The 72,089-nt window shown below is 33.4% G+C and overlaps 5 protein-coding genes across 5 annotated transcripts in view; 4 read left to right on the forward strand and 1 right to left on the reverse strand.

Annotated features, from left to right (window-relative positions):
- Nucleotides 1-1,287, forward strand: part of LOC131859481 (G-type lectin S-receptor-like serine/threonine-protein kinase LECRK3) — a 2,584-nt gene extending 1,297 nt beyond the window's left edge. Inside the window, exon 1 of the mRNA XM_059213269.1 lies at nucleotides 1-1,287. This exon is cut by the window's left edge and continues 1,297 nt beyond it. Within this exon, the coding sequence (XP_059069252.1) occupies nucleotides 1-719 (719 nt within the window). The 3' untranslated portion in view covers nucleotides 720-1,287.
- A 3,032-nt stretch (nucleotides 1,288-4,319) lies between these two features.
- LOC131858836 (G-type lectin S-receptor-like serine/threonine-protein kinase RLK1) lies at nucleotides 4,320-4,849 on the forward strand. The gene is made up of 2 exons (XM_059212291.1): nucleotides 4,320-4,373; nucleotides 4,472-4,849. The coding sequence occupies exons 1-2, from the start codon at nucleotides 4,320-4,322 to the stop codon at nucleotides 4,847-4,849; spliced, it is 432 nt and encodes a 143-aa protein (XP_059068274.1).
- Nucleotides 4,850-27,709: 22,860 nt separating this feature from the next.
- LOC131047624 (G-type lectin S-receptor-like serine/threonine-protein kinase LECRK2) lies at nucleotides 27,710-30,761 on the reverse strand. Its single transcript, XM_057981403.2, has one exon. It carries the CDS (start codon nucleotides 30,441-30,443, stop codon nucleotides 28,041-28,043), a length of 2,403 nt encoding a protein of 800 aa, XP_057837386.2. The 5' UTR covers nucleotides 30,444-30,761; the 3' UTR covers nucleotides 27,710-28,040.
- Nucleotides 30,762-33,789: 3,028 nt separating this feature from the next.
- On the forward strand, nucleotides 33,790-36,738 carry LOC131047659 (G-type lectin S-receptor-like serine/threonine-protein kinase LECRK3). Its single transcript, XM_057981456.2, has one exon. The coding sequence runs from the start codon at nucleotides 34,512-34,514 to the stop codon at nucleotides 36,525-36,527; it is 2,016 nt and encodes a 671-aa protein (XP_057837439.2). The 5' UTR covers nucleotides 33,790-34,511; the 3' UTR covers nucleotides 36,528-36,738.
- A 32,469-nt stretch (nucleotides 36,739-69,207) lies between these two features.
- On the forward strand, nucleotides 69,208-70,942 carry LOC131047632 (uncharacterized). The gene is made up of 3 exons (XM_059212292.1): nucleotides 69,208-69,931; nucleotides 70,025-70,220; nucleotides 70,294-70,942. Exons 1-3 carry the CDS (start codon nucleotides 69,208-69,210, stop codon nucleotides 70,940-70,942), a joined length of 1,569 nt encoding a protein of 522 aa, XP_059068275.1.
- Nucleotides 70,943-72,089: the final 1,147 nt, after the last annotated feature.

Consider the following 72,089-nt stretch of genomic DNA (forward strand, 5'->3'; position numbering starts at 1 on the left):
GCCTGCCAAACGAGGGTACCAAGAAGGGCAAGGTGGAGCAGCGCCTGGTGATCGGGATAAGTCTCATGGGCAGCTCCTCAGCGCTTGTGGCAGCATCTATACTAATTATTTGGTTGTCTCGGTGTGGTCGTGGAAAGCATGAAGATGAGGATGAGCAGGGTTTGGCAGCGTTTGCTTATAAAGACAGAGAATTCGCTACAGGAGGATTCAAAGAAGAGTTGGGAAGAGGCGCCTTTGGACAAGTGTATAAAGGCACACTTCCTGACGGCAGTGCAATAGCCGTGAAGACCCTTGACAAACTGCTTTCCGAATGCCTGGCGGAGAAGCAGTTTAGGAGGGAGATGAGCGTAATAGGCATGAGCCATCACAAGAATCTTGTTCAGATTTATGGCTTTTGCGACCAAGACTCGCACAAGCTTCTGGTCTATGAATACGTCACAAATGGATCGCTCGATAGGACTTTATTTGTAGACAACGGCTTTCTCAGTTGGAGGACGCGTGTTCAAATCGCCACGGGAACAGCGCGGGGCATCCTCTATCTGCACGAAGAATGCGCAGCGCAGGTTGTACACTGCGATATAAGGCCTCAAAACATTTTGCTCGACGACAACTACAATCCGAAGATTTCAGATTTTGGCTTGGCAAAATTGATGAAGGCAGAGCAGACTCGAACATCTACAGGAGCTCAGGGCACAAAGGGCTACGTAGTGCCCGAATGATACAAAAACATGGCAATCACTGTCAAAGTGGATGTTTACAGCTTTGGGGTGATGTTATTGGAAATCATTTGTTGCAGGAAAACCATCAAGTTAGAAGCCCCAGAAAACGATATCTTTCTATCCCAGTGGGTCTACGAGTGCTTGAAACATAACTCACTTGACAAATTAGTGGAGAAGCAGCGATCAGAAGGCATCATAGTTGATTCCACTCAGCTGGAAAGAATGGTGTTGGTGGGTCTGTGGTGTATTCAAGAAAACCCAGCGTTAAGACCATCAATGAAGAAGGTTGTTCAGATGTTGGAAGGAACAGTGGAGATTGCGTTGCCCCCTTCTCCAGAATCTTTTATCAGTTTACTTTGATTACTAGTAACTATTTGCCCACAAATATAGCATCCCTTTCTCTTCCTTCACAAAATTATGATAAGTGCCTATCTACCGTGAACCTCTGATTTGTTAACTAGTATTTCTTTGTGAATCGCTGATTTGTTTACAGTATTTCTTTGTGATTTTGTTGTTCCTCCTTGTGTAGGAACATTGCGTTTGCTGTGTTATTTTTCTAGCTCTTCTAAACTGTTATAATTGAATATTAGTTTTGTTTGGCTCTTCAATATACTTATCATAGCCATAACTTCGATTCTACTCGCAGAATTTCTATGGTTTCTTTCTTCTTGATTTACATCATGAAATATAATTGCCCACATTATTTCTTATTCGTAGTTTTTCTTAAAAAATTGTTTAACAAATTAGATTATGGAATCACGTGTGAATTTCGTAATGTCATCCACATAACATAATAAATTAATCAATAATTTATTTCAAAGAGAAGAAAGCATGTTATTTTACATAACATTATGGATTATGAAAGTTCATCATTTAATTTTAGTCTAACTTCATAAGATGTAAGTGAGGTAATATATTAGGACATTCACACATGAAAAATAAATAAATAATCTAATAAAATAAACTAGTTATCTATACAATTTAAGTTAGAAAAACTCTTAAGGAACTTGAAGGATTTTACAAATTAAAAATTGAGAAAACACCTCATTTGTAAAACAACCAAAATCCAAATACCTCCAAGGCCAACCTAAGGAAATGTTACTCTACCACACAAATGGAACAAAAATAAACACACAAGAGATCAACCTTCTTCCTTTTTGATAACTATCTCCATAATATATTGACAACTTTTACCTACTAAACCTTAATCATCCAAACATAATATCTTTTCTTCAAATTTCCTTGCCATATGTTTTTAGCACGCCTATAGTTAGATTTTCTAATTTTACTTCCATTTATTAGATTGAACGAATATAAAATGGACATTTAATGATATTTCACTTTTTCCAATTTCTATAGGTGTTTGCAATCTTACAACTCTTCATCATTGGCTTCCTCATATTATATTTCCTAAAACTAGTATATCAAACTTCTCCACATGACCCAAACCTTCATATTGAAGGAAATTATATTAATTCAAGTACCGTCTTTCTCACTACATTTTAAAAAGGAAGAAATACAATCTTCAAAGAAATAAAAACATCAAGTAACACTAATATTAATTTTATGTGGAAACAACTTAAAGGAATACTCTACTCCTTGTATACCAATTTAATAAAACAAAAATATAAAATATAAATCATGTTAAAATTAATAAGTTTAGAACATGAACCTTGAGAAGACAAGTTTCTAATGGAATAGAACAAAAGCTTAATATTACTGACCCATTATATAAATCTATATGGATATTTTCTGAGAATCATTCATATCTTTGTTCATTCCAAACTACATTAAAATACTAGAATACAAAAATGATGAAAGTGTGGAGGTCTATAGATGTAATGGAAAATTCTTATTGATAGAAAAGCAAGTTGAGATAATCTCATAGTTTATGGTAAAGGATTCACGGTAACATCTAAAAATTTTAGAGGTTCTTTCACATATAGAAGGATAAGAATGTAGAAGAAAATATATTGTGTGAAAAGCCATTAAATGAAATAACATTATATATACTAAGACAATATTATTTTAAATCATAAAATGACAATAAATAATCCACCACCATACCAAAAAAACACATAAAACAAAATAATTCTATATAATCTATTTCATCATGTTTTAAAAATATATTTTTCTATTTACACTTTATTATCGCAAACCATAAATCCTAAAAATAAATCTCTATTTGCCCTAGCAATTGGCTCTTTATTTTCCTTTTTGCATAGCTAAAGACATTACTTTTTTTTTCTTGCTCAATAGCAAGCAATGAATGAATGATTTTGGCAATGAATTCAAGCCAATATACTTGCTCAAATGACGGTCTCAAATCATTCCCAATAGTTTGGATTGTTCGCACGGCTTTGGCAAATCAATTTTCACTCCCTTGGGTACTTAAAGAATTAGTTGCCCTAACAAAAGGAAAATGACTTGAAAATTGTTGCGTTCACGCTGTGGATGTTACGGTGTTAGCGTATAATTTGCAGAGAAGTTTCCTTTGTGTTAGACAGACTTGAAAAGTTTTTTAAATTCCAAAGTATGTTGAACGATTGATTCTAGAGTATACCAAGTCGGTGAGAATCATGACTCCAAGCACAAACACTGAAAAATCAGGGACCCACCTACTTTTTGCCATGTGGAGGAGGATGAGAGGACTTCCAGGAAGGTCACAGCTATTTTGGCTTCAAAACGGATCTTTTGTACAACGTGATTACGATGTGTTACGTGTCTATTTTGGCTACAAAATGATAGTACAGATTGACTAACACACATGTTAGTCGCATGTTTTACACCATCGATTTTGCAATAAACGGTTGCGATTGACTAACACGTCACTATCACGTTGTACGAAAGGTCCATTTTGGAGTTAGAATAGCTACGGCCTGTGTTAGTCAATCGTAGCTATTTATTGCAAAATCGATGGTGTAAAACGTGCGACTGAGTCAATCCGTACTGCCGTTTTGGAGCCAGAATAGACACGTCCTTCCAGGAATCTCTGTACAACACTCACATGGGATCCATGAATCTTTGCTATATTCCACAAATGCTTGTTAATGGACTTAGTGCATTTGTTGACTCATGACATGATGAATGACTTGACTTGATTTATTAAAGGTATCTTGGTAGGTTGTAGGTATTCTGGCTCAAAAACGACATGCCCTTACACGATGCAAAAGGCATACCATTCAAGTATGAAATGTCATGAGACCAACGTTCTTGGGACCCATAGATGACATGGAGGTATTTGCAGGCACGATGATGTGGATGATGTCGCCTTTTTGCGTTTGATGGAAAATCTTGCTCGCGGTTAAAATTTTGCTAGTCGATGTCAAGGAGATGGGATGGTTACATCGAGCGACGCGGCTAACATCAAAGCTTACACGTAGTTAACATTTTAGCATCCATGCAATTAATATTTTTGGTGTCCAGGAGGTGACTAACATCACTGGGTGCACATTTTTCAATTTTTTTTTTAATATAACCTTGAATGAAAACTCAATTTCAAAATTTTTGGATATATTTCATACAGAAGCTGCATGCCAAAGAGTTCTTACAAAGGAGGCGAAATAATTCAAAAAAATCCGTTGAGATCGTTGTGGTTGAATGCCCCTAGTTGAATCACTAAGCGAGGAAGTTGCGCTTCCATTAGAGTTACAGGTATGCATTGTCAAAATATATGTGACTCCGAAGGGGAGAACAAAGCCGACCACATGCATAACGCAAGTTGTATCACATACGGATTTTTTCATGTGCAGGGAAGAGGTGTCGTAGTGCACAGGTTACATGGCACCCGGCCGGGGAATGTCATCATTACCGTGAAGGTTGATGTTTACAATTTTGGAGTGATGCTCCTTGAGATTATCTGTTGCAAGAAAACCGTCCACTTAGATGACAAAGAAAATGAAATCCTTCTGTGCGACTGGGTTTATGAGTGCTTCAGACATGGCAGACTTGTACAATTGGTAGAGCAACAGCAGTTAGAGGGTGATACAATTGAGCCAAGGCAGCTGGAAAGATTGGTGTTGACTGCACTGTGGTGCATTCAAGACAATTCTGCTCTAAGACCGTCAATTGAAAAGGTTGTGCAGATGTTGGAAGGAGCAGTTGAGATCACAGTACCCCCAACTCCTTGATTTTTCCATTACTTTCCTCCCATACTAATAAATGAAACTGCTTTCACAATCATGTTGTAATACTCTCAAATCTAACTAGTGCAAACCTCTTCTCCTGCTTGTATTACTATATCATAGTTGTGTTTCGCAATATGCTTCTTCGCTTAAAGTAAATCCACAATTGCACTGCTGGTTCTACGCTTGAGCCTGTTGGCATGTTAATTTCCCCACAGCAAGATATCAATTCTTGTTTGAACTTCAGCTCTTTGTATGATTTCTAAAATTAGATTGAGGTGTTGAAGATATGTTTTTTTTAAATATAATTTGCATAAAAAAAAACTAATTTTATTTTTTCATGAATATTTATGTTTGTTTTTTAATTTTTAATTGGCATTCATGTACTGAAAATCTCTATATAAAGAAGTAGATTGTAATGAAATCTTCATCTCTAATCTCTATGATCAATTGATCCTTGATCTCATGATCAAGAAGATTTGTAATTCATTGAATGAATGAATATAAAGATTTATTAGTTGTTGAGCAGCAATTCTTGTATATTTATTGCTATGAAGCAATTTGTTTATGTGAATTTTTCTTCAATTGATATCAGAGCTATTTTATTTTCTTCATATCCATGTTAAAATGAAGATGCATATTAATTAAATATTAATTCAATGTTCTTTTAATAATATGTATTACCAATTACAAACATTATGTATATTAAAATGTTAGGAATTTTGATCTTTGTCTAAGTCATTTAGCGATTCCATATATAGGTTCTCATAATTGGCGAATTGGACAATTGATTTATGAAATAAAGCCAATTTTTTAGGTATTAAAGGTGTGTCCTCATCTTAAAAGTGGAGTACTTCTAACCACATTATATTTGACATGGATAAATTGGGAAAAGAAATCTATACTAGGTTTTTAATGAATACATGACATATGAGTCATGACAATGTCTAAGGCAACATAAACACTCTCTCCAATCCAATCACACAAGATGACTTGTCCATGTGATCTCATATTCAATATGTTTACAAGACATGTAATAATTAAATACATTTTCCTAATGTGCCTCTCACATTAAAAGTGTTTTTTAAATGTATCTTTCACATTAAAAAATAAGTCTAATATGCCATGTGGTGCTACACTACAACCTTGAATATTAAATGCATTTCAATGTTAACCACAACAACTACCTACCAAAAACATACTAGTCCCCAAAGTTTGGTCTCACATTTGTGAAATACAACTTTAAAACATACTCAATATTTTAATATACAAGGTGTACAATATCATTTCCACTAAATTTAGCCATTTTCTTACATAGATCAATTTTGTGATGGGAAACTAAAAAATATTCAATTCTACAATGCAAAATCAACTCTAGCCTTTTAAAAATTCAAAATTATAATTAGCCCCATGTCACCCCCATCTAATTAGTCATTGTGTGCCAACTTGAAGCACTAAATATTTCAAGTTGTATTCTAGGGCATTATATAGATAACAAACCCCAATTTAATTTTAACTCATTGAATAACTATCATTTACTACTTCCTTTTTGATTCAAGGATTACATTGGAGAATTCAATGTCACATCACCATCTACAAACTTAAGGACAAAAAGAAATATTGTTTGGCTACTTGATGTCTTCATTTTTTTGTTCACAAGTTGTTAAGTCAACTCACTTAGGGGTTTGACCATGAGAGAATATACCCTACCTAACAAGCTCCTCAAAGGTGTTTACAAACATTACCAACCTATTTTCAAATACCAAAAATCAATGTGAAATAATATTTAGATCAACCAGCCTACTAGATTGATTTATTCATAGAAGGTTGATTTTGTACCATACAGTTAATTCAAAGTGGCTTTGCACTGCAATTTCTACCTAGATTAAATAAAAAGATAATTTTATTTCTCTTATACAACTATATACTAAGATAACTTTAATTTAGATCATAGAACGATAATGTATAGTCCAATACCCTCAAAACATACATAAAATTAAGTAGCTCTAAATAATATATCTTTGTCATTTCATAATATATTTGTCTATACTTTATTATCTCAAACCACAAATCCTATAAATAAATTTGGTATTATTTATTTATTAGTTGCTGCCCGGAACTAGAGCATAGATGATACTCTTAAAGAATGATTAATCTTTGGTCAAACAACTAATTATAATATAGGTTTTTATTAGTTCTTTGATTAATACTAATGTTCAATCAAGAAAAGTGCATGTTTTTAGAGATTAAAATTTATGTAATATTTTTGGTGTCATGATTGGGTGGCTAAGAAATTGTCAAGGTACTATGTGAGTTATGAAGAAAGACAACACACAATATACTATGTCTCTTGGCAATGTATTGCAAAGGTTATTATTAATATGGCTTACAAGAATTGATCCATAAGGTGGTTTTTTGAGCTTAGGTTAATGTTCATGGATTACTATAAATTGAGGAGTAGATGGATTACAGGTGTCCTTGCATATAGAAATGGTGTTTGCATGTAAAGCATGATGCAGGGTGCTATCAACATGTGTTATGCATGCTACTTAGCTATGGAGTTGGTGGCATGCATTCAAAAAATTTCAAAGAATAGAGGCCTCATGATGGGTGCCTTACTTATGGCTTTTGTGGAAATTTAACATATCATCCAAAATTGGTGTGGTAGATGAATGCAAACATGCATTCTTGGATCTTAAGAGGAAGAAGGTGCACATATACATGGTCTTGAAGATTGATAAAAAAAATGAAGCAAGTGATGGCAGATAAGATTGACAACCTTTTAGACAGTGATGATTATTTCACTATTGCTCTTCCTAACAATGATTGCCCCTATGTTGTATATGAGTTTGACTTCTTCACCAATGAGAATTGATAGAAGAGAAAGATCTTCTTACATGGAAACTTGTCTTTTTTTCACCAGAATTTGATGTTTACCACTAGAAGTAGAATCCCATTCAAAGGATCGATATATGTCATATCCCAATTTTTTTGTATGGATAGTTCATGATCTTCATCCATAATTAACTTTAGTTTCATTGTTGAATTAGATGTATATTACTAAAATTCCATTTGAAGGTTTGTACTCATATATCATCTCCTGAGTTTTTTTAATGGATAGTTTATGATCTTAATTTGCATTAATAATTTCATTTTCATTATTGAATTTCACTTATATCACTAAAAACTCATTAGAAGGCTCTCTCTCACATTATGTTCTAAATTTTTTTTATGGATAGTTTATGATCTTCATACTTGTTAGCAGTTCAAGTTTCATTATTGTGGGTATGGGATGACAATCCCCTGTAATTATGGGATTGGGAAAAATAAGATAACCTATATTTTGTCTTTGTTGGATGCTTCATGACACACATACTGAAGCAACTATAGTGCATAGTATGGGCATCGTTTCATCCAGATTCTAGATTTAGACTACCATTTCATAATATATATTTATCTACACTTTATTATCTCAAACCATAAATATTACAGATAAATCTAATATTATTTATTTATTTACAATAGCAAAAGGATCTTTATTTTCATTTTGCATGGGTAAGGACATATTACTTTTTATTTCTTGTTCAATAGCAAACAACTAGAATACTTCATGATTTTCACAATTAATTCATGTTGATGTTTTATTTTATGCATTACGTAGCCTACGTTTTTATCTTCATAAGTTGGAAGTAATTAAGTTTCTAGCCAATATACCAACTCAAATGACAATTTCACTTCATCACAATGGCTTGAATCGTTCCCACAGCCTTGGAAAATCTATTATCACTCATTTTGGCACTTACAAAATTAGATGCCCTAATAAAGTGAAAATGACTTGAAAATTGTTGTGTTCAGGCTATGGAAGTTAAGATGTTTGGTGCATGATTTGGGAGGGAGCTATCTATGTAGGCATCAAAAAGGCCTTGACAAGATAGTTTGTTTGTTGGAACATTGTTTACTAATTCCCCCCACTTTGCATAGTTTATGTTTTCTATTTTTTAGCTTTATTTGTGATGACTACAGCAAAAATTGTTTTAGTTTTAGTTTTTTTCTTTATATCCACTAATACAAGTTTTCCAATATCTAGATGTATCTAATATCTCTATATAATGAGGCAGTTGTAATTCATTCTTTACAGTTAGTTTGATCCTTGATTAGTTGATCAAGAAGCTCTTGTAATCTCTTGAATCAATAGAATAGTTTTTTTGTGTTCCAATTTTATATAATTTCTTTCATTTGGTATTAGAGCGGGTTTGAGAAAGTTATTTGATTCAAGAAAGATTGTGGGAGGTTGAAGAGTTTGAAGAAATAGTTGAAGCATTGAAAAAATTACTAAATCCAATCATAGCCGAAGACAAAATAAGCAAGTTGTAGAAGTAAGAATCGCCTAAGATCGCCAAGTGAAATTGAATCTGCAAGTCATCACAAATCTTGCCAGTCATTGCATGTAGAAACTATTGGCAAAGTAGATAGCTAATGGAAGGGGCTAAAGAGGCCATGAAAAAAGATATCACTGCATCTTGGCATTTTTTATGGATTTGTCCAATTCACTTTTTTAGTAAAGACACCCCATTTGCTAAATGGAAGCCACCAGTATAGATCCGCAAAGATCACAAGCTTTTTGTGATACTTTTTTTTTCAGTCAAAGCAATCCACCTGTGTTCAAAGGGTGAAGTATTTTTTAAGCCAACAATATCAAGATTGCTTTTAATGCAGAAGACCCCTTCACAATGAGGTGAAGTCAACCCTTGAAAGAGGAGATTGCAATCTGGCATAAACTATAATTTTAAAACCACCTCGTAAAAGATGAAACCCTTCATTTATAAGACAGTTGAAGGAGAAAAAGACAACTATCACAAATCATTAAAAATATTGATTTGTATGAAAAAGTTCATGGATCTTGTAAATGCTGAAGAATTAATCAAAGCCACCGACATGAAGTTGTGTGAGGAAGCCTAATCATGGTCTTTGAAGAGGCCATAGTGTTTTTTGTAAGAAAAAGGTGAGAAGCCTTCTACGAGTGGAGAGAAGATCACAAGTTTTGTGAAAACTGGAGAAATTATTCTAGGCCACAGATATGCAATCATGTGAGAAAGTCAAATCCAAGTCTCAAAAAAGGCTTGAAGGAGATAGAAGTCAAGAATTTGTAGTCTAAATAGAGATCACCATATAATGGACTCTGGTAGGAGTTGAGCCCGTTGAAGGCGGATGAAAATACAATTGTTTTTTGTGTTAAATTGATTAGTGGTTGAAATTAAGGGGGAGATTGTTGGAATATTGTTTAGTAATTCGTCCCACTTTGCATAGTTTTTATGTTTTTTCATTTTTTAGCTTTATTTGGGATGACTACAATTGATAAAAACTCTTTTAGTATTTTAGTTTTATTTTTTTGTTTTATATCCAATAATACAAGTTTTCCAATATCTAGATGTATCTAAGACCTCTATATAATGAGGCAATTGTAATTCATTCTTTATAAGTTAGTCTGGTCCTTGATCAATTGATCAAGAAGCTCTTGTAATCTCTTGAATCAATAGAATAGTTTATTTGTGTTCTAATTTTATATTTCTTTCATTGTTGACATTTAATAATTAAATTTAAAAGCAAAATTAAATTATATCTTAATTTTTAATTTAATTATTAAACACAAATAAACTATCTTATCAAATGCCTTTCGATGCTACAATAGCAAATTCCATATGTGAAATGTGTCTTTTATGTTGGACGGTCTTGAAAAACTGTTTAAATACCAAAGTAAATTGAAAATTTTGATTGGAGAGTGTATACAAATTAGGTAACAATCATGACTGTAAACACACACACTGAAAAATCTTGGAACCACCTACTTTCGCCATGTGACGGACAGTGAGAGGACTGATGAGAGAAACTACCAGTAATCTCTGTACAACACTCACAAGGCATTTTCGAGTGTTTTTAATATTCAACGAATGCGTGTTAACGGACTCTATGCACTTAATGCATTTGTCGACCTGTGACACTGCGTGAGTTGATGACTGACTTGACTTATGAAAGGTCTGTAAGGTGTAGTGATCTTCTTTCCACGGCACCAGAGTTTTCAACGCTAATTAGACGGAACCCTAAAAGATCCATTGAATACCTATTCGATGACTTGGGCACTGTTAGTTTTTCTATAAATGTCAACACCGATTTATAAATATAGCCTCCACCATGGAAAAACTCCAATATTTCAATGTCGATTTTCCTTTCTCATTCTAGGTTACATGTTTGCTCGCCTAGCCTAGTAAATCCTAGATTCTGATGACTGTAAATCCATTGCTCCTCCTTATTTCCATTTCGAATGAATTGCTCCTATTTCCATGGTACCAGACTTTTAAACTCTAATTAAATAAAACCTCATTACATCCATTGACTACCTATTCGATGACTTTGACAGTTCGCCCGGAAATGTCTACCCCTCACCTACGACCCAGTTTATAAATCTTGCCCCAACCATGGATGAAGATATGATTGCTGAGCTGGAGATGAGAACGCAGTCAGCTTTAGATTTTTTGTTTTGTTTTAATTCATGCCTTAAAAATAGTCTTGTTACTAATTTTTGGGGTTTTTTAAGTTTTTGTTAATCAGTAATCATATATTGCTAAGATAGGATATAATAAGTTCTATAGTTTTAGTCATAAAGCAGATTTTTAGTTTTATTGTTTTAAGTTTTTGTTTTTCCTATTCTTAGGAAAATGATTGTCTATAAGGCAATTACTCTTATTGTAATTTTGTGTTAGAGATTTTCTATTATCAATATTATCAGTTCTGAAAATAATTGTGTTCTTTTCTTTTAGTTTTGTTTTTTCTGTGTGTTGTAATTTTTTATTCTTTCATTTGGTATCAAAGCAGGTTGCAAGAATTTTGATTGTGCAAATTCCAGGTTGGAAGAACAGTTATCTTCAGATGGCTAATGGAAAAGATTTAGCATTTCAGCTTCCATTGTTTACTGGAGAAAACTATGATTATTGGAGTATCAAGATGAAGACCCTACTTTTATCCCAAGATCTCTGAGAATTTGTGGAAGATGGATACACAGAACCTGTTGATCAGAATACATTCAATACATGGACACCACAACAGAAAAATCAGCTGAAAGAAGATAGAAAGAAGGATAACAAAGCTCTTTTCACCATTCAATCTGCCTTGGATGTCTCAATTTTTCCTCGAATTGCCAATTTGACAAAATCAAAGGATGCATGGGAGACTCTAAAAACTGCATACCAAGGTACAGATAAAATCAAATTGGTAAGACTTCAAACTTTTCGAAGAGAATTTGAAAATTTGAGGATGAAAGAATCTGAGTCTATTCATGAATTTATTACAAGGACTCAAGGTATTGTGAATCAGCTTAGGACTCAAGGTGAAATTATATCAGATCAGAAAATTGTAGAAATTTTTTTGAGGTCTCTTCCTCCTAAATTTGATCTAGTAGTAATTGCTATTGAAGAAAGTAAAGATATAACTACTTTCAAAGTTGCAGAATTAATTGGTTCTTTGCAGTCTAATGAAGAGCGCATGCAGCGTTCTATGGAAAGTTTTGTTCAAGCTTTTTAGTCTTCTGTTAATATTGAGAAAAAATACAAATCTCCTCCCTCTCATATTGCTAAATTTCAAGGTGAATCTTCTAGAAATAATAGAGGAAGAGGATGAAGTTCTGTTGATAGAAGGAGTATTCAGTGTAGATATTGTGAAAGATATGGACATAATGAATCTGAGTGCAGGAAGAAGAAATCTCACTTGAATAAGTCAAGAGCTAGTTATGCAGAAGAATCTTCAGATACAAAGAATTCTACATTCTTTGCATGCAATTTGGCAAAAGAACCCCAAGAGGATGTCTGGTTCTTGGATAGTGGTTGTTCAAATCACATGACAGGGAAATCTGATTTCTTTGTCAAATTAAATGATTCAATGAGGAGTAAAGTTAAATTTGGAGATGATAAGGAGGTTGATATAATGGGAAAAGGTACCCTTGCAGTCAAGACTAAACAAGGAGACACTACAAATATCCATAATACTTTCTTTGTGCCAGAATTACAACAGTCTTTTGAGTATAGGACAACTTCTAGAAAAGAACTATAAAGTTGTATTTGAAGATAGCTATTGCAAAATTTTTGATAAATCTAATAATCATCATCTTGTAGAAAAGACTTATATGACAGAGAATAGATTGTTTCCTCTCAAATTGGTTTCTAGTAAGTTGCATGCACTAAAATCAACCATAGATGATTCATGGTTATGGCATCAATGATATGGTCATCTAAATTTTCAAGGGCTAACTTTGTTGAATAAGAAGAATATGGTGTGAGGTCTTCCTTCAATCAAGGAAAAAGAAGAAGTTTGTTCAGGGTGTGCACTTGGCAAGCATCACCGAGACAGTTTTCCGATGGGAAAATCTAGGAGAGCCAAATCTCCTCTAGAGCTTGTGCATGCTAACATCTGTGGTGATATGCAATAGTCATCATTGGGTAAGAACCTTTATTTTTTGACATTTATTGATGATTACTCTCGGCACACTTGGATTTATTTTTTGAAGCAAAAATTTGAAGCCTTTGCATGCTTCAAGAATTTTAAAGCACTAGCTAAAAACAAAGCAGGTATCCTATCAAGATACTTAGAATAGATAGAGGGGGAGAGTTTACTTCTAATGAGTTTTCTGATTTTTGTGCTAAGAATGGCATTCAGAGACAACTTACTGCCACATATACACCTCAGCAAAATGGTATTGCTGAAAGAAAGAACCGTACCATTATGGAAATGGCACGAAGCATGTTGCAGACAAAAAATCTTCCAAATAGTTTTTGGGGAGAAGCAGTTGCCACTACAGTGTATATTCTCAACTGTAGTCCCACAAAAGCAATTCAAAATCTGACTCCAAAGGAAGCGTAGAGTGGTCACAAGCCTTTAGTGGCTCATCTTCGCATCTTTGGATGTTTGGCATATGTGCATATTTCAGTTCAAAAGCGGAAGAAGTTGGATGCCAAATCCCAACTTTGTATCATTGTTGGCTACTCTATTGCAACTAAAGGCTATAGATTCTATAATCCCGAGACAAAGGAATGGATAGTTAGCCGGGATGTGAATTTTTATGAAGGGGGAGTATGGCAGTGGAAAGATGATGTGCTCCTCCTCTCCCCACAAGCTCAAGTGGAAGTTCTAGCTCCAGTTCTAGTCCTCCAAGCTCACCTAGTTCTTCAAGTAGCACAAAATCAGGTGAAGATTCACCTCCACCATCACCTCCAGCATCCGTTCCATGAAAGGTACGAAGTTTAATTGATGTTTATCAGAGGAGTACCAATACAAATCCAGTTGCTAATTTTGCTTTGTTTAGTACAATTAAAGTTGAACCCTCTGTGTATGAAGAAGCAGTGAAAGAACCCATATGGGTTAATGCTATGAATGATGAAATGAATTCCATTCATAAGAATAATACTTGGGGATTAGTTCCACTTCCCAAAGGTAAGCAGGTGATTGGTGTGAAATGGATTTACAAAGTCAAATATCATGCAGATGGTTCAGTAGAATGCCATAAGGCAAGACTAGTTGCCAAGGGGTTTGGACAAACTCCTGGAGTGGATTATGACGAAGCTTTTTCTCCAGTGGCTCATCTTGACACAGTCAAGATTATATTGGCTATTGCAACACAATACAAGTGGCCACTATTTCAGATGGATTTGAAATCAGCATTGCTTAATGGTTACATAGATGAGGAAGTTTATGTAGAATGGGTTATGAAGTTCCAGAAAAAGAACACTTAGTCTACAAGTTGAAGAAAGCCCTTTATGGGTTGAAGCAAGCTCCTCATGCCTGGTATGCTAGAATTGATAGTTATTTTATGAAGAAAGGATTCAACAAAAGCCACTTAGAGCCTACCTTGTATGTCCAATGTATTGGTAATGATATTCTTATAGTTTGCCTCTATGTTGATGATTTGATTTATACAGGTAATAGCAAAACTCTCATAGAGAAGTTTCAAGCAGGAATGAAACAAGAGTTTTAAATGTTAGATCTGGGACTTATGCACTATTTTCTTGGTGTGGAAGTACAACAAACATGAACAGGCATATTTATTTCTCAATCCAAGTATATAGTTGATTTATTGAATAAGTTTAACATGGTGGCATGCAAAGCATTTGCAACCCCCATAGCCCTTGGTGAAAAACTAACCAAGGAAGATGCTAGTCCCAAGGTTGATGTAACTCGATATAGGAGTTTGGTTGGTAGCCTCATGTACCTCACAGCCAGTAGGCCTGATATTATGTATGTTGTGAGCCTCATCTCTCAGTTCATGCAGGATCCACATGAGTCACATTGGTGGGCTGCTAAAAGAATTTTGAGGTATGTGAGTGGTACACAGAATTTTGGCATTCAATATTCTCCCACTGACAAGTTTGAACTAGTTGGTTACACAGATTCAGATTGGGTCGGTTCAGTGGATGATAGGAAATCTACATCTGGTTATGTGTTTTCATTTGGCTCTAGAGTTGTATCCATCTATTGTGATAACAATAACACTATTGCCATGACAAAGAATCTTGTCTTTCATGCCAGAATGAAGCACATAGAGATCCGTCATCATTATATTTGTGACTTGGTTCAAGATGGCCAAGTGGAGTTGCAGTTTTGTCCTTCATGTGAACAAGTTGCCGATATCTTCACCAAAGCTCTTCCAGTATCGACTTTTGTTGCATTCAAAAATCACTTAGTTCTCACCTCCATTCATCATTTAGGGGGAGATTGAAGATATGATTGCTGAGCTGGAGATGAGAACGCAGTCAGCTTTAGATTTTTTGTTTTGTTTTAATTCATGCTTTATGTTTTAGTGTGAAACAACAGTTTATAAAACTGCTATAAAGACAAGTTTTTAATTTTAGTTTGTAAAATTAGTCTTGTTACTATTTTTTTAGGTTTTTTAAGTTTTTGTTAATCACCAATCATATATTGCTAAGATAGGATAGAATAAGTTCTATAGTTTTAGTTATAAAGCAGATTTTTAGTTTTATTGTTTTAAGTTTTTGTTTTTCCTATTCTTAGGAAAATGATTGTCTATAAGGCAATTACTCTTATTGTAATTTTGTGTTAGAGATTTTCTATTTTCAATATTATAAGTTCTGAAAATAATTGTGTTCTTTTCTTTTAGTTCTATTTTTTCTGTGTGTTGTAATTTTTTAATCTTTCAATGGAAATACTCCAACATATCAATTTGCATTTTGCTTTTTCATTCCAGGCTACACATTTTCTCTCCTGGCCTAGTGAATTCTAAATTCCAATGGCACTAAATCCATTGCTCCCCCTCATTTCCATTCGTCTGTTGATCTTCCTAGTGACATTGGCTCAGCCCATTTAGAAAAAATATATTCCTCTTGGCTCATCTCTTACTGCTAATTCCAAAAATTCTAAATGGATTTCATCTAATGGAGATTTTGCATTTGGATTTTATCCCATCACTCTCCCTGTCTACCTAGTAGACGTCTGGTTTGATAGTATATCTGATAAAACTCTGGCATGGACTATCAAAATAGGCAACAAAGGGCTTACAGTTGAAGAGGGATCTACTCTATAGCTCTCTATCGTGGGGCTTCACCTCTTAGAATGAAGAACTGGAACAAAGAATGAAGTTGGCTGATGATTTAGAAGTAAAAATGAAGAAACTAGAAGAAGAGAATTGTTTGTTGAAAGAAGAAAATAATTAGCTATATCAAGCAATGAATGTTTGAAGTAAAAATTAGTATGTGATGTTTCATGTGTTATGGAGGATTTGAATTCATCACATGGTAAGTGTGTTTTTGCTGAAGAAGAAGTGTGTGATAAAGATTGTCAAAAAGAAAATTATAATGGCAATGAAATGAATGTTGGTTTGAAAACTATGAAAAAAATGGGTTATAAAGGTAAAGGATTGGGTAAGAATGAACGAGGATTGAAGGATCCATTTGAGCCAATAATGAGGCCCAAATATGAAAGTCTCGGGTATGTTGTAGGTAAAGGCAAGAAAGATACCAATGTTTCAAGTATAGGCAAATTAGATCAAGGAAGGCAATGTATTCAGTGTTCACATTGTAATAGGAAAGGACATATAAAAGGAAAATATCAGGATTTACATCCTTGTACCCTATGTCGGTTAAGAAATCATTGTAAAAAGATGTGTTGGAATAGAGAATCAAATAATGAATATGTGTCAGGTTGTATGAAAATGGATTATGGATGGAGCTGTGGGACAAGTTGGCAAAAGCTTACAGGTATGATCAAGAATTTATTCAAGTTTAAATGTTCATATGTTGATAGCAATCAACCAAGATTTGAATATTCAAAAGGCATAACAAATACTTTGGATCAATGATCAAAAGCAAATTTGAAATATTGGAAAAAAAAAATTCATATTTTTTTCTAGTAATTGGCTTTTCTGAAGGCCTTCAGGGTATTTTCAGCCCTTGAAACTTTGGCCTATTCTTTAGAACATTGCCATAGGCAAGTTCTTTTAGGACTTTGCCTCCAACTCTTGGAGACCTTTCCAACAAGTTAAATGGCTCCCAATTTTTAAGACCTGAGTAGAAAGTTATGTCTAGTTAAAGTTAGGATAAAATTTCATATGGTTTTTTTGAAATTTTTGTAGTTTTGGATTTTATTATGTAAATAAACAAATATGACTGTTGGGTTTCGATTCTCAAGGGGTTTTGGTGACCCTTGGAATCTCATGAACTGTTATATGTTGGATTTTCGAATTGAATGGATTACTTTTTGGCTTGCTTCAATTCTGTGTTTAGCTTGTTCATGTGATCAAATCCACAATACCACAGGTTCTCACTCAGGTGTTGTCATCCAAATCCATAATTCGGATCAATCAAAGAAAAATAGTGTCTTATAAGACATCTATAGAAAGTGAATTAGCAAGAAGCTCAAGATGGGTATTTTGAAGATTTGAAAATCAGAATTTGAGAGATTGTCGCAGCAGTGGGAGAAACCAAATGAATGACACTATTATTAAGAATTGGTTATTAAGATCAACATATCTAGAGTTGGTTTGAAGCTACCAAGAAAGAGAAGGTTCGATAAAGTCTGAAGACAAAAAATGAGAGAGAATAAGACAATAGTCAAGGAACTATACATGGAGTAGCATTTACGGTCAAAATTAAGGGGGATCGTTGGAGCTATCGTAATTTCTCCTACATGCAAGAAAGATCATGCACCGACCATGTAGTATTGTATGCATGAAAAGACTTAATATGCAAAATTAGTCAGGTTCCAGCTCTAGTTCCTCCGCAAGCATGCATGCTGCAGTTAAATTGTCAACTTCCAAGTCCACCATGCAAGCACTATTAATAGCTCCAATCGTGAGCCTTTAATCCCACCGTTCAGCTAGTCTTGCAGACAATTTGTTATTTCCATTAGTCATGCAAATCTGACTATTATATACAATATTTTTCATTCTATAATTTTTTGAAGTCCTCTATAAAAGAGGCAGATGTAATATGATTTTTTCAAGCAATAAAAATATGTTTTGGGTGCTGCAACACAATATAACCTCTTTATGTAAATATTATTTTTTGTGTGATTCCAATTGTTAAATTTGGGAGTTTTTTTTTCCACCCACCTCCAACATAGCAACACCTATCAATATTTTGATAATCCCATCATATTATTTTACGTGTGATTTTATTTGTTAAATTTGTGAGTTTTTTTCTCCATCCACCTCCAACATAAAACCACCTATCAATATTTTGATAATCCCATCAACTTGATTTTTTATGAGAGTGGAGATTTCTATTTGAAAAATGACACCAGAATTAAAAACATCACTGATGGCAATATAGAAAGCAGGTGATATCTGTGCAAAGTAATGCTCGATAGTGACGGGATTCTAAGGATACATGTTTGGAATGCAAAGAAAAATACTCTTAGTCATCTGAATGGGCAGCTGTGAGAGATCCATGCTCCCAGGTGAAGGGTCAGTGTGGGTGCAATGGCATTTGTCAAGTAAGTAGCATGAACCAACCATTTTATGTTTGTCCTTCGGGGTTTCCATTTCACTAACAAAGATGACCACTTCAGAGAATGCACACCTAACTTGCCCGCAGGGCAGCGCTGTGATGTTAAAGATTGACAACAAGGATTGGATGACATACTTCAACTATTCAACAAACTTAAGCAACGACTACATGGTGTTGGATAATGTTACCGAGATCAAATGCAAGAAGGCTTGCGTAGATGACTGTCTGTGCACGGTAGTCACCTTTGAAGGTCTATTGTGTCACAAGAAACGTCTTCCTCTAATCGATGGCTATCAAGGTCGAGAAGTTAGAACTAAAAAAATTGTGAAAGTAAAGGGAGAGGCCCACTCTCCTGATCCCATTTTTAGTCAAGCTCCTGGTGAGCGGGATAAGTCTCATGGGCTACTCCTCAGCTCTTGTGGGAGCATCCATACTAATTATTTGGTTGTGTTGGTGTGGTCATGGAAAACTTGTAGATGAGGATGAGGAGGGTTTGGCAACTTTTTCTTATGAAGACAGAGAATTCGCTACAGGAATATTCAAAGAAGAGTTGGGAAAACGCGCCTTTGGACAAGTGTATAAAGACACACTTCCTGACGGTAGCGCAATAGCCGTGAAGACCCTTGACAAACTGCTTTCCGATTTCCTGGCAGAGAAGCAGTTTAGGATGGAGATGAGCGTGCTAGGAATGAGCCATCACAAGAATCTTGTTCAGATTTTTATGGCTTTTACGACCAGGACTCGTACAAGCTTCTGGTCTATGAATATGTCACAAATGGATCGCTCGATAGGACTTTATTTGTAGACATTGACTTTCTCAGTTGGAGGAGCATTCAAATCACCACGAGAACAGCAAGGGGTATCCTCTATCTACATGAAGAATGCACAGCATAGGTTGTCCACTGTGATATAAAGCCTCAAAACATTATGCTTGACGACAACTACAACTCCAAGATTTCAGATTTTGGCTTGGCAAAATTGATGAAGGCAAAGAAGACTCAAACATTTATAGGAGATCAGGGCACAAAAGGCTATGTAGCACTCAAGTTGTATAAAAACATGGCAATCACTGCCTTGGTCATGTTATTGGAAATCATTTGTTGCAGCTGGAAAACCATCAAGTTAGAAGCCACAGAAAATGAAATCTTTTTATCCCAGTGGGTCTACGAGTGCTTGAAACATAACTCACTTGACAAATTAATGGAGATGCAGTGATCGGAAGGCATCATAATTGATTCCACTCATCTAGAAAGAGTGGTGTTGGTGGGTCTATGGCATATTCCATAAAACTCATCATTAAGACCATCAATGAAGAACGTTGTTCAAATGTTGGAAGGAAAAATGGATATTGCATTGCCCTAGAATCTTTTATCAGTTTACTTTGATTACTAGTAACTATTTTCCCACAGATATAGAAGTCCTCTCTTTTCCTTCACAAAATTATGATAAGTGCCTATCTACCCTGAACCTCTGATTTGTTAACTAGTATTTCTTCGTGAACCTCTGATTTGTTTATAGTATTTCTTTGTGATTTTGTTGTCCCTCCTTGAGTAGGAACATTGTGTTTGCTATGTTATTTTCCTAGCTCTTCTAAAGTGTTATACATGAATATTAGTTTTGTTTGGCTCTTCAATATACTTATCGTAACCATAACTTGGATTCTACTGGCAAAATTTCTATATTTTCTCTCTTCTTGATTTACATCATGAAATATAATATAATTGTTCATATAATTTCTTATTCACATTTTTTCTTAAAAATTTGCCTAACAAATTAGATTACAGAATCACGTGTGGATTTGGTAATGTCATCCACATAACATAATAAATTAAATCAATAATTTATTTCAAAGAGAAAAGAACATGTTATTTTTTATAACATTATTAATTATGAAAGTTCACCATTTAATTTTAGTCTAGCTTCATAAGGTGTAGTAAGAAAATCTATTAGGAAGTTCACACATGAAAAATAAATAAACAATTTAATAAAATTTGTTAAGTTTGTATCAGATTTATAAAAGTTGGTAATTTTATTTTTTATATGTACCATAAAACTGTATATTTCAATTTGCAGAATGATTATTATAATATTGATTTCTGAATATTTTCTGACTACAAAAAATGGCAAATTATACACAGTTCAAAATTATCAGATTCTTTAATGCTGAGTACACATTATTCCTTTCAAAGTGTTATTGATCAGAATGTTCTCCACGATATTATCGATCCACCTTGGCAACATTCCAAATGGAACATATGCATATATGTGTGTGTGTGTGTGTGTGTGTGTGTGTGTGTGTGTGTGTGTGTGTGTGTGTGTGTGATATATATATATTATGCATATGAACCGATAGTTAATCAAGTGATCATAATGTAAATCAATAATAATCGATCATGATATTAGATTATGATTATAATGCAAATCAATAATAATCATAATGTAATATTATCATTGATAATCACAATACTGATTTGCAATTAAGTGAAGGATGGGGATAATAAATAATACAAATGTCCAAGGCCAATAGGCCACTTGGAAATTTGATTAGATCATTTAGAGGAATTCGACCATAGCTACATATCTTCAACACTCCCTCTTAGCTATGGAGGAATCCTTCTATCCTTTAGTAAGATGCATCACCTTAAGATGATGATATGAGTAGCTTCACTATATGTGTAATAGGAAGATATCACCTTACTATGATACCAAGTATTAATGGCATGTCCATGGATATCAAGTCTCATGATATCCACCATAAATGTCTCTTTATGTAATATCCACCATTATGGCTTGTCCACGAATATCACGTATCATGATATCCACCATCATGGTATATCTAAACATATTACTACATGGCATGTCCACAGATTTCATGTCACATGAAATCCACCATGAATACCTCTTTATGTAATATCCACCATTATGGCTTATCCATGGATATCATGTCTCATGATATCCACCATTATGGCATATCCGTAGATATTACTACTGGAGATATAAACCATTATGACATATCCATAGATATCGCATCCCATGATATCCATCATAATGGTATGATCAATCAATATCGTAAGATCGAAACCTTATGATAATGATCAGATGTAGAAGCTTTCACTATTGAGAGATTATCACCTCACAATAATTGTTAGAGTTATCATGTTGTGGCTAATAATTATTTATTCAATGATTAGTCTATTATACTCTACACTTAAGCTAAACTTAGGCATTTAATAATATTGTAGGTATTTAATAATTATTCTAAAATTATTAAATACACATTATCCCTTTAGGGTTTCTTTAGGGTTGCACACCTTAAGGGTTGCTAATCTCCTTTTATAAGGATTGTATTATACTTTTCTACTCATTCCCTCTCTAAATGATAATATTTTTCTTTAGAGCCATTATTGGTTTTTTGCCTCCATTCCTCTCTTTTGATAGGTATTTTGCTTGCAAGTGTTCTTGGGATCTTTGAAGTTGTACTTCTCAACTTCTTCATGGAATCAAAGCCTACATCTACTGCTACTTGTTCCTGATTTTTCAGAAGATTTTTTGGAGGTTAGGGTTTCAAGTTTTTTAGAGTTTTTTATTTGGATCTAGGGTACTTTTTTGTTTGTGAGCATTTTGGGCTCAAACGGACCTCACCATTGAGCTCAGAACACCCAAAAAACCTCATTTTTATGTAAAATTTGTCAAATTTGGACAACTTTGGCTCTAGATTTTTTTGGGGTTATTTTGCCCCTTTTTGGGCATGGATTTCAAGAAATAAATAAATAAATAAATAATTTTTTTGGTAGTTTAATGGCTTACCCAGGCCAAATGCAAAAAAAAATGTGAAAAAACTTCTTTTTTTAACAAAAAAGGGTTTTATTTTTTTTTTTGCTGCTAAAACTAGATCCAGTCAACTTTCCTAGTTGGCATTCTATACACATAGCATTTTCAGGTTTCATAATATCAAGCATACCTTTGATAGACTTCATTATACTAACTTTTTCTATGCTATCAAAATTAACATGACACAATCTTTTGTGCCACAACCAATTGTCTTCTACTTTTGCCATTAGACAACTACCTACAATGGTGTCTAGGTAGAAAAAAATACCTCTACTTTGTTTACCAGTAGCAATCAGACTTCTTGATTTATCATTTATTTTGCATATTCCTTCATTGAATTCTAACCACTAACCTTTATTGTTAAGTTGTGCAACACTTCATAGACTATACTTTAGCCCTTCTACCTAGTAAACATCACACAATTGGTTTTATCATTTAGGGCTATAGATCCCTTAACTTTTACTACATAAGGAGCATTGTTGCCAAATATTACCAATCCTCCATCACAGTCTTGCATGCCGAGGAATTTATTTTTGTCACCGGTCATGTGGTGAGTGCAACCACTGTTAACTACCCAGTCTCCACACCATTCTGAACTAGAGATTAGTGCCATATCACTTTCCTCGATGTTATCTTCCTTTAGCACTACAAATGCAATTCCATCTCCATCAGATCCTTATGATTCTTCATCGGTAACTTCTTCTTTTGCAAGATAGCACTCCTTTCTCTTGTCTTTGTAGCTTCTAAAGTTATCCTTCCTATCACTGTCAAGACATCTGGATGCAATATGACCTATTCTATTGCAAGAGAAACACTTCAAGGGGAGCTTACCTTTATGTTTTCCTTTTCCTCTTGGTAGCCTTCTTTCTAATAGAGCTTCTATCTCATCTTGTTCCTGTTCTTTAGATAACAGGTTGTCACGTTCATGAGAATGACCGGCTCTTGTAGTAGAACTATTTCCATTTTCTTTTCTTCTCCTTGTTGATGTAGACATCATGGAAGCTTTGAAGGCAACATCAATCTTTGGCATACTGTTATCATAGTTGCTTAGTTCAAAAGCAATTGACCTACCTATTAGTGAGTCAAGCGAAACACTCACTGTTCCCAAAGATCAGAGTTCCTGAATTGCATAAACCCTTATGGTTTATTGTGGTAGCAAGGTTCTCAAGATTTTGCTAACCACGTCATCTTCTTCAAGATTTCCTCTTGCACTTTTGATGGAATTTACCACATCCTTTATTCTTTTGTTGTACTATTCTATATTTTCTCCTTCTTGCATCTTCATCTCATCAAATTTGCCTCTAAAGTTGTCCACCTTAGCCTTTTGTACATGAGGATCTCCTCCATAAACAATCTTCAGCTTATTCCACATCTCATAGGCTATTTTCAAATCTTGAACCTTAGCATGCTCATTATTAGATAGAGTGCTAGCAATCGCATCCATAGTTGCAATGTTGTCTTTACCTTTCTTTGATTTGATCTGCGGTAAGAACCCCTGTAGGTTCATTATACTCTATGCTTACAAGATTCCAGTATTGATCTCCTAGGGTTTTTAGGTAGAGCTTCATTCTACCACACCATAAAGTGTAATTCTCTTTAGAGAACTTAGGGCCCTCCTTTCGCATCATCTTGGATCTTTCCTTAAGATTGCAAGCTCTTTTGAAATTGAGGACTAGAGCTCTGATACCAATTGTTGGTCCCTACCGGTGACAGAGGGGGGGATCAGTCAACTACCAGTTTTACAGAATTAAAACCCTTTTACTTAAGTCTGCACTAACTTAACATTTTATCAACACAATCAGTTATTGCAGGAGAACATGCATGCATGAAAAGATACACAGTAACACCTAGAATTATCTCGTGGAAACCAAAATGGGAGAAAACCACGGTGTGAGTTGATGCTCACAAAATTTGTACTCTTCTAGAGCATGCTTTGTAAGGAGCTATCCCTATTACGAGATTTACATAGACACTATTAAGTGCCACCCGGCTAAGGGATTTGAATCTAGGCCTTTTAAAGCCTTTACCCTGTTAAAGGTAGCCTGATTAAAGGACTTAAATCATCAATCAAGATGACACCCGATTAAGGGATTTTAACAACAAGACCTATTCGAGTGCACTCGGTTAAGGGATTTTTAGTTGAAATGGTTAGAAAGCAACAAGAAGTTGATCTGTTAGAATAGCTACTGATAGCTTGATCAGATCACAATAAATCTCATATTCTGTTTGTATTGGTTATGTCTCCTCTGCACTACACCGGTTCTCTGCTCATACCCTTGGCTCTACACTCTACTAGTCTACTTCACACACACTTTGCTATGCTAAATCACTTAGCATTCCCTCACTCTTCACTCTGCATGTTGGATCGCCTCTCACAGGATTTGTACTTTGCAAATTTTTTGATCAAAATGTTTTGCATGAACTCAAAACACTTTATACTCCCTCTGTCATCACCTTCAAGTCTTTCCTTAATTAATATAATCACAAATCTCGGTAGATTTCAAATTCAAATCTTCTCACTCTTTCTCTACACGTCCTGCAACAATTCCACCAACTGTTCATCCAAATTTGCTACCGTATCACCTAGAAATAGAAACTTTTGGGTCGAGTTCAGTCTTTGAAATGCAAACCAAAAAATCCGCAAGAACCATGGCTTAACTGCATGATGACTGAGGTTGACTTCACTAACCTTTAGTTTGGTGTTATCACAAACCAACCAACTCACCTTTTTCCATCACAACTTTGTAATCGATCACCACTCCTAGATTTATGGTGACCACATCTTCCTTCTGCTTCACCGACCTACCGATATACCACTGTCCTCTTCACTACCAATTCGTCCTTTGATACCAGTTTGCATTACTTCCATCAAGTTGGCTATAAAATCTCTTCGAAATCAAGAAAAGCATTATGAATTTTCAACTTAGGAGACTGATTAGAGATGGAAGAAACAGTCTGTCAGCCTTAGCAATTATTGAGGTATAATAAAGAAATTTTTAAGTCTCTTACAATGGTGCAAATTTAGAGTTATTATAGACTTTTTCATAGTGACCTGTTCAGAGTATCCATTAACTAATGGCATATCACCATATGTGCTTTGAAATGTTGATTGTGATGGGTTTCCCATTGTTTTAGGGCATAGTAGATATTATTGGAGGGAGACTCAAAAAAATCATGTTGCTTATGTCTTAAAATAGTCCTATTAAGACTTAAACTAGCTAACTCTAGGATCAAGATTAGTGGGTGCATGCAGCCATACACTTTTAATTTGATTTGGGCATTTCAAAATCAAGAAAAAATAATATACTATCTCCATTAGTTAAATATGAGTATCACATAGCAATACAAAAATGAAATGATCCAATCTATACTTTCAAAAGTTTATCCAAGTACTTTCTATTTTATTTGCATGTACTTGAAGTATTATCTAATGAAAATCAAAAAGATAAATTTGTAGTGATCAATTTGATGGTAGGGACAATATTAAAAATGTTTTGTTGACCCAATTAAGTTATCAATTATGAAAACCTCCTTATTTCATGTTTGTATGTGATGAGTTTTGTGAAGCTTTAAGCTATGGGTACTGTCATTGTCATGACTTTTGGACTACAAGTAGTAAGCTAATAAAGCTATGAATAAAATCATAAAATCTGATCTGAGTGTAGAATATAACATAAATGAAAATATGAAGTGGATTTTAAAAAAATAATTTTTAATCACCTCTATAATTTGATGGGAATTTATATTGTAGTCAATTGTATAAACATTAATTAATTAAAAAAATTAGACTTCAATTCGCCACCTCAATTTCAAATTTTGAAAAAGAAAATTCTTTTAAATATAAGGAATTAATTTAGAAATTTAGAGTTCAACTCACAACCTAAGTTTCAAATTTAGAGAAAATAAAAAATCTTTTAAACATAGGGAATGCACTTTTAAAAACATTAATACTCACAAAACATAAAATTCATGCTCAAAATTTATTTCCATAGATAAAAGAATGACAATTTGATTCAACAAAACAATTTAAACGTCACCTCCATCATATATTAGACCATGTCAGAACTATATTTTCTTTACATAATTCGTATTGAATATGTTCAATAATTTACATCTAATTATGTTTTCTTTACTTTTTTATTTTCCAGAAATCTACATCAATTACAGGAAGGAAATATCAATAGTCAATATGAAATGGGCACCTAATTATTTTATTGCTTATGTTCTATAGTTTTTGAGGAGGTATGACATTTATCATAGGATGCAAGTGTAGAAGGTAAAAAACAAATGTGTTTAAAATTAGCTATCTTTTGAATCATTATTTAAATTGTTTACTTAATTTATAATATCCTAATTCAACTACTGTTCAGTTCATAATGTTATTTAATGCAAGTGACCAAAATGAAGATTTATAGGGCTCTTAAAGTCTAATATATCATGTCTAGAGTTAATAGTTTTGGCTTTCACAAAGGACTCGTGTCATTATGTTTGACATATATAACTTATAGACATTGTACTTCAAATTCAAATTCAAGTGTGGACATATTGATGCAATACGAACATTAGTGACAATAGAAAAGAATTAATCAATTTAATCCCCCTTTTTCGGCTTCATTGCTACACAAAGATGGTGTTAGGTTGCATACATACTTCAAAGTTCACAAGGATACCAATTATCATCATAGTGGGTGATCATATTCTTGAATATTTCATAGCAAGGTTGCCCATCAATAGACTTATTTTGGATTACAATCAAGCATTTGTTCAACTCTTGAAATGAAAAACTCAAAACAATTTTGGGGGACAACAGAACAGATGATTGAGTCTACATATTATTCAGGTTATACTACAATCAACAACAAATGTATTTAATGTAATCAGTTTGATAATTTAATTATTTGCATAGATTTTAAATATATGGTATATTATTGAGAGATTGTGTAGAAAAGTAATTACTCACAGTAGATTACACCTTTCAATATATTATTCAAATTATATTTTTCTATAAGATAACCTTGAACCTCTTTTTGATGCAAGAGGTAGTTATATGAGAACGTATACTAAAATCAATAGTCACTACAAGCAAGCCAATAAGGTAAGCAGCTGCCTTGTGAAGAGAGAAATCAGTTACAAATAGAAAGGTTTTTTTTTGGGGGAATTGTGAATTTACTTTAAGCGAAGAAGCTTATTGCAAAGACAAAACTATGATATAGAAAACTATGATATAGTAATACAAGCAGGAGAACGGGTATGATGATATAGTAATACAAGCATGAGAAGGGGTTTGGACTCGTTAGATTTGAGAGTATTACAACATGATTGTGAAAGCAGTTTCATTTATTAGCAGGCTACTGATGGAAAAATTAAGGAGGTGGGGGTACTGCGATCTCAACTGTTCCTTCCAACATCTGCACAACCTTTTTAATTGACGGCCTCAGAGCAGGATTGTCTTGAATGCACCACAGCGCCGTCAACACCATTCTTTCCAGCTGCCTTGGCTCAATTGTATCACCCTCTAACTGCTGCTGCTCTACCAATTGTACAAGTCTGCCGTGTCTGAAGCACTCATAAACCCAGTCGCACAGAAGGCTTTCAGTTTCTTCATCTAAGTGGACGGTTTTCTTGCAACAGATAATCTCAAGGAGCATCACTCCAAAACTGTAAACATCAACCTTCACGGTAACGGCGACATTCCTGTGCCATTCGGGTGCCATGTAACCCTTTGTACCACGAGCCCCGGCCGTAAAAGTTCGAGTGTGCTCTGCCTTCATCAATTTGGCTAAGCCAAAGTCAGAAATCTTAGGATTGTATTTTTCGTCGAGCAGAATGTTCTGCGGCTTTATATCACAATGGATGATTTGCGTTGCGCATTCTTGATGAAGGTACAGGATGCCTCTGGCGGTCCCAATGGCAATTCCCACGCGCAACTCCCAGCTAAGAAACCCGCTATCAACAAACAAAACACCATCCAAAGATCCATTGCTCATGTATTCATACACCAGAAACTTGTGAGCGCCCTCGTCGCAGAAACCATACAATTGAACAAGATTTCTGTGATGGCTTGTACCGATAATACTCACCTCTGTTCTGAACTCCTTTTCTCCTTGCCCTTCGTGCACCAGCTTATCTAGTGTCTTCACAGCAATCGCCCTTCCGTTGAGTAATTCTCCTCTATAAACTTTACCAAAGGCACCCCTTCCTAATTCCTGTCTGAAACCTCCTGTAGCAGCCTGGATCTCTTTGTAACTAAAAGCTTTTAAGTTGCGGCTCTTCCCGGCTTTTTCCTGTACCGTATTTGTACCGGTATTATGAATAGAGCTACGGAAAAACCACGTTAGCAGGAACGTTGCTGTTGCAAGGATTGAAGAACAACCCACCAGGCTTATTCCAACCATTAGAACAACTTTCCCCTTCCCCTGCATCTCCTCTTTGGTTACGTTGACGGGCTGAGCGTGAGGCAAAAGAATGGAAGGGGGAGAGAAAGGCGCAATAGAAAGGTCGGTGACTTTGACAAAAGCTTTACTGGCAATGCCGTAGCCCTGCCGGCCGTCTATTAAAGGCATACGCTTCTTGTAACACATATTATTCTCGTAAGTAACTACGATACACATGCAATCGTCACTACATGCCTGCATGCAATCACTTTCAGAAACATCCTGCAAATTTGAATAATCATTATCCTTGGCCCAATTGGTTTTCGGAATCGGTACCATTTCTCTCCTTGCACTGCAGCTGTAGTCTTGTGAAGAATTCGACCTGCAACCCCTCGATGGATCCTCTGTATCCATGAAATCGAATCCCGGCAGGCATAAACAATTGGGCTTTTTCAACTCAATCAGTTGACAAACACTATTAAGCCCGCACAGACCCTTGACAGTACATGGATCGTCCAGAACTTGCCATACACTTGACCAAGAAGCGGCGCCACTGCCCATCTGATTCCACACATACTGCCTTAGAACTCCGTCGGTATCAAGGGTCACTCTGCGAAGAAACTGACCATCCCCCTCCCCACCCGTACTGAGCGTTGCCACTTCTATGTCGCTGCTATTTACCAAATACAAGCTTCCACTACGATTAAACTTCAACTCGACCTCACAATAAGAATCATAATCTTCTATCTTATCACTTGCCCTCCAGTAAACGCCTTTATCCTCCAGCCTCTCCACTAGATAGAACACCAGATCTCCGTCCACTTTCATTGCGAGCCCGAATCTGCCAGAGGAGAAGTTTGTGGATGAAGATTTGGAAAGCATGCCATATTTGGAGGTCAGCGACTGACCAGGCAGCAGGGTGTCCGTAGGCGCATCGAAGCTCTGCCAGATGGGCGCTGCCGACTGATTGAGCAACACAAAGTTGCCACTATTGAGGATTGCAGCTGCAGATACGCTTTCGTTTTCATTTTCAGCGGGGCCTGCAGCCCATTTTAGTCGTCTTTGAGAATCCAAGACCTGAAGCCCCGCATTCGAAAGCTGCAGGGTAGACCCCCTTTCGAGTCGAAGCTCTATGTTGTCCGTCTTGGCTGTCCACGCGAAAGTGAATTCGGATATGTTGTCAAACCAGACGCCCACCGAGTAGAGAGGGGGAGTGACAGAATGGAATCCAAAGGCAAATTCACCATTCGGTGAAACCCATTTGAAATTTTGGGAACCAGCTGTAAGCGTTGAACGGAGGCTGATGTAAGGCGTGAGACGGGAATGAGACAAAACGCACACGACCATGCTAATAATGAAAACTATGGAAAACGTTAGAGTTGCAGAGGCCATAGAATGAATGCGGTCAGTCAGGGCAAATGCAGGCCACAGGAGAATCAAAACAATAAATGTGGTTTGGGGAATCGTTCGGAATGTATGTGGGCTAGAGCTACGGTGCGACTTTATGATGAGTGCGCAACACCCAGCGTAGACAAAGACTCGAGACCCGATAAAACCGGGTCAACAAGTCTTCCATTTCTTCTCTAGACTTCGTAGATGGAGGGACCACCTAACTCAAAATGCGACCACCTACGCAACTTAAAGTTTGCGATAATCGTTGTTTGACTATGCCCAACCAGTTTTAAGTGTCGATTTTTTTCGAAGGTTCAGGTCATGAGTCCACCTTTGTTAGAAGCAAAATTTTGGTGACATTTATGAATTTAAAATTGTCTTATATACATATATAAGTATTATCTCCTCTCTATTTCATTTAAAAATTGTTTGATAAACAAAAATGAGGTTTCAATTTGAGATTGTTTGGGTAATAAGTATAGAAACAAAGATTTTAGTTCATGTTTAATAATCTTATTATCATAGAAGATATTATACTATTAAAATATAAGTGCATAAACTTAACAATTATATCAATAAATGAACAATAAAGTTATAATTGTGCATAAATAAATATCAAAAATTAATTGAAAGTTTCCTAAAATAAGAGAAGATTAGACTAATAAGAGTGTATAATTGAAAGTTTCATAAAGTAAGAGAAAATTAGACTAATGAGAGTGTATTAAAACAATGTAATGAAGTTGGTGAATATCACTAATGTATTGATAAATTCTAAACATAGCCCACAACATTTTTCTTTTATTTTGAATAGACTTTAAAAGTAAGTTGACCTATTGACTATTGACTCTAATCCTTGTATATGAGGACATTAGCTTTTCGAAAGAGTTTAACCCAACAAAGGATCATGGTGAGAAAACATATTTAGGGGTAGTTATTAAAGGGGAAGCAAGGATGCTAGTTGCACAATTGAAAACTGGTTTGCATCATCTTAGGTGTGAGATTGGTAGATGGAAGATACCCAAGGAAACATAGGAGGAAAGAGCTTGTATATTCTGCAATAAAGGGGGGGTCGAAATAGAATGACACTTCGTCATGGAGTGCACATCTTATGAGGATATCCTTTCTCATTACAAAAATGGCTTGTAGGTGGATAATATGCAGCATATTTGAAGAAGATAGGATTAACTAGACAACCAACCTCAGTCAAAATTAGCAGTAGGTGTGGTCCTACATCGAAAAGAATCTGAAGATAAACTAAAGTTGATCTGGGTCCCATAGACTATTTAGTCTCATGGACATCATTAAAATCTTTTATTCATTCATTTCAAATCAATATTGTGAACAAACAACTATGAAATTGGAAAAAAATTTGCCGACATCATTTTCAGAACAAAGATTAATAGAAAATAGTTGAGTGAAAACATTAATCTCCTTATAAAGACGAGAATTAATGAAAAACTTTTTCTTCACCTTAATAATAATAGTAGTACACTTCACCCTATCCACATAATCGTTATATCTCATAGGAGACAACCAAATTCCTTGAGCACTAAGTACGTAGCCCCTTCCACGAGACCACATCCAAGTCAATGTAGTAAGAAATTGGGCCCGAATGGCCATAATTTTCCACGTACTGATTGGGAGGGCAACGTGAAGAGAACGGAACACCGACATTTCAATTGACAATTTGGTGACTTCCGAATTGGGATGCTTCCCTTATGATGCTGCGACTTTACGACGCGAACGTGACACGGGGAATGAACAAGTCTGCAGACCCGACTAAATTGGGCCCACGGAAAATGAAATGCACTTTAAATCAAAGCATTTCCATTTCCTACTCAAACGGAGGCAACTTCAGAATTTAGAATAGTTTGAGGAAGTAATTTTTAAGACTTTTATAGGAGTTATATTTTGTAAAGCAAGGTGTTTTAAGAGAGTGATTTTTTGGTTACAAGATAGAGTATTTCCTAAAATTTTAATTTTTAGGATTTTTTTAGAGGTTTATTTTATTTATTTAGGAAATTTTATTTTGGTTAATTTGATGTTTCGATTAATAAAAAGGGGATAGATTTGTATAATTATGTAACCGCTTAAAAGTATTATCTAAGGTATATGAGAAGTGTACATCTAATTACAGATAAAACACAAAAAAAAAACAAGGAACCACCAAGCAACTAGACCAAGATCAACCAGCAAACAAAAACTAGAAATTACCCAGCCAACTGTAAAAAACACAAATAGATGGTCTATTAGACGAAGGCGTTACTCTCTCGCCAAACTTTACGTAGACCTAACACTTTATCAAAAAAAGAGATTTTTTTGTTAGAGTCCTTAGCAGAGGTTGAATTACCAAAATCCAGAGTATCTTTGATCATAGAGGTAGGGGATTCCATTGTAAAAAAGGGGGTTAGATTGATGTTTTTAATCAAATATTTAATAATTTGTTGGAATTGAGAGCATGAGTTTATGTTGATTGATTAAGAAATGTTTCAATCAATTTCTATTATTAAATTTTGAATATATAAAATACATAAATTTAACTTTCTTGAAATTTCATTTCTTAGAAATCAATTCTAATGGATGGCTAGGTCATCTTCAAAATATCAAGATTAACGACATTTAAAAAAACATCTTAATAATCAACAACAAATACATTCAATGTAATCATTTTCTTAAGTGAATCATTTTTTTATATATTATAAAAATATTTTATATAAATTACAAGCAACATAACCATAAAAATATTTTATATAAATTACAAGCAACATAACCATTGCATCACATTTGGAAACAAGTGCTAATTTTTATTTTATTTGATAGCAAGCAATTAAGAGACAATGATTTTTGCAATGAATTTAAGATAATGTTTTATTTCATGGAATTACCTATGTTTTTATTTTCAATACACTGAAAGTGATCTTATTTTTAGCTAATTTACTATAGTTCAAGTAATTCTAACATAATTAGATACCATAATAAAGTAAAAATTAGTTGAGAATGTCAATGGAACCATGATCTATTGGTGAACTTGAAAGGCTCTTAATGAACCCATCGATGATCAAGTCTTAATGAGTAGAAGACTCCAACATAAAAAATAAACCGAGACAAAGTAGAAATTAAGCGATTGGTTTACAGAGAAGTTTCCATTGTATTGAACGGACTTGAAAATTTATTTAAATTTCAATGTACATTGAACGATTGATTCGAGAGTCTATACCAGTTTGGTAAGAATCGGGAGTGCAATTATCGAGAACACACTTACCTTTTGCCGTGTGGAGGAGGATGAGAGGACTCGTAAGAAAAACTAGCAGTAATCTCTGTAGAACACGCGCATGGCGTCTCCTAGTCTATGCTGTATTCGGCTGATGCTTGTTACCGGGTGCATTTGTTGACCTGTGACTCTACGCAGTAGACGTCAAAGGTCGGTAAGGAGTAGCGATCCATTTCAATTGGATTGCTGTTCCTTATACGGCAACAGTCTTGTCAACGATAATTAAACGGGACCCCAATACAGCCATTGACTACCTATTCATCTTTGAGACTGACTGTTCACCTAAACATATCGACGCTTCACCCACGGCCCAATTTATAAATCTAGTTTCCACCATAGAAACACACCAACATATCTATTTTACTTTTCCTTTATCATTCCAGGCTACACGTTTTCTTTTCTGGCCTAGTAAATCCTAGAATCTGATGGCAGTAAATCTACTGCTCCCCCTTATTTCCATTACTCTGTTCGTAGTCGCGTTGGCTCAGCCCATTTAGAAAAAATATATTCCCATTGGCTCATCACTTACTGCAAATTCCAAAAATTCTAAATGGATTTCATCTAATGGAGATTTTGCATTTGGATTTTATGCCGTCACTCCTGCTGTCTATCTAGTAGGCGTCTGGTTTGATAGCATATCTAATAAAACTCTGGTGTGGACGGCCAAACCGGGCGACAGAGGCATTACAGTTGAAGAGGGGTCTACTCTGCAGCTTTCTGCCACAGGGCTTCAGCTCTTGGATTCCTCAAGGAAGCCGCTATGGGACGCAAGTCCCGCTGAAAATGTAAATGTATCTATGGCTGCATTACTGGACAGCGGCAATTTCGTGTTGATAAATCCCACAGAGGGCAACGTCTGGCAGAGCTTTGATTTTCTTACAGATACCCTCTTGCCAGGTCAGATGCTCAAGTGGAAGTCTGTCATGTATTCTAAAGCTTCTGCTACAAACTACTCATCGGGTCGGTTCGAATTGGTCTTACAAGAGGACGGTAATTTGGTCCTTTATCCAGTGGAGCGCGTTGGCGAGGAGCAGGGCGCTTACTGGTCTAGCGGGACCTATAAGTATTCTGATAATCCCATCAACTTGATTTTTGATGAGAGTGGAGAGTTGTATTTGAAAAACGACACCAGAATTGAAAACATCACTGATGGCGAGACGGAAGGGGGCAGATTTCTCCGTAGAGTGACGCTCAATAGTGACGGCATTCTGGGGATGTATATTTGGAACGCAGACGGAGATACTTCTTGGTATCCTCTATGGCAATCTGTTACAGATCCATGCTCGGAGGTGAAAGGTCAGTGTGGACGCAATGGCATCTGTCAAATAAGTAGCCTGAACCAGCCTCTTTGCGTTTGTCCTCCGGGCTTCCATTTTACTGACAAAGAGGACCACTTCAGGGGATGTTCGCCCAACTCGCCTCCAGGACAGAGCTGCTCTGCAAGCGCTGTCATGTATAAGCTAGACAAGACGGATTGGACGACAGAGGGCAACCATTTAACCGACTTAAGTAACGACTACATGGTGCTGGATAATACTACCGAGACCGAATGCAAGAAGGCCTGCATGGATGACTGTATGTGCACCGTAGTCACCTTTGAAGATCGCTTGTGTCACAAGAAACGCTTGCCTCTAATAGACGGCTATCAAGAACTATCTGTTAGCGCTATTACTTTCGTGAAAGTTAAGGAAGAGGACAGCTCTCCTCCCATTTCTAATCAAGCGCCTCTTCCTCGCCTGCCAAACGAGGTTAGCAAGAAGGGCAAGGTGGACCAGCGTCTGGTGATCGGGATAAGCCTCATGGGCTGTTCCTCAGCGCTTGTGGCAGCATCCATACTAATTATTTGGTTGTGCTGGTGTGGTCGTGTAAAACTTGCGGATGCGGATGAGGAGGGTTTAGCAGCGTTTTCTTATAAGGATATAGAATTCGCTACAGGAGGATTCAGAGAAGAGATAGGAAGCGGCGCCTTTGGACGAGTTTATAAAGGCACCCTGACTGACAGCAGTGCAATTGCCGTGAAGACTCTTGATAAACTGCTTCCCGATGGCCTGGCGGATAAGCAGTTTAGGACAGAGATGAGCGTGATAGGCATGAGTCATCACAAGAATCTTGTTCAGATTTATGGCTTTTGCGACCAAGACGCGCACAAGCTTCTGGTCTATGAATACGTCACAAATGGGTCGCTCGATAGGGCTTTATTTGTAGACAGAGGTTTCCTCAGTTGGAGGACGCGCGTTCAAATCGCCACGGGAACAGCACGGGGCATCCTCTATCTGCACGAAGAATGCACAGAGCAGGTTGTCCACTGTGATATAAAGCCTCAAAACATCTTGCTCGACGACAACTACAATCCCAAGATTTCAGATTTTGGCTTGGCAAAATTGATGAAGGCGGAGCAGACTCGAACATTTACAGGAGCTCGGGGTACAAAGGGCTACGTAGCGCCCGAGTGGCACAAAAACATAGCAATCACTGTCAAAGTGGATGTCTACAGCTTTGGGGTGATGTTATTGGAAATCATTTGTTGCAGGAAAACCATCAACTTAGACGCCCCAGAAAACGAAATGTTTCTATCTCAGTGGGTTTACGAGTGCCTCAAACATAACTCACTTGACAAATTAGTGGAGAAGCAGCGATCAGAAGGCATCGTAATTGATTCCACTCAGCTAGAAAGAATGGTGTTGGTGGGTCTGTGGTCTATTCAAGAAAACCCATCCTTAAGACCATCAATGAAAAAGGTTGTTCAGATGTTGGAAGGAACAGTGGAGATTGCGCTACCCCCTTCTCCAGACTCTTTTATCAGTTTACTGTGATTACTAGTAACTATTTGCCCACAAATATCGCAGCCCCTCTCCTTTCTTCACAAAGTTATCATAAGTGCCTATCTACTGCGAACCTCTGATTAGTTTACTAGTATTTCTCTGTGATTTTGTCGTTCCTCGTGTAGGAACATTGCATTTGCTTTGTTATTTTTCTAGATCTTCTAAACTGTTATAATTGAATGTTAGTTTTGTTTGGACTCTTCGATATACTTATCATAACAGTAACTTGGATTCTACTCGCAGAATTTCTAGATTTTCTTTCCTCTTGATTTACATCATGAAATATAATTGTCCATATAATTTCTTATTCGCGGTTTTTCTAAAAAAAATTCGCTTAACAAATTAGATTTTAGAGTTACATGTGGATTTGGTAAAGTCATCCATGTATAACATAACAAATTAATTAGATTTTTCTTCCCGTTTCCTTCCCCTATGATTTTGGCAGAACTATAATTAGATTTTATATTTATACTTTCGATTGGTTAAATTGAATGAATGTCAGTAGAAACTAAATGATATTTCACTTTCTCCCATTACTATAAAAGTATTTGTAATCTTACAACTCTTCGTCATTGGTTTACTCATGGATTGCATTTCGTAAAACTAAAACTTATCCACCAAAATCCTCAATATTCAAAGAAATTATATTAACTTTTTATTTCTTGTTCAATAGCAAGCAATTAAAGCACAGAATGATTCTGGCAATGAATTCAAGCCGATGCTATATTTTATGCATTACGTAGCCTATGTTTTTATCTTCAGTAAGGTGTAAGTGAAAATGTTCCTAGCCAATATACTAGCTCAAATGACGGTCTCAAATCATTCCCAACAGTTTCGATTGTTCCCACGGCCTTGTCAAATCTATTTTCACTCCTTTGAGCACTTACAGAATTAGTTGCGCTAATAAAGGGAAAATGACTTGAAAATTGTTTTCACGCTGTGAAAATTTAAGGTGTTAGCGTATGATTTGCAGAGAAGTTTCATTTGTGTTGGACGGACTTGCAAAGTTTTTTAAATTCCAAATTTCGTTGAACGATTGATTCGAGAGTCTATACCAATACGGTGAGAATCGTGACAGCAAACACAAACACTGAAAAATCGGGGACCCACCTGCTTTTTCGCCGTGTGGAGGAGGGCGAGAGGACTTGCAGTAATCTCTGTACAACACTCACATGGTGTCTACAAGTCTTGCTATATTCCACTGATGCTTGTTAACAGACTGTGTGTATTTGTTGACCTGTAAGTCTATGCACTTGATGTGTGACTTGTTGAATGACTTGACTTATTAAAGGTATCTGAGTATGGAGTAGTGATCCATTTCAAATGAATTGCTCTTCTTTCCACGGCACCAGACTTTTAACCGCTAATTAAACGGAACCCCAATACATTCCATTGACTACCTATTGGATTACTTTGAGACTGTTCGTTTGCCTACAAATGTCAATACCTCTCACCCACGGCCAATTTATAAATCTAGCCTTCACCATGGAAATACTCAAAATCTCTATTTCAGTTTTCTTTCTCAGCACATTCCTAAAAAATATATCCCTAGTGGCTTACAGCTAACTCTAAAAATGCTAAATGGGTTTCATCTAATGGAGAATTTCATTTGGATTTTATCCCGTCACTCCTGCCGTCTAGCGTTGACGGCCAAAACGGGCAACACAGGGCTTACAGTTGAAGAGGAGTCTAGGGCAGTAATTCGCAGCTACTCACCTCAAAAAAAAATCTTCCAAGTTGTAAAACTGATTTCTCCATTCAAAACACAGAAACGTTGCAAAAGGGGGTATCTTGAATTTTTAAAATTTCAAATTAAACTATATTTAATATAGCTGTTAATAAGATGCATGTTCTAATTTTAGAATTCTTCTGTTCATTTCTAGATCTGATATTCAATGATTATAGTAAATAATATATATTAATGTCTAAAATTGACTAGTACTATAATCATTTTGAGATTTCTTTTATAAAATCTATCCTAGCAACATAGTTTATATATTATGAATGTTAAAAGATAAATGGGAAGCCTTTTTTATAGATATTTTAAATGAATTTAATTAATTAATATTTATATTCTAAATACATCTACTTAGAAGATGTTTGAGAGATAAATTTTAGGATACCTATATAGAATGTGTTATATAAAATAGATATATCACTTAAGAACATAGTCTTAAAAGGATTTGTTTAAGATATTTATGCTATCGTAGATTATTCATATTATCATATATTACTTATTATTTATAACTATTATGAATTAATCAAGGCTGCAATTTGGATTCTTGTTTGCATCCCTTAAGTTAGCTTAGACTAATATAATGAAAGAATTTTTATTTACAATATATATGAATATCATTTTCTGATATCTTTATAAACTATTGCATCTACACATGAACACATCATAAGGGCTACAAGGATTGCCTATTTTATGAAATATAAGGTTGTAAGGAAGTTTTCAAAGGCGTGGTCTAATTTTACATGTGTCAAATGCATTTGCCTGAAATAAAGATTTGTTCAATTGTATTTCCATGTGCAAAGACTAATAAAGCAATTAAATGAGGACAAAGTACTCTAACTTTACTCATAAAGCTAATAATAAGAAATACATTAATATTTAGATTTGAATTTTAAGAATTTGAATTTCTAGAGTTTATATTTGCTAATCTAGACTATGCACTTACACTCATTTTAGAATTTCTAAGAAATTAATTAAAATGGATTCAAAACATGAGAGAAAGGGGCATTGACATGTAACTTAGGACATCAATGAAATAAAGGACTATCTAAAGCTATAGAAGTTTTCATATAGTTAATTGATGGTAGTTTATAATCCAAAAGATTATATAAAAACACACACTTTCTTATCCTTCAAATAGATTATTTGTTAATTTATTATGTTATGTGAATGATGTTAGCAAATCAATTTGTGATTTTGTAATCTCATTTGTTAAGCACATTTTTAAATAAAAACTACAACAATTAAATTATTTGGACAAATTATATTTCATGATCTAAATCATAATGAAAGAAAAGCTAGAAATTCTCCAAGTAGAATCCATGTTATGATTATAATTAAAAAAAATGCCTTTTTTCTCAAAATCTTAAATTAAGATTTAGACATTTTATAGAACTACATTAAAATGATATAATACAAAATTGATGAAAGTGGGGAGGCCCATAGATGCCATGGGGAATTATTATTGATAGAATAGAAAGTTGGGATTATCTCATAGATTGTAGTGAAGAATTCATATTAGTCCTTCTAATTATTAGGGGTTCTTTCACTTATGGAAGGAGACGAATGTAGAAGTACATACATTGTGTGAAAATTCATAAAGTAAAATAACATTTTATATATATATATATATATATATATATATATATATATATATATATATATATATATATATGTACCATTATTTTAGATTGTATAACAACAATGGATAGTCCAACACCATAAAAATATACATAAAACTAAGTAACTCAAAATAATCTATCTTCATCATTTCATAAAATATATTATTCTATTTACACTATATTATCTCAAGCCACAATGCACGTGTATAGTAATTTGAAAATGCGTGTGCAAAACTATTTAGACATTTTTAAAACTTCATTAAAATACTATAATAAAAAAATAATGGAAGTGAGGAGGCTCATAGATGCCATGGGGAGTTCTTATTTATTGAATAGAAATTTGGGATGAACCCATAATTTGTAGTGAAGGAATCAAGGTAGTCTTTGCAAATATTAGGGGTTGTTTCACTTATTAAAGGATCTTCACTTTGGATATGGCTTAGGGAATCCATGATCTTCTCTTATTCTTCATCTTCATCCTTGGGTAGGTTAATATTCAACAATAATTTATATTTACACTCTAAATTTAATGTATATTCATATGAATCTAATTTTAATTGTAAGCTAATATTATGTACTAGGGTCCCCAAGTTAGTAGTTGGCTTAGTTATAACCAAGATTTCATCTATTGTTGATGTAGGAAATAATGTGTCAAGTTAAGATTCATTAAGAAATGTATTTCTAATTTTATCTTAGGATGTGATGAGGGAGGGCATACTATCATTTGTAACCACTAGATGAAAGGAAGGTACACCAAAATTCTTTCTAAACTAACATTAGAGGAGAGTATTTAAAATAATTAAATCTTTGCAACCATAAATAAGGATAAACACATATAAAACATAAATGAAAACATACCAAAAAATAAATATTTGTGGGGTAACCCTTTTTGAGAGGAAAAAACCCATACTCTAATGTAAGTCAAAGTATTATTTAATAATCTAAAAGTAGTTGAATGTTAATGTATCTTACATTACATTGTTATAGGTGGTTATTATAGGTAGTTATTATAACAACATTTTTCTCCTTTATATAAATCCTTGCTCTGATCATTAAATAAAGTGCCAAGCACTGATTTTTTTAATTTTAATTTTTATTTTGGTATTAAAGTTGTTACCATGGAGGGTGAGTTATGCTAGATAAAATTTTATATGCTATATTGAAACATTTTTGTTGATGTTTAATGTGGGAAATGGAAGTGATAAACCAAACATTGGTTGGAAAATATGAGAAATGATGAGATATGCATGATGTTGAGTAAGAAAAATCATTGAAACATGACTGCAAAAATTCTTCAACATGTTGTTCAAAAACATGAGGGAAGAGTCATGTGAGGTGAAATAGTGGATGATTGTGTTATGTGAAGGATATAAGCTCTCAAATGGAAAAAATATCAAAATAATGAATCTTGTTTTTCAAGTTGGTGATTTTTCTATATACAATAGCTCATTTTGTTTACCAAGTTGGCGATTGTTCTACATATAATAACTTGTTTTAGTAGGTTTTTGAAATATGAAAAGGTTTGAGAAAATATTCCAACTATTGACATGATTAAATATCACTATATGGAATAATACTAACTATTTCACTAAATGCAAAAATTAATGTTATATTTTTTATTAGAGTAAAATAGGTTTTACAGGGACTTGAAACCCAAACAAAATAAACTAGTCAACAAGGACAAACTAGACACCAAGCCATAGTGGGCCAATAGCAGCAGTACAACATAAAATAGGGTCAAACAACTTGGAGACTACACAATATTGTTCATATTTGAATTGACTTAATCTTCTTATCAATAAAATTCCTATTAATCTTAGCTAAATTCTCCATAATGCTAGCATTCACCTACTTAAATTTGTCCCTACTGTGAGTGCAAGCCGATGGTCCCAGAGTGGCATGAGTATCACCTTGTAGAATAGGCACTTTCTCCTTAGTTTTGCCATAGCTCGAAATGGAGGGGGAAGCATGAGTAGCCGAGGGGGAGACAATGAGGGATTGGGATTTTTCATTGAGTCTTTAAAGACCCTCTATGTTGTTTGTCATGGTTGTGCTGCTAACAGTAATAACTGCTCTCAACCTCTCATTAATCTTAGCCATTGTCATCTCTAGGTTCATAAATTTTTCTTCATGGTCAATCTTCATATCCTTCACATCTGTTGCTAGCTTCTTATTGACATCCAACAGGTTGTCCACATTATCTAAGGAGGGGTGCTCAATGTCCTTTGTCCATAAGTTAGGTCATTGATTTTGCATTTCAACCTTGAAATCTCTGCAACCCCCCATTTGAATAAACTGTTATATCCATCCATAGCTACCTTCACCACTTTTTTTGCATCCCCTACATCTTCCATCGAGGATCCCATGTTCTTACCCACCAGGGTGTCCTTTACATCTTCAATTAGGATTTTTATACAAAAGTCCATATCTTATTGTTCATCATCAAGTCTTGGTGGGACACAATTATCCTCATTCCTCTTCTGTCTCTTCTTCTTGGCAGCTTTGTTGCCTTGAGTGGGCACTGGAAGGGGGGAACAAGATTTTCTTTTCTCACTCGACACAGAGCCATTCACAAACTTCTTGTTTTTACCAACAGAGCATGGGGGCACAAGTTCCTTTCCTTTCTTAGCAAAGTCAGGGCTTAGGGATTTAGGGACACTCATTGGATCCAGGATATATTCAATCCCCTTTGTCTAAGAAAATCAATATAATGTTACATTCAATATAGAAATTATTTACCCATTTATTGATCATAACCCAATTTTTCATTGTTTAATCTATCATCAATATTGTTTCAAGAGAAGATGCAACTCAAAATTATTTTGTGGGTGTTGTTGATGATATATCTTCTTAGAGATGTGTCAATCAGGTAATCTATTTCTTGCTATTGGTACTAAAGAGAGTGAGATTATAATAAGATTTGCACTCTGCTTATAGAAGCTATGTCTAAAGAGGGAATTGAAAAGTACATTCATTATAGCTATAGATTATGTGATTGTAGGTTTGGTTTTATTAATGTCTTATGTGTTCAAGCCCATTACTAGGAATGCATTAATTCTATTTATAATAATTGCATTAATATGTTTGATTCTATTTGGCTATATTAAGGGTTATTACACCATTATTACTTCCATTAGAAGTACCATTCAAAATAGAGTGATTGGGGATATCTTTGCAATATTTGATTAGACATCCTAAGACTTATCTAAGACATCAAATAGATAAAGTGTAATAAGGTCTTATCAAGCCTTCTTTATTATAGCTTCCTTGGGTAAGACCATTATACCAACAATTATCACTATTATATCTGTTGATATGATAAATGTGACACCATGAATTATCCTTTGAAGTCTTTTGCTTCTATGAGGGCAACTATTGTGGTTGGTTCTTTGAAGGCCCCTTTCGAGACTTTGGACTATGCTACTATCTGGAAACTAATATGTTGTCTTCAAAGTAATCTTGTAATGACTGGATGACTTATTCTTGCTAAAGAAAATTCACCATCTTTTTAAATGATACCATCTTCTTGGTAATATTTAATGTTATGATAGTGTTCCTTAACTAGGAAGGAAGGGCTCTCAAAGTGATCGAGACAAGCAATTTTTCCTCTACCTTGTCTCCAAGTGTAATAAGCTCTACTTAGAGCATGGACACATGACGCAATAATTCCTTATCTTTCTCACTAGCTTGCATATTAAGTACATATGAAGCTTGGACTAGAGATGGAGGATCTTGGTCTAGTTCATTGCCTCATAGATGGTAGAGAGGGCATCCCATGCCTCCTTTATGTTGTCACATCTCAAACATGTAGTTAAACATTGTCAAAAATGCTAAGTGTGATTGACATCAAGGCTTTAGCATTGACCTTATCAAAGTTCTTTCATTCATTAGCATCACGTGGGCATTGAACTACACCAGTAACAATATCTATAGCTCTTCGAAAAGAAGAATTCTGTGAATCTTTGTCTTCCACAATGCATAATTAAGCCATTTGAGGAGCCATGTGTTTGAAAGAAGTATCTTAGGATAAAACATGATAAAACCAAAAAAAAAAGTGCAAATAAAAGAGTATAAATATTAATGGTATGTTGACATACACACCTTATTTGGGTAGACACATCCTTTCAAGATCAAAAAAAAAATTAAGATCATCTCGATAGAATTGTGTAGGGAGATGAGGATGCATATGTGGGTGTTCTACCTTGCCTCCATCATCAAAATTGTAGCATAGGAATTCAGAAATCATCACAAACAATATAAACATTAATCATTAGCTCAATCACGAAAGCACAATTGTAATGATCTATCCTAAACACATTCAATAGAGACATGAAGATAAAACATTCAAAAGTAAATACTATGCAAACCATATGCAGATCTGAATGCTTCCTTCATGCGGCTCCATTGTTCTTCTTTCCTCTTCAAATAGTTTGGTTGTGGATCTCACCTACAAGTGCACATACATGATTGAAAGCAAGTAGACAAGATTATTGATCAAGAGTACTAGAAATGTGATTGATTAGAAATTCGATAATCTGATTAGCGGCCTGAGATTGAAGAAATTCACCCAATTTATAGAAAAATTGGAAAAAAGACAAGATTAGCATGATTCAATTCAAATGGAAATTGTAAATCAAAAATGTCAATTATGACAATCTATGACAAATTATGCACTTTCTATGCAAAATTTGATTGATTGATAATTCATGACAATTTATGACAAATTTCTATGTCAAAATTGATTGATTGTCAATTATGACAAATTATGACAAACTTCTATGTCATTTCCATGAATTTAGGAGAGAAATAGGAGGAAATTGAAATTAGTAATTAGGAAAATTAGGAAATTAGAAAAAGAGGAATTAAGAAATTGATGAAAAATAGGAATTTAGGAATTAGGAATAAATTAGGTGAATTAATTAATAATTTGTCATTTATTAATTCATTCATTCACAAAGAGGAATAATTAGCCAATTAAATGAACATTTAATTGCAATGAAAATACTTAGGATAAATAAATAATTTATTAATCCTAAAGAGGGAAATGACAAACCAGGTTAAATGATTAAATCATGAAACCCTAAAAGATGAATTAGCAATGCGAGCATGACAATTAGGTCTTGATTGAAGATAATTGATATCGATCATGATTTTGAATTGATAAATGACCAATGTGATAAATGATTTGATTGAAATTGGTTGACAAAAATCAATGACAAATTGACCAAATTGACATGATTGAAAAGGACAAGGATCGATGATGAATCGATTGCAATATGATAAGATTAACAAGGACAAAGATCGACCCAAAATCATGATTGAATATTGTTGTCGACAAGACCAAATTTGAGAGCGAGACAAATGAAGAATGTAGAAGAAAGACTCGATGCTCGCAAATGATAAAAACCAAGTGCGTGACATAGGAGAAATGTTAATGCGATGCAAAAACTCTAAAAATGAGGCAATGCGCAAATGTTAAAGTATGATCCCGCAAGCGTTGACCATTTTTAGGTGTCTACAAAAATCATAGCCTTTTTTAATGTTTGCACATATCTTCTTGGTTTAACAGTGTATGTCAAAGAGAAAATATTCCAAGAGTCCTTGTTGAATCAATTTGTCTAGTTGTAGGTTTTCATTGTTCTATAGAGCATCTAGTAGGGAAAAGTAGAAATTGGTGCTATCATGGATTACATGTTGTGCTCCATAATTTCTCACCATAGTACAAACATCATTTGGCAACACAAAATAATGATAACTTCTTTGATTTCAATGGGATATTCTCTCCTCCTATAAAGTGCTTCTCTATTTTTTTTATAAAAACACCTTGGCCTCTTCTAAGACCTTGATTTGTCTTCCTAAAAACTTAAAGACTTAACCTTTCTTCATAGTTGATTTCAAACTTTACATATTATACCAAATCTTCTCTTTGATTGACAATTCTACTCATTAACCATGAGGTTACACCAAAAAACCCATGATTCCTCTCACTAGATTACAAATATATTTGAATTCAATCTCCTATAAGATAGACTTCACCTTTTTCTGAGGTTGCTTCAAACTTTGTGTCTTATTCCATTTAGAATCTTTAGTATCTTCTTTCGAGAATTAGCTTCACCTTTTTTGAAGTGGCTTCTGCATTGACAAAAAGTTTGACTTCAATGATGATAAGTTATTCTTTTTTTAGAGAGACATAAAAAACATGATCTTCTCCTTGGGAAATTTACCCACAAAAGTGACTATGTAAAATCTGATCAACCTTATAAGGCAGCAACTAAACAATTCAGCAATATATCTTCTTTGCCTTCAGCTAGGGCTGGATCTTTACTTCTAAGGTTCTACAATAACTCATTCAAACAGCAACAACTTCTAAGAAAAACAGTAATTTCTTTTATGCCAGTAGCTATATCTTTGACTTCAATCACATTTAGATATTTATTGGCAAAATTTGTAGTTTCTTTTTCTATGAATTAGGCAATTTTCTATCACAATTGGGATTTCAAAAATTGATCTCTTCACTACAATTTAACCCATCAAACAATTGATTGGGCTATAATATCAATCTAAGGGTTTGAAAATAAATATGTTATATAGAGAAGGTTTCTTTGAATTGTGCATATAATTAAAATTATAAAACATAAAAATTGATTGTTATATAAATAAACGTATAATAATCTTTATTCATTCTAATTGAATAGAAAAGACCCTTTTAATCACAAGATCAAGGATTACTGATCAAAAAGATCAAAAAACAAAAAAAAATTCCAATAAATAAGAGTTTTTGACGCATTGAAAAACAGCTAAAAAATAGCAAAATCTCATTTACAGCTCTAATTCTTTTCTTCCATTCAAATTATATTTTAAAAAATATATCTTCAACCGTAATTCTTTGCATGTGAAATTTATGAAATTGCAATTTCATCAATTACTATAGTTCATCCAAATTTAGGTCCATTGAATACGTGTAAGCAATTATGATCGCCGTTATCTCTTTATTCTGCAAGGGACACCTCTAGCCGAGGATTCATCGGCTTTCCTAGTTTTACCCAAATATTAATTGAGTTCCTTCTTATCCATTTTCACATGAACAAAAAATAGATTCATGGTGGTGATGTAACATTAAGCATTTGGTTGAGTAGGCACTAAACAAGGAAATGATTGTGCCTAAATTAGTGAATAACTAACCATTTAATTATTATTAAAAATTATAATTATCCTCTTGGTTTGTAGGTATATATGTTTTTGTATGCACGGATCTAAAAAATAGTTTATAGACTTTGAAATTTTTTTATGTTGGAGAACCTATTTATCCATCCCTTCGTTACTTTGTATATACCAAAATATATCCCAAATACCAGCTGACGTAAATATTATACAAATATGCATACACCCTGTACTCACTTTTAATGATTATACATATATTTAAATCATCTACTAGTTACAGAATACATTTATTTTGCAACTTATAGCTTGAAATAATTCTTTTATAAATATAATTAGTTAGAAAATAGCTAGATGCATGATTTAGTCTTATATACATACATGGTTTCGGGCAATGGTTTTGTGTTTATTACAATACCTAATCTGGTCTTTTCTTTATATTTTAGCTAATATTTATATATGAAGTGTGGTTTCATGAAATTAAATTTTAGAAGTTTGTAGATACTATTGAATAATCAAGAATATATTAAAATGATACACATACGAAATAAAAAAGTGAAAATAGAGATAAAACACATTTTGATTAGATAAAAATGATAAACACAAAAAACAAAAAAATGAAAATAGAGACAAAACACATAACAAATTAATTACGTGGCTCACCATTAAATACTACATTTATAGGAATGTGGAAAATATCTTGTATTAACCATTGCTTGATACATGACCCATACTCATCTATTTATACAAATATATAACTAGCAAATGAAGAGATGGGAGAAGATGAAAAGTCATATGACTATTGGACTTCATATTCTCAATAATCTCCCACTTAAAATCAAACCTGTACAGCCATGAACAATGACATCCCCTATATTTGCACTTCTAATATCACATTGTAACTAACCCAAGATAAAATATTAATTTCTCCAAATTCTGTTCAAGAACATTCATATAAATCTTCTCCAAGTGATTGAAAATTCAAAAACTTTCTTATCATAAACATCTCCTCTTACTAATTTCTCAAACACAAACTCACTCATCAATCCACAATCAGAAACACCACCCTCTACAAGTTCAAAATATACCCCTTATCTATAGAATAACCCTTGAACATGTACACAACATGGTCAGAAACACCACCCTCTACAAGTTCAAAATATACCCCTTATCTATAGAATAACCCTTGAACATGTACACAACATGGTCACCTGCTCATGTGCTCCCCTTCTCTACAATCTTGAACAAATCATTTAGAAGCCATCATCGTCATCAATCACCTCATTGGTAGGAACCGACACGTTTGGCATCTTTCTAACCCAAAATTACACACATTGTAGACCCTCTGCACCATCAAATGCACAATATTTTAAAGCTTGATCTATGAGGTCCTTTGACTTCTCAATTAGACCCCCACTGTGGAAAGAATCGAGTTTCTTGCCATTCACTGTAGGCTGGCTATTAATTGTCAAAGAACTTTTCAAATTTAGTTGCACTAATTTTTTTATTGATCTTCACTATCTCAGGCTGAAGGCCATCAAGTTCTACATCATTTATGGAACTAAGACGAACAACCCATTCCTCCAAAATCTTATTTCTTGACCGTCGCCACAAAAATTTATAGTCATTACCTACTCCATAAGCTAGACTACGTGTATCACCCTCATCTTCCATGTGAAAAATGTTCCCAACTAGTGGTTTTACCATGGTCCACATGGCCAATAATGCTAATATTAACATGAGATCAAGAGCCACTGCCAAAGCCCAGTGAAGATGGATTCAAGGAGTCTACCAAGGAAGGATTAATAGACCCAACAAACCCCATCTTCAAGCCACCACAGTTCTAATTTTGACTAGGCAAAAAGGCTAGCCTTGCAGTCACTTTTACACCGCAATCCCTTGGACAAAACCTCAGCGTCCACTCTGCTAAAGTAGTTTGTCATTACTTTCAACATTGAAATTACCTACTCTGCAAGTGGACCATCCACGTCAATCCCAGCCAAGGTATCATAGTGATCAACGTTCACTACAGGGACGGCATCACTGGCCATCATCAACCCCTTTACTAGGACTCACAATGTTCCCCTTGCCAGTAACACCCACGTCATCATCCTCAAAGAGCCTAAGCTTTCTATCTGTACCTCTTCCATACTGTGATTCCTCTTCCCCAATTTTCTCTCTTGGCTCGATGGGAAAACTCATCATTTCCTCTATAGTTAGACCCTTAATTTTAGAATCTTCTCCACCACAAGACCTTGCAGATCAAACCCAGCATTCTGCCTAGAATGTAATTCATCTGATTTTTTTCCAACATCTTGGACAACAATAAGCTCGTCAACGTCCAAAGTGTTAAGAAATTCCTCAGGAATAGAATCAACTTCCTCATCTAATTGATCCAGCAATCTCTTTCAAATAGTCACAAAGGTGAATCTAAAGTAGGATGAACAATTCCCACTTTATCATGACTCTCTAATGCATACAAGAAGGATGAAGAGGCATGAAATGAAAAATTGGAATCTAGCATCAAAACATTAGTTTTTATATCTCTAGTCAGTAACTTCTCCTTGGCTCAAACCAAGCTTTGATATCAATTGTTGTATAATCAAGAGCAAATAAAACTAATAAACACCAAAAAAAAAAAAAAATTAGAGGCAAAACACATAACGCAATGAATTACATAGTTCACCATTAAAGACCACATCCACAGAAAACCAAAAAAATATATTGTATTAACCATGGTTTGATACATGACTTGTACTCATCTATTTATACAAATATACAACTATCAAATGAAGACATGGTAGAAGACAAAATGTCATGTGATTAATTTGATTCACATTCTCAACATATATATGCCAAGGCATTTTTGTTATTTATGAGATATAATAATTGATATGAACCTCTAGATTAAAGTAAATTAACGTAAATAAATGTGTAGGAACTATATACATTACTTTAATTCCCCTGCTTGTACCCTAGATAAATATATAACATGTTGAGTTCACTTCTTACTTAGCTTTCAAAATAAATTATTCTTCCTATAAAAGATGAAGATTTTAATCATAGTCACTACAATTCTAGTCATAGAACAATCTTGTCTCCAACAACAATGAAAATTACAATATACATAAACATAAAGTTTTCTTTATAAAATTGCTATGACAAGAGAGTTTTTCTAGACGGCAACACTTCAAAATAAACCTTTTAACCACCATCTTAAACGTGAATGATATAATAAAATATTATATTTAATATATGCATATAATTATATATAAGAAAATAATTTAATATAATTATATATTAATTTATTTAATCTTTTGATTTTCATATTGTTACTAGCATATATATATTTAATAATATATATAAAGTATGTCGAAATGTATTGCATCTTAATGTAAGAAATTGATTAAAAACTAGATGCCTCAAGAAGGATATCTCTTGACAAAATTTCATTCTAAATTAGTTGCATCATACTTAATACAAAATTTAAATATTTCTTCATCAATTGCCACTGGACTATGATAATTATTCTCGACTAGACTTAAACCGCAAACACTAAGCATTAATGCTTAGTGCGTGTTGTCTTATGTGGGCCTTGCCTCTTAATTAAAGCAATGCACAGTCTCCAATTTATACCATATGTTTAAAAGTCAAAATCTCTTATATTAAATAAATAGAAAATTAAATCTCTAAATAATATGTGTAGCAAAGATATTTAGTCGATAATATAAATGTATAGTAAATAAAATATTATATAATATGATATATAAAATATTAATAATATTATATATTACCTTATAATATATTATTATATTATATAAGGTAAAAATCATACTTATAAAACATCATTCTCATTAGATTAAACCAAGAGAGGCCCAAACCATTCCATAGCCACTATAGCAAAGAATTGACACCCTAAGTCAAACACCAAAAAACCAAACAAAGATGAGACTAGCCGACAAAGCAAAAACTAAAGTCACACCTCACTAAAGACATGAACCAATCATTTACTTAGTGGGGCTCTTTTCAATTTTCTATTCTTGACTCATCGTTTTCACTTTCTCAGAAAGGGAGAGCCTCTTATTTAACCTTTGCCTAAAGAAATAGCAGGGGACTCAAACATAGCTTTCACCCTTGATAGAAATGGCTCTATCCTTGTAGAAGTAGATGATTCCATGTGTCATTTCTTTTTAGCATGCCTTCTATCAATTTCCTCCTAAATGGCTTGGAGATTCGCAGATTTCTTTTAAATTTCATTGTTTAGGGCCATCATCTCCTCCATCTTTCTTTTTAAGGTTTCTTGGTTGTCCTGCAACTCCTCAATTACCTTCCCCATGTCCCTCCTATCTTCCTTCTGGTCCATCCTCTTGTAGAGCCCCTTCAATTCCTCTTCCAGCCCTTCCCACTTCTCAAGTTTAACTATTTATTTTCTTTTTTATTAATGAAAACTTATTTATTATTTAGTTTCCAAGATTAATAAAGAAGGAAGAAAAAACACACACAAGAAAGAGGTACCAAAAAATTGCTCTAAAAATATTAATTGATAAATAAAAATAAAATAAATAATACAAATATAATAATTTTTTAAATAATTATAATGCATAATAATATAACTTTCAAATAAATAAGATAGTTTTACAATCAATAAAATAAAATAATTCTTAAATAAATAAATAATCTTGTATAATTTAATTTTTTAAATAAATAAAATTATTTAATGCATATTATATCATATTTCTATAATATATGATATATATTATAATATAAATGATATAATACAATAATATATTATAATATCATATATAATATTATATATATTTATTATATATTATATTATTTTATATATTTATATTATAGATTAAATATAATTATTATATAAATTATTTATAAATAATATTCATTTAATATTAAAAATTTTGACAATTAAAAATATAGTGCATTATAAATTTGAAATGACTAAATAGCCACAAAAATAAATTGTCCCTAGTATTTGAAAGTATTTTGCTAACGAAAGAAAGCATCGTTTTGATTTTTTTGCATAGGCACTACCTATTTCTGTAAGTTGGAGACTCCCCATTGCTTTTAGGAGTACATTTATGATGTTTGACAAATAGGGTTATAACTAGCACTTACAACTTAATGAGGTGCAATGGCTACGCCGATAGTAATTTATATAATTATAAATTTGGGAAAATGTTATGATTGAAGGTATAAATATTGGCATGGTCACACAAGAAGTAGTATGTTTAGAAGAAGTATTGATATTAAGACTAATCACAACTTGAATTTGATATCAATACCACAAAGATAGGGCTTAACTTTTATAGCTATATCCAATATTAAACCAACAAAGGGACTATGAATAGAACTAAAATTCTACTGTCATTGATATTCAACAATGGGATGTATTTTACACACAATTATTAGGAAAAATTAAGAGTCTAGTACCTACATATACTCTCATTAAATTGAGTTCAAGTATGCAAATTTTAATGCAAACTTTTGAAGATAACCTTTTAATCTATTGTTTTCACTACGAGCTTCATTTCATGTTCTTTACAATAATAATTTTTAATATGATACATTCAAACCTTTAGGATGATGTACATTGGTGCATGTTGATAATTATATATTGATGCATAAAAAATTCTTCCACATCACCTGCATTTTTTTTTATTCACTTTATTTCCTTTGGCCTTGGTCCTCCATGTGAACACACCAACTCTATGACAATAATATTCTCCTAGGTGTTGTGTAATTTGACATCATTTTCTTCTTCCTCTTTATCCTTTTTACTTCTATTCCGTTTGATACATAGTTTACATTATTTTGCTTTATTTATATATCATCCCCTAATTTTTCTCCTTTATAATCTTTGTGTTTCATTGTGTAGGTGAGTAAAAAGGTTAATAAAATGAGCCATAAATTATTTTAAGAAACATATCCTATATTTTACAGAATAGGGTTTGTCTTAAACAAAGAATTTCAAGGCTTTAATTTTATTGTGAAGATTTAAGAGGATTTACTAATCCTACTCAAAAACAATTTTTAAAATGCATATATTTATTATTGAGTTGTAAATAAATAACATAATTAATTCCTTCATTTTCACATTATGACCACAATTGTAAAAATGTTTAAATAAAATATTATATGTAACTATAAAAATTATAATCTTTTATTAAATACAAAGTAAATTAAAACAATATATTTTAATGATAAAATATAAAGATGTAAATATAACAATTTGAATTACACATTGAAATTATTTAATACTGTGCACTCACCATTCTCTGATCGGGCTAAACTTGAGTTGGGTTGAATTATGACCAATATCTTCACAAAAGTAAGCAGTTTGTAAGTGTTTTGGGTTCCCAATTTTTTTCTCCCTTTTGGAAGAAACTTTGTCATGATCATTTCTCTCGGATCCATCAAGTGCCTAAATATTGCATTCTGTTCCTTGTATTTGTTCTTAATGACAAGTTATTTGTTTTAGGACTGACAATGATTATTTACGAGATTTTAAGCTAATGTTTGAGCAAACGCCAACTGAGAATATAATGTAAGCGCTCTCAGATAACTATAGAAACCAGTCAGAGAGATGAACCAGAAAGGGTAGCATTGAAAGCAAATAAACTCTGGATGAACCAGCGATCCCCCAAACCTTCTTAAATGACTAGATCTAAATTTTTTCAACCCAATGGCTGAGGCTTAAATGTATTGAAGTTGGTTGATCATGGTAGTTAATGTTGGTAAAGTGTTTTACATAAGGTAAGGCACATAGATAGACTGTAATAGTAAACTTTTAAAATATCTTTTTTTGATCAATCATTTGAAGACTGGTTTATGGTAACTACTAAATTTTTAGATTCAACATTTTAAAATTCATTTATATAAATACTTGGCAAGGCATTGTTTGGGAATAATTACTAGGTGAATGTGATTTAGTTTAAACTTGACACATTAGCAGGACTTTAGTTAATTAATTATTCTAAGCTATAAAAAATAAGAATCTCGCAACGTCAATGGAAGGCCACATGCAAAGATTAATTATGCATCAAATACAGTTGAAGTAATTTATGTTATATAATTTCTCACATTTTTTATTTGGGATTAGTATTATTACACCAAATACAAAGCCAAAAGTACATACAATAATAAGAAAGAAACCACAGGATAAAATCTTATGCAATGTAGATACCAAAAATAATGAAGGCATCAACCTTAAATAAATAAGATATACATGAATCGTGAATTTTATATTTTATTCGAGTCCCATGAAAAATAATAATAATGTATATTCTATAGTCTTACACAATGAATTAGAGAAACTAAATGTTAAGAAGCATACTTTGTGGGAACACTGCAATAAAGTCATATAACATGTTTTCAATTAGTAGTCACAAATTTTTAAATTTGATTGTGGTAGATTATGTTTCAGTGAGAATACACATACTATTCATCACATGTAATGGAGCAACTATTGATTTAATCTTTAGACTTAACTACTTCCAACAACTTATATTATAACTTCATTGATTCTCTCAAAATGGTTTAAATTTCATGTTGGATGAATGAAAACGATGAGAAATTCATGTCCTCAAAAGAAAGAAGTGCGTCTAGTGCCAAAATTCCTTCATTATTAAATACTACGAAGGAAAAACCCAACTATCTACAAAAGGTGTTCATATCATGAAGCATAAGCAAATTAATTTTAAATTTAAGATACACATCTTAGAAAATATTTCTAGAAAAGATACAGTGAAAGAAAATATAGTCTACCTTTTCCTCTTGAGAATACCATACAAAACACCTATTTAAGCCTCTTTTCAATAAGTTATCTTAACTTAAAATTTGATGTGTGCAGTTGTTTACCAAAAGAATTTGATTTTCATGATTAAGTTATGGTTCCAAATTCTTTATTTTTAACTTTCTTCCAGGCCTAGAAAGATAAATAAGAAAGGATTAAACAATTACCAATATGTAGTTCCCAATGAGATGAGGAGCCCAAAAGGCCTCGTCTTCCCTTATATGAGTAGGTAAATGGAAAGAATTAATAAATTTTAAAAATCATCTGAAATAATAGCAGGTAGTCTACTATCAACAAAAATATGTTGGAAGTTTCTCCAGTTAACATTAATACCATCCTTAACAACAGATCCCTCTAAGAAGATCCCAAAAAAATTAGAAAGATGTTTAGGTTGAGGAAAAAATTGACTAGAACAGAGAGGGCTATGATCCATCCACACATCATCCCAAAATTGAATCTTGTCTTTGTAATATATCTATCTTGAAGATATTTAGCTCTCATTGTAGTTACCCATTCCTCATTTTCCTTAACCATTCCCCAACTCACCTTGGCCATTAGTGTCTTGTTAATTATTTAATTTTTTCTCAATCTTAATCTACCATACCATTTGGCTTACAAACAACATCCTAAATTATCAAAGCTAATCTTTTTTTTCTTCCATCAATTCCAAAGAAATAAAAGTGGCAATCACAAATAAGTAGCTAGCAATTTTTCTCTAAAACAACCCAAAACATCAATGACTTTTTGTTGTAAAGGAGATCCTATATTGAATAAGTAAAGCATTTTTTCATAATCAATATGTTGACCCAAGATTGAAGCATACTTATTCAAAATATCCTTTCACTTTTGTGTTTCAACCAAAAAGGATCCACCAATCAATATGATATCATGCATAAATTTTTGTGATGAAAGATTAGTAGTAGCGGCCGATTTGACACTATGCACAACAAATAAGAAGAAATCAATTTAAAAATATTTAGACCAAGTACTCTATCTAGCATTATGAAGATATAGGGAGAAATAAGATATCTATATCTAAGTTCTCCTCCACTTCTAAAACAACCTTACTAGATAATTTTGGTGAAAGCGCATTCATGGATCAACTAAATCACTTTTTTCTTAAAGCTGAACTTCCCAAAAACAACAAACAATTTTTTTCCAAGATTCCCTACCATAGGCCTTTAAAATATCCAACTTGAGAATCTTCCTTCTTTTTTACATTCATCCTTCACAATAATAATATTGTTAAATTGTAATATGAAAAAAAAAAGAAAAAAAGATACTAACAAACAACATTTTATAATTTATTGTGGTTAGTTTGAATAGATACTTGTGTTAATAGATGTTTAGTTTAGAGGGGATGTTAATTTAAAATTAAATAAGTAAATTATTTTGAAGTTTTGGTTAATGACTTTTCTTGAAAATAATTGAGCCATTATTTTACTTATTGTATCATGGACACCAATATCTTAAACTTTCATGATTACAAGGCTACCTTTCAAATCTTTAAAACAATAGCTCTAGTTTTCTTCCTACTACAATCAAGTCATCTTAAAACTACAACAATTTAGGTCACTTGTCACAAGTAACCATGTTTATTCTTAGTCTTCTAAATAAATTTGTTAATTCAATTTACAAGATAATCATTTTTTTATGTCTTTTGGAAATGTCATTTGATATTGATTTTTAAATTAAAAACATTGAAAAATTTCAATTAAATATCCAACATAAAACGTGCTTATATAAATAATAACATAAATAGCTTACATTTAATTCTTTGTAGAAATGTTTTCCTTAAGTGAAAAGTCTCTGTTGAACGGTTTTTTATGCCCCTAAAATCGTTCTGCTTGTTGTTTTATAAATTATTGTTTTATATAGATTATATAAGAAATAAAAATCTAAATCAAACAATCTTGACATAAATTTATATTCGAAGTAAATGGACAGTTAACTTGCTTGGCTATATGGGTGAAAAATCATATATTGGGGAAATCATAGTTTGGCTGACAGGTCTGTTTTTCCTAGTTGTGGCCTATGCATTTATGTAACCAACGCTTTATTATTTTTCCACCTGTGAGACATCTGATCTAAATTCTTCTGTAAACTCTAACTCTTCAATGAAAAGCCTGGTGTCTAACGTCTCCTTTGAACACGGAAAATCTGCAAAATTTCTAGCAAGCTATGAGGACCGAAAAGAGTGAAAGTATATGAGGGATTTTCATAGAAATATGTCACTACTACATAAAGAGGTAGTTTAAGACATTTTTACGCCGAAGGCGTCTCCTACTATGGAATGCACCGAGCTGATTTTGTCTATCAACGATCTACGTTTCCTGAGAGGCGTGCAAGACGATTGAGATGAGAATAACCGTCGGATGACAAGTACTAATAGTTGTCAGTGCTGGGCACAACGAGTTTTTCCTTTCTCACGCGTGAAGGACGGAAATCGAACGAAACGTTATTAAAGAAAATCCTCTACCGTATCTCCGTTCACATTGGCAGTTGCTTTTATTATACTAAATCAATGCCTCCCGTTACATGCCGATGTAATCAATGCCTCCGCGTGAAATGTAAATGCGTGGCTGCCATTATGCCGTTCCGTATCATCTGCACTGTAGCACTCCTTGCCTGACGCGGATAATACAACTTTTCTCATTATGCGGAAAGCATTTTAAATTACATCAGAATTTACTTATATTAATGTTTATTTTTAATTTAAAAATAACTATATTACTAGTTAATAATTAAGTTTTATTTTGTTAATTAATTTGAGTGGTTTTATGAAACTATAGAAAGGAATAATAGTAACTAATTGAAAATATATCTTATTTTATTAATTTGAGTGGTCATATAAAACTATAGAATGGAATAATAGTAAATAATTAACAATATATATAATTTTGTCATTTAATTTGAGAGAAAAATATAGATTATTTTGTTAATTAATTTGAGTGACTTTATGAAATTAGAAAAGAGAATAATAGTAAATAATTAAAAAAATAATAGTAACTAATTGAAAATATATCTTATTTTATTAATTAATTTGAGTGGTCATATAAAACTATAGAAGGGAATAATAGTAAATAATTAATAAAAATATATATTATTTTGTCATTAAATTTGAGAAAAAAATATATATTATTTTGTTAATGTTTATATAATTTGAAACAAAAGTAAAAATGAAATTGTTTTACTTCTACCTTAAGCATGTGAGGATATAAATAGAAATGTAAAAATTAGATTTATACAAAACATCAAATCTTGGAAAAGATAAACCTAAATACTTTAAAATAGAAAAGAAAAGAAAAATAAAAATACAAATATATTACCATGTTCTATTAATTTTTATTATTAGATTTGTTACTTAATATTAAAGTTTCTTTGATACTAAGAAAATATATTAATTAATTTTTATTATTAGATTTGTTACTTAATATTAAAGTTTCTTTGATACTAAGAAAATATATTAAAAATAAAAATAAGAATAAAGTTTCTTTGATACTAAGAAAATATATTAATAAAAATAAGAATTATTATTAGATTTGTTACTTAATATTAAAGTTTCTTTGATACTAAGAAAATATATTAAAAATAAAAATACAAATATATTACCATGTTCTATTAATTTTTATTATTAGATTTGTTACTTAATATTAAAGTTTCTTTGATACTAAGAAATAAAGTTTCTTTGATACTAAGAAAATATATTAAAAATAAGAAAGATATGTATATGGTTTTCAGGTTTTAGGTTTTTAGGTTCCACCCAAAAAGTGGCATAACTATATTCACCTCCAATTTAGAGTAAGAATCAATTAATTTCTCCTTTTTTTCACTATTGCTTAAAATATATATTTCTTATAATTTATGAAAAGCAAAACTATATCCTATAGAGTTTCTTCTAAAATTTATTTTTAGATGCTATAATTGTCACAACCTTCTTTTACCTCCCTTATTATTTATCATTAGTGTTTAATACATATTAGGTATGGATGAAAGAAGGTGAAAAAATAATAATTTCAAAATTGACTTATTTTTATCCATTGAAATTATGTATAAGGTTCATTAGTGTTGCTTCCTTATTGTATCCTTGGTTATAGAATCATCTTATGATGTACACTATAATATGAATATAAACATATGACATTTGATTTTATATGATGTTTTCAAATTCATTGTTTTCTATATAATGCTTCTATTTTCTTTTTGTAGACATATAATGTTGGACCATGATTTGATTATCTTTATTTTTGTGTACGTGAAGTTTTCAGCATGCAAGAACAAGCTAAAATAACATTAACCTGTCCTACCCAAAATAAATGCAATGCCCAAATTAAGCATGAGAGTTGATAAAATATTGATGAAAACAAGCAAAGTTCTTACCAAACAAAAAAAAACTTACTTAAAGTAATTATTGGAACTAATTGTTAACTCCTTGATTCGAAAGGAAGGTAACAAATATCTTCCTTTCCGCATCTTTTAAATGCATGAAAAGACTTGCTAAGTGGAATTCTCGAGAAATTGATTTCTCGAGAATTCCACTTAGCAAGTCTTTTCGTGCATTTAAAAGACATGGAAAGGAAGATATTTTTTACATGAATGTGATGCAGACCTGGCTGTAAGATAGTAGATATTGTGGCAACCGAGGAGAACAGCCAATGCAAACAAGTCTTATCATTCGGTGTTCTTACCACATTCGGCCATTCTTTCTACCGATGGTGCACCAGGTAGTTGCAGCATATTTATTGTATGCAATAAAATATATGTTATGAAATATCTGTTGCAATAAAATATTCTTTGTGATAAAATATCTATCGTTATTTATAGCTCTCAAACCCACCCCTTTAATTCACTTCCACCAAGCATCGTCCAACAAGCACCAGTTCTCTGATACAGAAGATTGCATCTACCAGCTAGCTGCAGGAGAGAGCTGACAGTCAAACATTGCAGACACTATTAAACAGGTTTTTACCTTGCTTTAAAAAAATTGAATGTACACATATCTGTGGATTGTTTTGCTATGAGTTTAACATTTTGTTGTTTTCCAATGTGTGCTTATAAAGTTTATGCAATTTCTTCTCTTTCCTTTCAAACAATTATTGCAGACTGTGTTCATGCTTGGTTAAGTTTTGTGTTGATAAAAATTCATTATGTGTTGGTTTGCTTTGTACAAAAGTAGCTCCTCAAGAACGGCCAAGTATTATTGACATTGTGAGAAATATTGAAATATATCTAAGACACATTTCTAGGAGATGATTCAACTCCAACATTCCAGTCAAATTTATCCCCTTTGTTTGGGAGTACAAATGTTCTAAAAAATAATGGAAGTGAAAGTTCTTCATTCTGTAACAAAAGAAACTCAAAAGGATGTGATACCTAATAACATTAGGTAATTAGCATATCTTCTAGCTGAATCCTTCTCTCATCAATTTCAATATAACAAGTATTTAGTAGGATTCTCCTTGTTCTATATAGTATTATAGAGTTAATTTGAAACATACTAGAATCCTACTAAATAGTTGTATGTTACAAGGAGATTGAGCAATAACCTCTTATATTAGTATGTTTCAAATAAACTCTACAATATTATATATAACGAACTTCCTGTATCTTTATGATTGCACTGTAGTCCACTAGTAATTATTTTCAGCTGCTCATTTACCTTCTGCACAACAAGCATGTTTGTCATCACGTCACTTAAATCTATCTACTCTAGGTAGTTTCACGTTTGATGTTCCATCTTGCCTAAAATAGAAACAAGCGACAGCAACCAAAATTTGGTAGTAAACAATAAAAAAGTTCTGAACAAAAATCCCTCTGATGAAAGTGTAGAAATCAAGTTTTTAATTGAGCAATAAAGCCCTGGATTTTTCTTAGAAATTTTCACTATGAAAATGAACTGCTTTTTATCACAACAATTCTTTCTAATCTATAAGTTTTTAACAATTATTATAAGTTGCATGTATCTTTCGTTGCCTTCATTATAGTCGTAGTTTTGAGATGAGCATGCAAGAAAATTCAAACATTTGTATCTATCTTATGTATATTGCCATCCACTGGAGGTTAAATTTATTTGATTGCTATTTGTATTCAACTGAAAGTTTTCATCCTGAAAAAATTTAAGGCATGCGGAAAATTAATCAAAAGGGGCAATGGAAAACATGAAAGCTTCTGTAACATTTATTTTTCCCTTCTACACAAAAATTCAAAATGATTTTGCCTCTGGAATCGCAGCATCAACACTATAAAGTTAACAAATAACTCCACTTTATCAAATTCAAAAGTAGAAATCAAATAATGGATATCATATAGCCAATCGGCTTACACAGGGTTACTAAGAGAATCCTAATTCCTCTTAAATAGTTACACAATCCTGTCCTACTGTTAAACAGTATGACTCAGAAGTAAGGCTACCTACCACAGCTGGAAACTGATTATTTCCATTCCTTGACCTCATGTCCACAAGCTTTGCCTACAACCAAGAAAACATGCATTTATAATAGCATTCAATTAAATCATCACAGGCATACATACAATTAACAGTGTATTAAGTTCTACCTGTCTAAGAGCTGAAGATCTTGCAGCCACTGATTGTTGGACGTGGGCTTTGGATGCACCATCCCTTGCACCATATTTGTTTGGAAAAGGTCACTGGCTCTTATTCTGTACAGGTTCATATGTTCTCAGTACTGAAATCAACTAAAACAACAGACAAAAATTTGAAGAAAAAAGAAAACCCTGGCCATCAAACAAGTACCGTTTTACCTACTAAGGTTCGTTGCTTCCTTATCTTTGGCTTAGTTTTCTTTGACAAACAACAACAGTTGTAGAAATCTTGTAACAACAACACCTTTCAACCTACCAAGTGTCATGTCCAACAGCCAAAAAATTAATTAGTTATCTGCCAGAAGGAAAAAATAGAAATCGAAATGATACTAACAGGTCCAACACCTAATAAAATTGTTACAAATGAATAGTTAACATTGTGCTTGAAATAATTACACCAAGGATACAGTGAAAAAGCAACATCCAAAATATGATTAGAATATGTGTAAACACTAACAAAAACCGTACAATTCGAAAACACTCCCAAAGGCATGTAAACACTAACAGAAACCTTACAATTCCAAAACAGACCCAAATATATTTGTGCGGATTGAGGACATTGAATGCCAAGACAACTTCAAAAAAATGCTATAGAAAACAAAATGAGAAGGGCGGTCATTGCTGGCATGATTATTGGGCAAGCATTGGAAATGAAAACTCAATCAAACTTTGAGAAATACCTCAGCCAGAATCCTCTTCATCCTCATTCTGGAATAGAATTCTCTGTGACACTTTGAAGGACATCTCAATTATGAAGCAAAACAGTACATATGTATTTCGTCTTTCTTGATCATGCCACTCACATTTGGGGTTTTTTTCGTTTTCTTGTGAAAACGAAGAATTCCTGTTGTGAGGATCTGTAAGATTCGTAGAACCACTGAGCTATTGCTTGGGCTTCATCTTTCTTGAACATCGGCTTTTCGCATAATCCTCCATAATGAAAACATCCATGCATTACAAATTCTCTGTCTGCATGATTTCATGCCACGCAAATAGCTCTATACCTCGATTTGAGAAAAATCTTCATCTTGGATAGAGGAGTGTCTTGGAAGGATGTGTGTTTTCTTATATTGGGAATTGATAAATATTTACTACTATCCTGCAACCATATGACCAAGCCAATCACAATGTGCCAATTTTTTTTTAATTTATATTTATGTTGAAAAATAGGCAACTTGACTTAAGAAACTAGCAAACGGAAATATATCTTGAAAAAAAAGATGAATTTGGATTGGCTGCAAGCATAAAGTTTAATCAGTGTTTAAATTTTGAAGCCTTCGCTATAGTTCCCCGCAGGAGGAACTAATAACATCTATTCCTTGTAGGAAGATTCAATGCATTTAAGAAAATTCATTTATCACCCAAAAAAACACCTTGAGGCAATCAAGCAGGATTTCACTTCCAAACTTTTAAGAGGACTAATAAAGTGTTTGGTTGTATAAAAATTTTAGTCTATGAATTCTTTGATTTAAAATAAATTTATTTCATTTGATATTTTATTTATTAAATTGTGTTTGCAAATATATATGTAATGGAGATGAATTAGTTTTAAAATAATTTTTAAACAATTTGTTGCAAATTTTTATTTAAGATTTTATGAATTAGATTTCTAATTTTATGAATTTATTATTTAGTTGTTCTCTTTTCATATTTTAAGTCAATATAAGATTTTTCCATTCTCTCACTTGTCTTTTTGGTTCTCATACCCACTCAATCCTCTCCTCTTATAATCTTCATTGGTTTGTTAACAATCATTCATTTCTCTTTTCTTGTCCTGTTTTCTAACTTTGATGATGAATCATGGAGTTTGATTTGAAATATCCTAAAAGAAATCGCACAATAAAAACTAGAAGCAATGCACAATAACATTATGGATTGTGAAAATTATGTTTTTGAAATATTGATTTATGTACTCCACAAATGTATGCAAAAAAAATAAAAAATCTATAATTAACATCAAGCTCCCTCACAACTTTAGGTTACATTTGATATTGAGAAAATGCAACTTTCGCTTACCTGTATACACACGCGCCCTATAATTGAAACTTGAAACCATGCAAATATGCCATGTTTGCCACCTCTGCTATACTACATTTCACGTTCACACATTTCGCCTTGTTTTAGATTTCACCATCTTTTCCTAAAAACGTCTGTTGCTTGGTCACTTTTTGCCCTTTTTTTTGGCTTCACTGCAAATTCTATTGCTTTCTTCTCTTTCGACATGCTTTTTTTTACTTGCCCATAAAAAAAGGGGTATTTAATTTGTTCTCGATTCAAATGTTTAGTTCCAATCATGTTTGGATCCATGTAAGTGGATGTATAATTGATTTGAAGCTATCACTTCTCTATTACGTTTTTTGTTAAATGTCCTACAATTTTATCTCATCCTTTACCTCTATCTATCTCTCCATCTATTTGTCTCGTTCCTCTATTTCTTTAAATCTTCATGTCTACCTCTTTATCAATATCTATTTGCCTCTTTATCTCTATATCTATCTCTCCATATTTCTTCTTCCATATTTCCCTCTCCATCTCGCTAATCTCTCCATCTCTCTCTACCCCCATCTATCTCCCTCTCTATATGTGACTTGATGTATTCATCTTATCTTTCTCTATTCCTCTCTCATTATCTCCCTCTCTTTCTCTCTCTCCAGAATTATGTATTTATCTCTTGCATATCTATCTATCTCTCTTTCTTCTCTCTCTTTATCTCTCCCTCTACTTCTCTCTATACCCCCCCTCTCTTTTGCTCTTTTGTTGTCTATCTCTCCTCCTTTCTCTCTCCCTTTCTCTTTATCATAACATGATCCTGTTAATAATGAAGTCTTTTCATCTTCCTAATTTAGATGTTTATATTTCATTCATGTTTACATCCTTGTTAGTTGATTTCGAGCTATCAATTCTACATTTAGACTTTTTTTGCATTAACAACATTATTTTATAACTGACATATTTATTTTAGTTTTATCTTTTAATATACAATTACAGTGTATTTATTACTCATAAATAGCAAGATTAATGTTTTATTTATAAAACTAAATTTAGTTTCTTCATTATTTAATACTATTTTTATTTTTATTTTTAAAATTTGGATTTCACAGTATTAATTAATGAAATGTAATAAACAATAACAACCAAGTAGGAGCTATAAATCCAACATAATCATATTTAGTTTTTATATGTTGTTGTTTCTCTATCTTTGAATTTTCATATTTATTTCAAACTAATTATGAAATTAATTTCAATTATTTTCCTTTGATTCAATCCACTTATACTTTTTTTTATTCATTCCTCCCAGGAAATGTCTAACCATACAAATAACCATGAAATCATTCAAGTCTATAGTGGAGATACAACAAATAGTATACAAAGCTCGTTAATGCCAGTGGATGAAACAACTATGGAAGCAGAATCATGTGTTTCTATGACTCAAGCAGAATCTGTTGGAACCGATGTCCAACAACTTGCTTCAACTGTGTCAAATACCTATCATCATATTGCACATAAATTCAAAATTGCATGCCAAGCAACACCCCTTGTTCAAGAATTGGATATTGAAAAACTTCAAGAGGCAGTATCAACATTCCAAGCCACTTGCATACAATTAGAAGGACTATGTGATTTCTTGAAAGAGTTATTTGAGGATAGACACTATTCAATTGATGACGCCTCCAAAATCATTGCAACATATGAAATGTATTTGAGAAATATGTGATTGGTTATTTTGACTTCTTAGTATGTAAATACAGTGCAAGGTATCTATATAGATCTATGTACATAAATAGTCAAAAAAAATAGTGTAACTCCTATTTTCCCTACCATGGAACCAACTTATATCTATCAATGTAAATTCTTGACACTATATATAATGCATCAAAGTAAATTTTGGACACAATATGTAAATGAGTAATATTTTTATAAGACTTGTTTATTTAATGAACTTTCTTCTTAAATATTGTTATTGAATTATTTTAGGCAAAATGGACAATATTAACATCATTACAATTGAAAGAACTCCATCGTTATAGTCCTAGATACAAAACAATAGATCCCATACTACATATATCACTCAAGTCATTTTGTAGAATGCTTTGAAACTCAACAGATTAAAATTCTACTTTATTACATTTGTACTCATTTTCATTTTGACTTATTAAGTGGAAAATTAAATTCTAAACTTTTACAATTACTTTTAAAAAAAAAAAAAAAATACAAAAAATATTGAACAATAATAGATACAATATATTAATAATTAACTATATATTTATAACAAATTATATGTTTCAAGATATTGAATTTTTCATTTTTAGTTATTAAAATATTTCAAATATATATGAGTGATTATAATATATTTATGTTTGTGTTGCCGATTATATCCTTACTCATGTTATTTTTGGGACCACAAAGATTTGCTACAACACGAGAATGCACCATCTTTAGTCCTTACAATTTCTTTAACCATATTTCGATGTACTTATTACAACCCATTTACATTGACTATAAACATCTTGGGAATGACATTTGTTTTATCACTATCTAATTCTCATATTTCACTTAATTCACAGGGCAAATTTCTTTGACAAAATTCAAGCTACATGATGGCACAATTAAATACAAATGCCATTGCAAACATTCTTGTTGGCATGTCTCTTGTTGACCCTTCTTTGCAAGTAATATCTATACACTCAATTCAACAACCTCAAACTACAAATATCAAATATCGACTAAAGCTCTCAGATGGCGTGCACACACATCTTGCATTGCTTCCTATTGATTTGAACGCCCTGGTTTTGGAAGAAGCTTTAGTCAAAGGTTCTATTCTCACTCTAATAGAATATTCTTGCAAGATGTTTGACAAGTACACGTATGTCCATGTCTCCCCAATAATCTTTTTTTTGCTCTTATTTTTCCATATACAACTTCTTGCTAAATTATATATCTAATTTTATTGCAGGGCTATCTTAATTGATGGCTTGGAAATAGTTTCAAACAATGCAACAATCATAGGAGCTCCAACACCTCTCCTCCAAGGTACTTCGTACCTTCCACCCATCAACTCTATAGACCCATTGGAATCTTCTTCTACAGAATGGTCGATACCAAACATTACCCCTTTCCAAATACTTTCCATTAAAACATTGACCCTGTATCACAAACAATGGTCCATTGAGGGTCGAGCACTTTCTAAAAGCCCAATTCATGAATATAACAATTGTGGATGTGAAGGTAAAGTTTTTGGGTTTGATTTTGTAGACAAGTTAGGCTGTCAGATACATGTGACTTGTTTTAATGAACTTGTTGATATTTTCTACCATGTTATTAAGTCTGATAGTCTTTATATAATATCCAATGGTCGAATAAAAGTGGCGAACACAAAATATAGTAGCTCCACAAACCCTTTTGAAATAATCCTCCATAGCTCATCAACAATAACTCCTTCCACATGTTTAGAGTCCACCATACCCAAACATAGCTTCCATATTAAGAGCACAAAGTCACTTGAGTCGTTTCCTATTAACTCCTTTGTAGATGTCATTGGAATAGTTTTGACCATCTCCGCCACATCAACTATACGTAAACGAGATGGCACAGAGACAATAAAATGTATAGCTACCATCATAGACATGTCTAATTGTACCATAGATGTTACACTTTGGGGTCATCATTGTCAACTCCAAGGGAACAAAATCCTTGATATGTCCATAGAAGTGAATCCTCTTGTTGTTTTGTTCAAGTCTGCACGTATTATATCTTGGAATGGAAAATCACTTGACACCATCTTCTCCACTACAATTCTAATCAATCCAAATATGTTGGAAACCTCAACATTGCAAGAATGGTATGCCAAAAAAGAGATTGACCAACCTTACATTTCCTTGTCACAATACCAACCCCCACCACCCAAATTTGAAAATCCAAAAGATATTTCATCTATTACCAATGAATTCTGTACTGAGCCAAAAAAAATCTGTGTAAAGGCCACTATCAAAAAAATCCACTTGGACAACTTTTACTACCTTTCTTGTCCCCAAGTGGTGGACAAAAAAAAATGTAAGAAAAAAGTTGTTGAGAGCTCACCAAACACATATCAATGCCCAAAGTGTTCTACTTTTATCTCAGAATGTGATTTTAGCTACATGCTTAAAATGGACTTGCAAGATGCAACAGGGGAACTTCTAAAAGTAATTGCTTTCGATGGACCATCAAAAGAGTTGTTGGGTGTTGGAGCAGAAGATTTTCAACTTCTACTAGTAGAACCTAATGCGGCAAAACCCATTTTGGACAATGTTGTTGATTGTCAATTTCTCTTTGCTATCAACATCAAAATGGTTCCATTTGCCGGCCAAGAAACACAGAACGTTACTATTATGGCCATTAAGCCTTGTTAAAAGTTACTCTAAACACTTTCTCTCAAGGTTGCTATCCAGTTTGCTTATCTTTTTCAATATTATGTATTTCATTTCTCCATCAATGTAAATATATTTCCCCTCAAACATATATAGCAAGATAGCTTCTATTATTTTCCTATATTTACAGATGTAAATAAACATCTTTTTATACACCCAATGTGTGTACTACTTAGACATGTTATTCCAAATTTTTATTTTACATTTATATAAATTAACATTGCAAATATTTTTTTTTCAAATGAAACACATCATTGTATCTCAAAATTGTCTCTATGAATGGTTTGACATATCCTTTTTAATTATATTTTTTAAAAGATTACCCTTGTTAATTATAATTATTCTTTAACATTTATTGAAATTAACATTGCAAAATTATTTTTAAAAAAAGAGATTAGTATGTGCAAAATATGAACATATGCTATGTTAATATGATAAATATGTTTGTTTTTTTCTCCTCTCAATTTATGTCATAAGTATCTTTATGAATGGTTTTACATGTTATTTCAAATTATGTTTGCATTTCTTTTTCTATGTTTATATTACTCACCTACTCTTGCAAATAGATATATGTCGTCATTTTGTATTACAATCATATTGTTATATATTTATATTTGAAAAAAAAATTATCCACAGATAGACCACATTCCTTTGGTACTCAACAGACCATGCCCTGGTCATACAAATTGATACAATGCAAGAGAAGCGAGCTCATCGAAATGAAATGCAACGTGCAAGGTACCATGGAAGGAAAATTATTATTAACAAAAGTAGGCGAGAGACCCAACACACAAATCTTGAGCAAGCCTCTACATCCATATTTTCTTCTTCCCAATATCCAACAGAACTACAAACACATGTGCCTCAACTTGAACATACAAGTCAACCTATCCCAATAGGTCATATGCATACACCCCCAAATTTTTCACAAAATTATTGCAATGCTAGAAACAAATTTCGCTCGACGTTGGACAAACTTTCAAAGTTTTCAACATGTCTAGTTTGCATGGAAAAATATCCAGGAATTAAAACTAGACAACAAAATGGAATTAATACATGTTACAGATGCGCATCAGAAAAAAATGGCCATCGCTTCTCAAAATGGAACAACATGGACCCCGGTGAACAACCACACTTTTTGCAAATACTAACTCAAGTTGAGGAGATGTTGATAGCAAGGGTTAGTCCTATCCTTCAGGTTACTTATGCAAGAGGGGGGCAACTCAAATATAGTGGACACACTATTTCTTTTCCTCAAGATATTTCAGCAATTGTATCCCATTTGCCTAGACGTGTAGATGGATTGAACATAATAATAGTTAACAGGGAAACCAGTATGCAACAACAATACAACTTCTATGTAAGTAGAGGACGTGTTTATGATGCATTGCAATATAAGATATCATATGACCAATACTACAATGATGTACAAGTAGATATCGCAGCATTAATATCCTTACCCCTTAACCCCACAGACATATCTAGCCTTCTACATGCAACAACTTCAAATCCAGATCCCATTGATATGAGCTTCATGCAAGAAAAAAGTACAGGAGATGATCCATTTGAAGAGAATTTGGAGACAACTACTTCATTTGTGGCTAACCTTCCACCGTCATGCAGAGAGGTCGAAGAAGTACGCTCCTTATTACAACTAGGCAAAGGAAGACCACCTCCTATAATCCAATGGCCACCCATCTCCCCATTTCCCATTAATGAATACAACACTGAAGGATTATTTGTGATGTCATTCCCCACTTTGTTCCCAAAGGGTATAGCTGCATTCAAACAACCACGTCCCAAAGATGTTAAGCTACATGAGTATGCTCTCCATCTCCTGCGATACCATGATAACAGGTTTGGACAACACCCACGATTTAGGTACTTTATATTGAATATAATTATGCGGCATCAAAGTCAAGCCACATCATCTATTTTTGTTCAAAAGCAAATCCATGATGAACTCCCTGCAACAATTGGTGCCCTTCATCAAGGATTAAAGGACTTGCCTGATGACAAGCTTGCTGATCAACTTATGCGTTTTAGCTCATCAATTCGTGGTATGAAACCATTCTAGAACCAACGCAAAAGGGAACTTATTGATATGGTAATTCAAATTGGTTGCCCAACACTATTTTTCACACTCAGTGCAGCAGATACAAAATGGCCAGACTTACATACAATCATGCCATCCACCACACCAACAAATCCGTATGCGGCTTCAAAGTGGCGGATACAAAATATAGTTCAAAACCCCCACCTTACTGCACTCTACATGCATCATAGATTCACAGCATTTCGTGCCGAGGTCTTGGAAAAATTTCTTGGCGCAACTGACTACTGGTACAGGTATGACTCTGCCAAGTTTTACATTTAAAATTTAAGTCTTATTAGTTTTTAGTCTAAACACCTTATTTTTTAGGTATGAGTGGCAACATAGAGGCTCAGCACATATCCATGGTTTCATTTGGCTACAAGAAGCACCAAACATTGATAAAATGCAGTGGAATCACATTCCATCAATACAAAATGCACTACAGTACATTGATAGATATGTCTCTGCATGGAATCCACGAGCACTGGACCTTAGAAACCAAACATTCCATCGATCAATTATTGATGATCCTTGCTTGATGGACACAACAATGATTCAATCAAGTGATGCTTCAAATGACTATTGTGAGTTGGTCAATTCTGTTCAACGACATACAAAGTGTACTGCCCAAAGTTGCCTCCGAAGAAAGGGCACAACTCTTCTATGTCGTTACAAAGCCCCTTGGACCATTCAAGAAAAATCTACTCTTTCAAATGTTGAAAATGGCCAACCGAAACACACCTCTGCTCGCAATGATGACCGCCTCAATCTTCACAACCCATTCATACTTTCTATATGGAGGGCCAATGTAGATTGTCAACCGGTTCTCTCAATAGATGTTGTGATCAAATATATTGCAAAATATGCAGCTAAGCTGAAAACAAATCTGAGACATATCATCAAATGTTGTCTCGCATTTCAACAAACTTTGAGCCTGATAAACCAGCTCCTAATGCTTTTCGAAAAATGCTTGTAGAGAACCTTGTTGACCATGATATAGGAGCTCAAGAGACTTGTCACCTTTTACTAAAGCTACCACTATCCCTCTCTAGCAGAACATTTGTTTCTTTAAATGTGAACCAAAAAAACTTCCAACGTGTTTCAATCTCCCCCACAGGAACAACCACTTATCCAAATTATATTGCAACCTACATGGAAAGGCCTATACATCTAGAGAGAATGTGTCTTATTGATGTAACTAAAAAATGGTCATTCAATGCATCTCGAAAACGCGATCAATGGAAAGAGAGAACCAATCCTGTAATAGTTCGAGTCTCCCCTAGATTCACATCCATACCTTCAAAGGAGGACAAATATTTTCAAGCATTTTGTTGGAGTGAACTAATACTATACCATCCATTCCGCAACATTGAGATGGATTTTGGCTCTTTAGATGATGAAATTAAAGCACAATGGGAGAGGTTCTCCAACAACTACCATCCATGGCATGTACATCGAACAACCTCAACAACAACGGAAGAAAGTGATACTAGCACTCCTGCAAGCGAGCCTGAACAGATACAACAAGACTTCCTTACTGAATGGCGAGCCCTTTCAGCTTTATACCCAAGAATTCCTATTCAACTGGATGAACTTGATATGCTTGGCCAACGTGAAATTGACTTGAGCCATGACTGGGGAAAACACCACATACCCACACAACAAAAAGTTGTAGCTACTACTTTCATACACTCCAATCGGACAACATTTCAATCCCACCATGTTTACAATCAACAAGCCACATATGCCTTGTCTATACAACAACAAAGGGCATATGATTTGGTTATTACACATCTACAACACAATACTTTAAAGCCACCACTAAAGATTATTGTTCAGGGAACTGCAGGCACGAGAAAGTCTCACCTGATAACGAGCATAAAGTCTACAATGATGAGATTGGCACCACCAGGACAATCACCACTACTACTCCTTGCACCAACAGGAGTTGCAGCATTCAACATACAAGCTTCAACAATCCATTATGCCCTTCGAATTCCAATCAAAGAAATGGTCCCCCTCCAAGGACAAACACTTGCCAGCTTCCAAGAAAGCATGTACTTCATTCATTATATTCTAATAGATGAAATGAGCTTCATTGGTTGTAGGTTAATACAATGTAT

This window comes from Cryptomeria japonica, chromosome 10 (genome assembly GCF_030272615.1).
Source record: "Cryptomeria japonica chromosome 10, Sugi_1.0, whole genome shotgun sequence".
Taxonomy (NCBI): Eukaryota; Viridiplantae; Streptophyta; class Pinopsida; order Cupressales; family Cupressaceae; genus Cryptomeria; species Cryptomeria japonica.

What these genes read in the sequence shown, in the direction of transcription:
- LOC131858836 (XM_059212291.1), top strand. Translation starts at nt 4,320, where the DNA reads ATGCCCCTAGTTGAATCACTAAGCGAGGAAGTTGCGCTTCCATTAGAG. An exon ending in CGCTTCCATTAGAGTTACAG is followed by an intron (nt 4,374 to 4,471) that starts GTATGCATTGTC and finishes TTTCATGTGCAG; the next exon opens with GGAAGAGGTGTCGTAGTGCA.
- LOC131047624 (XM_057981403.2), bottom strand. Translation starts at nt 30,443, where the DNA reads ATGGCCTCTGCAACTCTAACGTTTTCCATAGTTTTCATTATTAGCATG.
- LOC131047659 (XM_057981456.2), top strand. Translation starts at nt 34,512, where the DNA reads ATGGCTGCATTACTGGACAGCGGCAATTTCGTGTTGATAAATCCCACA.
- LOC131047632 (XM_059212292.1), top strand. Translation starts at nt 69,208, where the DNA reads ATGCAACAACAATACAACTTCTATGTAAGTAGAGGACGTGTTTATGAT. An exon ending in TTTTAGCTCATCAATTCGTG is followed by an intron (nt 69,932 to 70,024) that starts GTATGAAACCAT and finishes CACTCAGTGCAG; the next exon opens with CAGATACAAAATGGCCAGAC. An exon ending in GCAACTGACTACTGGTACAG is followed by an intron (nt 70,221 to 70,293) that starts GTATGACTCTGC and finishes CTTATTTTTTAG; the next exon opens with GTATGAGTGGCAACATAGAG.